Here is a 72,089-nt window from a genome sequence, read left to right as displayed (position 1 = left end):
TGACTAGAAAAACTGGTTTTACTAAACTATACTAGAATCACTCAGCTAATCCTGACCCCATTAGATGGGGTTCTACAGGAATTTGGAGTGCAAATAACTTTTCAAAAGTCCTCATCTCATTGAGGCTGGATTATATTTTATCGTATAACTCCATAGTGCTCCTAAAATTTTCCATAATATATGATTTACTTCTGGAGTCATTTTGGCAGATCAAACCAAAGTATCCATTTTTAATTCCTTTTTGAGGCTTACCTGAAGCAAATATCTAAATAAATTATTGTGTGAGATATGACTTAAAATATGTGTAGTACATTTCAAATGAAGTTTTATCCTATTTATTAAACATTCCCATGATAATTTTCATCATCATCATAGTAATAACGATTGACAGTTTTAAATAAGATCTTGATGCCTGGCACAATATTAGTAACTTTTTATTTAATATCATGTTTAACTCTCACAATAGGTTTGTGAAGTAAATAATATTATCTTCATACTACTACCTACAAAGCTGAGGCTCAGAGTGGGGTCTTAATCAGCTTCAAGGATACACAGCTGGTGAAGTAACTCTTCTAAGACAAAGTAACCTTCCTGAGACCAAAATAGTTTGCACCTCTTGCTTTTATGTTGCTTAGCAAGTTCTATATACCATAAGCAATAAAATCATGCACTTACTGAGTGACTAGTTGTTAGGAAAAAACACACATCAAAAAAAAAATTTTTCAGTTTAATCATTTAACTCATCAAAAAAGAAAGGCAGGAAGGTAAGTACGATATATGGTGCTCACAATTCACATTTTGTCTTTTAAAAAGTATCATAAAATGAATTACATTTTGCCAGGGGCAGAATTTTACAATTTGTATCACATTCTGGAAATCCATCATTAGTAGCGCAGTTGCAGAGTCCAGATGGACTTAGCTTACTTCTAGCTGCCCTGATGTCCACAGAGTGTCCTCGTAATCCTCAAGATAGCAATTCTAGTTCTACTCATCGCACACGTATTCCATCCTGTAGGAAGATGATTAGACCAACTCCATATAAAGGCATTTTGTGAGAAACCACAAAAGAGCTATCACCAGCAGAGAGATCCTTAAAGCAGTCAAGCAGACTCCTCTCAGAAGAGCTTTTGAATAAACAAAGTGGATCTGAATGGCTCTGTTGTTGAAATGATTGTACTTGTCAAAAAAAAAAAAAAAAAAAAAGAGAGAGGAGTGATATGTCAGAGTGCTAAGTTAGAAGACAAAGCATCTGGGAAGTACTTGAGGCAACAGGAGTCTTGGTGTCACAAATTTTGCCTCTGGTCTTGTGTTTTCAGACTTGACTTAATTTGTGACAAAGACAATAAGAAAAGGCACTTTCAAAAAAAGGGCATAAAACTTCTGTTCACAGCTCCTATAACTTATGCACTTGACTACAAGTAGTTGTAAGAGAAGCTGGGGAAATATGGTCTTTATTTGGGGCAGCTGTGTGTTTACCTAAATTTGTGTTTAGGCTTTTTCAAAGGCATGTGTCAGTTAATGGAGTGTTTTACATTCAAAAAATGCAATTTCAGGTATCATTCACTATTTCATGAATTATTTCATATTTCAACTTGCCACAGTAGAGTCAACAAAATGATGTAGAGGAAAGTTCTAAAAATCAATTTCTGTACCTTTACATGTAACTGTAAAGTTTATGATATAAAGATTAAATTTAATAGATATAAATTTGCTCTATGAATATTTAATACATTTGCTCTTTTTGTTGGATGCCTATGCAATGTCATGAATATTTGCTTATATTTAATATCAGATTTTACCTAAGCCAGATCACCAATGTTGCTGCCATAATTTGCATCAGAGAAGGAGGATGTTTTAAATAAACTATGGCACTGTCATCACATGGGATACCAAAGAGAAAGCCATTTGTAGTTAAAATGGTTTCTTTAGTATTATAAGAAAGAAAATTTAAAATGTGTCAATATTTCTTCACATTTAGTGAAAAAGGCCTACTATTATCACAAAGAAGAAAAAAAGACTTATCTTGGAGAGCTATGTTTTGTTTGCTTCTTATGTGATCTAGAAAGAAAGCAGGCTTGACTCTCTCTGGAGGGAAGACTGAACTAAAGTTGAAAGACCCATTTGCACCTTCACTGGATGACTGCCCCTCTTCCACTGATTAAATCTGCCAGTTGAAACAGAGGCAAACTTCATTAACTAAATGCTGAAATTCTGTTCCAGGCCATTAAGCTCAAAGAATCAAGAGAAAATTATATACCTTCACTGAGGAGAAATATAATATCCAGAGAGGGGAATGAATGTAGCTGACTGAAAAATATTAAGAGATTATGGGCAGAAAGGAAAGAGGCGTTGAAGGTCTCAATGAGGCAGGGAGATCTTGAAAGGTTGTTGACATCCACAGAGGACTTTCTGTCTTCAACCAGATGGTTATAATCGGATTATGTCGGCTTTACGTGATATAAGGAAGTCCCTAAACTAAAGAGAGTTATGACCTTTCTTCCTCTTACATGGCACACATCCTTGAGGTCTACACAGTCTCCCAGTAAGAAACATCAAGGATCCCCATCTCAGTTATGTTGGTATGGTTTGGCTAGTAAGATAGGATTTCCTGGGAACAGACTGTCCTTATGAGTGCTAGGATAATGGAACTGAAGACATTATGTCCCTCTTCTTTTCCAGGGGTCATCAGTAGAAGACCACCAACAACACAGTCAGTGAGAATTGGAGAAGGTAAGGTAAACTTCTTCCATGAAACTGCAGTGGGAATCACCCTAAAGGGTAGGACAAATAACCTTGTCAAGCTAGATTTCTTACAACTAATTTACAATTTCAAAGTCAACTTTGCCTGCTCATAATGGCTGGTTCCTGTAAGTCCCAGCTTTCTATGATTGTATAGCCTGGGCACAGCCACTTTTTTCCATGACAATTTTTTTTTAATTCATCTAGTCACTCAAAAATGTATTGGATGCCTATCGTGTGCCAAGCACTGAGCTGGGCAGCAGGAAGCAGCAAGCAGGAGTCGTACCTGTACTTCAGACCTCCCAGTCTCACTAGGGAGGCAGACAGTGTTAAAAAATGAAAGTCACACAAAGGTAAAGTTGCAGGTGTGGCAGGTGCTCCAAAGGTGCTGGTGGTGCTGAACACATGTATGTTGGAGGATCTCCGCTATGCACTGTCCAAATTACTGACCTTCAGAATCCATGAAAATAGTAAAATGGTTCTTGATTTATATCACAAAGTTTGAGATGGTCTGTTACACAGGAATAGGTAAGTGTAACAGAGGTACATTATGCTATTTATTTACTTTTGTATATGTTTGAAATTGTCTATAATAAAAAGTTTTTAGAAGGTTTGTATGGACATTAAGAAAGAATGCTAAAAACACGCCATCAGGTTGTCTATAAGGCAAGATGCAATGAGGGATTTTAGGATGGTTTTAGCTGTCTGGGGACCGACTCCCCCTTATAGGATAGTAAATGTTCAGACTGCCTGATTATATACATCACAGCCTGCGAGGAAGTCAGAGACCATCTAGATGAGTTTTCTTGTATTAAATTGCAGAGAAGAGAGTGTGGTGAGATAGCTGGTAGGGAAGACTCCAATATTCAGAGTGAAAGGGTCAAATTAGAGTAAATTACAGCTTCCAGGTAGATTTCTATATTTTGTGCACAGAGAAGTAGCAAAACCCTTATTTCTTCTTCCTGGATATTGGGATTGTGAAATAAAATGCACATTTTATGCCAAAACAAGAAAAATTTAAGCATAAGAATTTTTTCTGCCCTTTGGCCCCGTCTCTCCCCTCTTCAGGGCATCGTGTGCCTGCATTATGCATCGACCAAACCTCCCCATTGGCAGCAACACCTGCTCAACCATAAAGAGCAACAGTCTCCTGTCATCAACAAGACAGCTCCTTAAAAGATGACATTCCTTCTTGATCTTGTAAGGGGACAAGATGAGCTTAGATCTGGGTTTGGTAAACTGTCAATGATATGTCATTTAATGTACCGCCCTCTGTCTCAGAAAACTTATATAACTGCCTTGACTTCTAACAGGAGGAACAGTTCTCGGAGCTTTCTGAGATGCTCTTCCCAGGTTACAATCCCAAAATTTGCTTCAAATTTTAGTTCTTAGATTGACTTTTCTTTCTTAGATTGACTATTAATTTTTAATTGACAGGATTATGGACAATCTTTTCTTTTTTTAATACAGTTATTGTGATATGGTTCCTGTACAGCAAACTACACATATTTCAGATGTACAATTTGATGAATTTTGATAGATGTATACATCAGTAAAACCACTACCACAACCAAGATAGCTAACATTTCCATCACTCCCCAAGAGGTGCAATTTTCGAATTTGCAATTTATCCCTTCCCATCTCCTTTACCTGCTGGTAACTATAAGTTTGTTCTCTGCATCTGTGAGTCTGTTCCTGTTTTGTAGATAGGTTCATTGTGTCTTTTTTTTTTTTTTTTTTTAGGTTCTACATATAAGTGATGTCATATAGCATTTTTTTTTCATGATAAATGTTGATAAGCCCAAGGCAGCTTGTTAGATGGTATCACAGCATCATTTCTAAGCAATTTCTAAACTGCCCTTTTCACTGCTGTTTTATATTCCACATTCCTGGGACTGATGGTAAACCTCCTTTTGAGAGTTGTGTCTTGCACAAAGATCCTTTAAGACTATTTGTAGTGACATTTTATTACTCTTTACCCATATTCTAGAGTTGTATTAGAGGCTCCAAGAAATCTGCACTTCAAACGTGTGTGTGTGTGTGTGTGTGTGTGTGTGTGTGTGTGTGTAATATGGGTATACGGTAGACCTAGATATATGTAGGTGACATTTAACCTCTGTTTAGGCATAACATTTTCATCTCACTTTGAAATATATTATGTGAACCTTGCTCCATTATGTATGTTGAACCATTTAATTTTCCATTATACACTGTGGACTAAAATAATTAAAAATATACTACTATTAAAATACATAATTTAGAGTCTCCTCCAAGTTCTTTTCATCTCCAACTCTTCTAATTTAACTCTTCTAACTTAAGAAAAGTACTGCAAATGTACACACAAATATAAAGCTACTAATCCACAAATTTAGTCATCTTTCCTTAATCTTAAGCTTTCAGCTGTTTGTTTTCTAGACTACCTGATCCTTTAGGAAACTTTTTTTTCCCCTGTGGCAAAAGATTATTTCATATTTTCTCCTATCTCCTTTTTCCTACCTCCATCATGATTTTTGCCTATTCCCACTGCTTTAAGCAATCTGTGGAGTTTTGTTTTTAACAGATCTTAGAGCCAGTGTCTCCTTTTCAGACAGGGCTTCCCTGATAGTCCAAACCAAAGCTGATGCTGATCACCCAAGACATCTTGCTGCTGCATTTTCTTCATAATCTTTGTGATTCTGTGAAATTATGTTTATTTCTTTATTGCTGAGAGCAGTAGTTACTAAAGAAATAAATAAGTGAAATAATTTCAACAAAATAATGTATTTCTGCAGGTCCATGAGAGCAGAGACCGCTTATGTCTTGCCTAGCACTGTATCTCCATAGTCTGGCAAGAGTGGTGCCAGTACCACGGTAGATACTCAGTAGTTAGTTATTTACTGAATATATAAGCAAGCAACTCATTTAGGGGTTGTAGACCATCCTGGTCTTAGATTTCAATTTGAAAACCTCACTTGAAGTGTTTTATTCTGTGCAATGTGCATCACTCTCTCCCTCTTGCCCTGGTAACTGAAAGATCTCAGGGAGAACAGAACTTTACCCTATCTATTTGCAAGGTTAGCTCAGATGAGATAATTGTGTGTATTTGGAACTAAGTTATAAGTATTACTGAGTGTGCTGTAGCTTTTAATTCTCCATCTCTCTCTTTCCAGATATGTTCTGATAATATATGCCTAGATGTGGCTATCCTCTTTGTAGTTATTAAGGACTTAGAACTTTTTTAGACTTCATTTTGGATACCTTGTAGTTTGAATGCATTAATGGTATTCTGTTAACTATCACTTTTTGCAGCACACAAATGAAACTTATGTTCTAACAAATGCCTCTCTCCCCCAAAAATATATTATTTCCACTGTAATGATAATCACAATACTTATCACTGACTAGGTCTTACTACAGACCAAGAACCACATTATTGTTAGTGTTTTTCTACTCCACATTCAGTGGCTTTGTAGTTTTACTCCTGAGGAATCTGAGGCTCACAGGATTAAGTAATTTGTCCAAGATCACAAGCTTATTAAGTGACAGATCCAAGGTTTTGGCGTAAGTCTCTTTGGAGATAAAGCCTGAGATAATTTCTAATTTTTGAAATAAGTTGTCACATTTTAATGTGGGTAGATTTCCTAAAAGTAGAAGGTAGAGATTCTCAGAAATTGCAAATAACTACCATATATAAAATAGATAAAAAACAACATCCTATTATATAGCACAAGGAACTAGATTCAGTATCTTGTAATAGCCTATAATGAAAAAATATGAAAATGAATATATATGTATAACTGAATCACTATGCTGTACACCAGAAATTAACACAACATTGTAAACCAACTATACTTCAATAAAAAAATAAAAAAGAAATGCAAATAACCTGTCATGTAAATGAGAATGTGTTTCAGGGTGGTGATTGCTTTGGTGTCCAGTGAGCTCTGATCTTCTCTGTCTAGAGAGAAACAGATAAGAACCTGACTACCATCGGCTACTGACTGGATGAGCTTTGTTCTTAAAGGCACTACTAATATTCAGCTCCCAATTCAGTCCTTTACTTTTCTGTAACAGTAATTCTAATCCTGTGCAATATCTTGAAAATATATGAGCATATTATAAAACAATCCTTCTTCAATAAGAACTGAACAAGGAACTAGAAAGTGACAAGATGAAGTGAAATATTGAACATAGTGGATATACGTTATCTGTTCCCCTGTGTGTGTTTATGTATGTGTGTGCATCAGTGTTATCAAGAAAATCTAAACAAAGCAAAACACTTTAAGAAAATATTCAATTATTTGAAAAAAATCAAGACATGGAATACCTTAGCTTAGGAAATTTTTTCTGACATTCTCCAATTTTTACTTAAATTTAATAAATCTGAATGCAGGGCTATTTAATATGCTTCAATACATTTAAATTAATTTGTATTATTATTTAACTTTTCTGTTTTTCTTAAAGATCTCAGAAAAACCACACAAAGAACAAGGCGTAATCTACAGGAGAACATTTTTAGTAAACCATAAGATGTTGGTTTACGTCATGTGTGTGCACATGTGCAAGTGTGCGGGCGTGTTGCTAGAGTACATTTTATGAGGGCATTTACAGACATAATCATGAGCAAATGCACGTTTTTTTAAAGCCAGGGCAAATGAAGCATGCTTTCAATTAGAAACTTCAGAAAATACGCTGTGATAACCTACTGAGACTAGAATTGCTTTTCTTCACAGCATCACACCCACCTCTCTTCAGAAGCTTACAGTGTAGAGGATGTGTTGTAAGTGCAATACGCTCTTTTTGAGTCATTTTACTTCATTAAATGCATTTTGTACTTCAAATACCAAAGTAGATTATTCATTTGATATGTCAAAAAAATGCACATGCTGCTTTTAGAGTTCAGGGTGTAGAATAAGTGAGCCTCAAAAGTCTTAGAACTCGTGTTATACCAAGGAGTATGTGAAATTTTAGATTATTAAGGCTTTTCTGAAACACATTTAAATTCCTCATTCCCTAATGTGCTATTAATTGTTTTTAACAGTTATAGTTTAATTTTTACACTTTTAAGCAAAAACTCAGAAAAAGCCATTCCTTACCTTATGTTAAAAGTATATATATGTACATATATATAATATAATACATATATATATATATAGCTTCTCTATATATATTCCCAGGAGAGAATTAGGTATGGTTATACCTGCATTTTGGGAATTGTAAGGAAACAAAATCAGTACCAAACCTTTAAACCTACAACATCTTTCTTCGGTGCTATTGTAAATGGTATCCTTAAAAAATTCAATATCCAAATTTTCATTGCTAGTTCATAGAAAAATTGATATAAAATTGATTTTTACACATTGATTTTTCCTACAGCCTTACCAAACTTAATTATTAGTTCTTGTGCTTTTCTGTTGGCTAAGGAGCTAACAAAGGTCCACTCCCATTTCCCCCTTCACTTCCTTGTCATACATTTAATATACACGTTATAAACATGTAATGTATTGCTACTACTTCTTTTTTAGAGAGTTAACGTTTAGTTTCATTAAAGGCAAGACAAAAGTGACCTTGCATTTCCCTTTATTTCATTTTCAGCACTCTGTTTTTTTGTGTAGAAAGAACAGATTTATGTTTTTATCTAGTATCATATTCCTTCTGCCTGAAGACTTTCCTCTAACATTTATTGAAATATCTATTGCCTATGAATTATCTTAATGTTTGATTATCTAAAAGGGTCTTTATTTTCCCTTCATGTTTGAAATATATTTGCATTGGGTAAAGAATACTGGCTTCACAGTTTTGTTTATTCTTTCAGCATGTAAAAAATGTTATTCCATGCTGCTCTGGCTTGCATAATTTATGTTAAGAAGTCTGTTTTCATTCTTCCTTTTGTTTCCTTACAATATGTGTGTGTTTGTGTGTGTGTTTGTGGTGTGTGTGTGTTTGGGTATTTATCCTGTTTGAGATTTTTCAAGTTTCTGGAATCTGTAAGAGTCTGTCATTAATTTTGGAAAAAAATATGGCTGATATTTCATCAAGTATTTCTCTGCCCTGTTCTCTCTATCTTCTCCTTTTAGAACTCCAAATTAGATGTTAAACCCTTTTATATTGTCTCACAGTTCTTGGATGCTCTGTTTTGCCAGTTTTATTTTTTTCTCCTTTTTCTCTATTGTTTTGACTAAGCCTAACTCTCAGGCAGTCATTGTGATACTGTGTCTTGGAGGCAAAGTCTTCTCAGCCAAAATATTTAAATATTTTCTCTCGTTTTTACATTGTTGGCATATCTAATAACATGGGTAAAAAAAAAAAACAAAAACATTCCATATCTCTGAATTTGTAATGCAACTTAACTTGATTCATATCTTATTTATGGGTTCACTATTCATAAGTCAATTCAAATGCTTATCTTTTATGTATTATTTATTTTCTGATTACATTTGAGTTTCTGGTATTATTTGATCTCTTTGCTAGTGAAAATATAACTTTAAGAAAAATTTTCAAGAATCGCATGTGAATACGTAATTCCAGTGCACCAGCCATTGGCTTTCTGTAGCCTTATCACTTGCTCACTCTCTTATTCATATTCTTTTTCTCCCTATTAATACACACAGAGTTTATTTTCTTGTTTCCTCTAAATAATTGGAGTAATTTGACATTATAGCCCCTTATAATAATAATTCAATCATTGACTAATCCTTAACTTACATTCAAATGTTGTTGACTGCCTCAGTAATATTCTCAATAGCTTTTAAAGTGCCTGGTTCATGATTTAATTCAGAATCATACATTACAAGTAGTCATCATGAAACTAGAGTTTCCTTTATTCTGAAATAGTACCTCAGCCCTTGTTTGGCATACATGACTTATATTTTTTAATAGGTCAAGCCAGTCATTTTTTTTAAATGTTGCAATATATATTTTATTACATATTTTTGAATGAATAATACTTCATCCAGGTTTAAAACATTTTTATAAGCCCTTAAAAAATGTCTAAACTTGTGCCTTCAATGTTGAATGTATTATAAACAAAATCCCTGAGAAAAGTCAGCTTTGCTCTATTCATCACTTGAACAAATCATTACTGAATTCCTCCTCTGGGCCAGGCCCTGTGCTGGCAGTGAGAATACAGTGGTGAAAAGAGAATGGCCTCTGCCCCTGTACAGCAGAGTCGAATGAGAAGAGATTAAAAAAAAAATTGTTTTCCAAACACATCATATCAACTGTAATGGCATGCTATGAAGGAGGGTATAGTGAAAGAATGCAATCAGGTATCTGATTTAGGTTGTTCGGAGTCAGAGAAGTCCTCCCCGTGGATGTGACTTTTGACTTGCAACTTAAAGGGTGAGTAGTAGCGAGCTAGATGAAAAGCATTTCAGAACTTGGAACACATGTGTAAAAGCCCTGGCAGAGAAAGCAAGAGAACGTCAGAACAGGAGCACCGTCAGGGAGGACGAGAGTGGTTTAAGGTGAAGACAGAAGATTTCATGTCACCAGAGATACGAGTTCCCACAGGGTTATCAAGAATTTGGAATTTTATCATAAGTGTAATTTTAACCACAGAAAGCATTTATGTAGGGGAGTCAGATGATTAGATCTACATTTACTTCCATAAAGATACCTTTACTCTTCCTACTTTTAAAGTATAATTATCTTAAGTATTTCCTCTACATTCACTGAGCATCACACCAGATGGCATTATGATGTTTGCTTCAATCAGCAAATAGAAGACACACATGAGATGAGGGATAGTCATTTTTGTTGTTCGTTCATTTTCTAATCCATTGTGGTGTTCTTTTCCCCTTTTCTGAAGTTGCAAGCCTGTTTAGAGCAATCCTTTAGCCAGTCTTCAAGAATAGTTTCACTAGCAACAAACTTTTCTTTCATCTACATTTGTCTGTATTTCTCATTCATTCCTGATGCATTTCACAGGATACAGAATTTGTGACTGACCCTACTCTCTTTCAGTACTTGAAATGTACCATTTCCTTCTGTCTCAGTTTCCAGCAACACCTTGCTGACATCAGGGGTGGGGAAGGGAGAAGCTGATTGTGTCAATTTGCTATGCCCCCAAGACGTGTTCTGCCTTGTGACTGCCAGGTGGATATGCAGGCTCAGTTCCAATGCTGGTGATGAGTGTGGGTACTGTGGGTGGAGCAGAGTGGTGACTAACCCTTCTTTGCCATGTCTCATTGAGTCTCCGTGCTGCCCAGTAGTGGCAAATCCCCACTAACACTGCCCTGGGGTGAAATCAGAGTGCTACCTGCCACATGCCTCTGCTGTCTCAGTGCTAGGTCCAGCTGGAAATGCGGAAAAATGTGTTACAGCTCGGTGTTACAACTCAGTTGTGACAGCAACCTGCATCCAGGCGAGAGACCAAGCAGCATTAGGAGAGTTGGAGAACTCAGGTTTATTACGCCAGCGGGCCCAGAGGAGTTAACACGTCAAGCTCTGGACCCCGTCTGTAGATTTACACAGGTCTTTTATAGGCTGCCAGTTTTACACTTTGCAACATCATATGCAAATTAAGTATAACAGAAATTGACCAACCAGGAACAAGCTTTGTAGAAATAGACCAATCAGGAGTGAGGGGAATGGATCAATCAGAAGTTAGGGAAGTGGACCAATCAGAAGTGAGAGTAATAACCAATCAGGAATGAAGGAAATAACCAATCAGAAATGAGCTCAGGGAACCAATAGAATTTTAGGTATAAGTTAACTGCATTAGAGGCAAAAAGTGAGAGAGAGCCTCTGGGCCAGGGAACCGGACTGTGCTGGGAGGAGAGCAGCGGCCCTGCCTGAGGGTCCTGCCGGTCTTTTTATGGGGCTTCCCGCCTCAACACCACCCTGGTGGGGAGGCTGAACTTGAAGATCAGCTCCTCACTGGGCCCTCTTGGAGTCACAGGCATGGGGGTGCAGGTTTTCTGTTGGTGATTGGCTGGGGCAGGGCAAGTATTGCCAAAAAAGTTTTCTGTTGTTAAGTCACCCTTTTTTTTTTGACTAGGGGGAATAGGAGCTTCTACTTGGGGCTTTTTGTCTGTGCCAGTGGGCTGTTCAGGACAGGTACTTCCCCAGCACCCTGTTAGGGATATGTGGGAAGCAGCAAAGACACTCAGGGAAGTCACTGCCAATTGTTACCTAGGACAAGGAAGCGTTTGAAGAGAGCCTTGGGAGCAGGGTGGGGGATGAGGAGTCTGGTTTGCACCATAACAAGCTTAAGTTTTCTGCAGGACCATGGTAATCTCACAGAGTAGAGGAGATGATTGATAACATACAAATTCAGAAGAAAATGAGAAAGCAGCATGGAAAGAAACACATTTGTCTGTTTTGCTCTGGAGTTGTATGGGGTAAACACTATTATGTTTTTTTCAAAGTCATTTCCTTTCATTATATATAAATGTTAGTCTAAGTATGAGTCCATTAGAACACATTTGACACCTTGGAAGAAATGAGAGAGATAGATAAAAATAAAATGAGCTACTAGGCAGCACATTTAAGTGGTTTGTTTTTCACAAAGTGTCCCAAAAAGGAGACAAGGTATCTGACATCTAGTCTTTTAAGTGTCTTTCTCTCCAAAACATATCTGAACATCCAAATGTGGAAGAGAGGAAATTGGGTACCACAAAATGACTCTTTTAAGAGTGTTCTCTAGCTCCCAAAGAGATTTGTTTGTTTCTGAGAGATTTATTTTGTTATTATCACATCTGAAATGCACTGGGAAGAAAGAAAAAGACTTTTGTTAGCTCAGAACAATAGTAAATCAGCTATCCTAAGTGCCTTTCTGTCTTAAAGATTTATTCTGTTTTGTTATAATTGAGATGAGTCAATGAGACAACAGTATGGAAACACTTTTGATTCTGCATCAGGACAAAGGTCAGTAACTTAAGACTCAAGTATCCTCATAGTAAAAACACTTTCTAAATATCTTTGATGAGAAATGCTGCTCTAGTGAGGATTAGATCTATCAACAGACAACACAAAGCAGAATACAGCACATTGCTAAGAGCCTGCTGTCCACCAGACTGTTACAAGAAGCAAGCATTTTAGGAAATATATTTTGTACTCTATTCTTTGAGTACATTGAGCAAGCTCACTACAGGGAAGAAATTGCTGTTTTACTGAGATCAGCTGCTTCATGAATTTTGCGATAGCTCAGTTTCTAGAGCAAAACAACTGCCAACTTGTACACTGTATTAGAGTTTTTGTCAGGGACCCATCCACCTCACACTATTAAAGTATCTGGCTTTTAGGTTAATTTGCCATTTGCCACTTCACATAGAGAATTGTTTTTCATATAAAGTATTTTTACATAGAGAATTGTTACAGTAGATCTGGAAAAACACAGCAGAATTCTAATCCTAGCTCTATGACCTCTGATCTCTGTGTGCTTGGGAAAAAATTGTAACCTTTCTTAGTCCCAGTGCTTTCACTCATTTAACAAGGATGATCATGCCTATCCAACAGGATGAGTTTAATGTATGTTGGGCTTATGCATTACAACGTGGCGTGTGCTCTATGAATGGAAGATATTGTTACATCCTTAGTGACAAGGATGTACCAGCACCACAAGTATTTCGGGAATGAGAGATGTATTATAGAGATTAGATAACTGAAACTCAGAAGATGCTTGGGGAGGTTAAAGTCTGGCAGGATAAGCTGGAGAATCAGAGATAAATCACCTACTTTCTACCTGCAGCTGTGGCATGGGTGAACAAGTCAGAGTTTACAGGAATATCTGAGAAGCCAATCTGACTGGTGTAGCAAGAGCTCATGGAGAGACTGATGAAAATGGCCATTTCAGTCCTGCCTCTGTGGGCCTGGACTGAGTGCTTGGTGGTGGGCTAGGAGCTGCTGTTGACAAGCAGGGTAAACAGTTATGGAGCCATGCTGGATGTGGAACAGAGGAGAAAGAAACATGTTGAGACCCACATCTGTCCATCCCAGGCTCTGACCATGACACCCTTCCAAGAATAATAGCCTCTGCTTTTCTCCCAACTTTTACATAAGTTCCCTTCTTGGCCAAATCTAGCAGGGATCCATTCATGAAAAGTGACTCAGGGGAATATAGTTCTCAGCTTTACATGTTATCAAAATATCCAGATAAAATTCAAATGCATGAGCTGAGCGTTACTGAATAAAGAAGAGGAGTAAACAACTAAATTAGAAAAAGAAAAAGTAATAAATTCTTCCTCTTACTGTGATCTATCAAATTTCTACAACTAACTTAAAGACGTTTGGTACTTTCTACCTGATATGAAGCTTATTTAGGCCCATGTTGTGATGGTTAATTTTATGTGTCAACTTGACTGGGCCACAAGACACCAAGTATTTGGTTAAACATTATTCAGGGTATGTCGTGAGAGTGTTTCTACATGATATTAACATTTGAGTCTGTAGACTGAGTAAAGAGATTGTCCTCCCCAGTGTGCATGGACCTCATCCATTACACTGAAGACCTGTATAGAAGAAAAAAAGCAGAATAAGAGAGTTAGAATTTGCCCTCTTTGTCTGATTGACTTAAAGATGGGCTATCAGTCTTTTTTCACGTTTGGACTCAGACTGGAACTTATACCATTGTTCTACTGGGTCTCCAGTTTGCCAATTTCAGAATCTAGGACTTCTCAGCCTCTGTAATTATGTGAGTCAATTCCTTATAATAAGTCTTTCTCTGTCTCTCTGTCCTTCTCCATCACATGAAGATGCAGCAAGAAGGTGGCTAAGTAAGAGAAGGTAACTGGTAACTAGAAGGTGGCTGCAAAGTAGTAACAGAACTCTCACTAGGAGACAGAATTGGCTGGCCTCCTGATCTTAGACTTCCCAGCCTCCAGAACTGTGAGAAATAAGTTCTTGCTGTTTAAGCCTAATATCTATGGTATTTTGATATGACTGTCTGAACAGGCCAGGACACTGACATGTGTCATTCCTGATATATTAAATTATTAATTTCTTGAAGGTAGAATGGTAGAATATTTATCTGTGCATTTAGCACAGTGGTTTCTACATTATAAGAAATCAGTAGCTATTTTCAAATCTGGTGATATTCAAAATAAATTAGGATGCTATATTTTTTCTTTATCTGTAACCTTCACTCTATGGTAGTGTTTTTCAGCGTTATTTTTAAAATTCAACTTTATTACTTTTCAGAATTTACATTCAAAATCAAGTCTAATTAAAAGCTTTATCTTAAAAGATAGAATCAAATCAATAAATAAGAATTACTTGTGATCAGTGTATAGATGTTATAGAAACATATTATTCTAAACTACCAGATTATACTTTAAAAATGTACTCTCTGAAGTTGTTCAACTATCTGAAAAAATAGAAAACCAATTACCCTATTAACATTTTTTGAATTTTTCAAAGGTGATAGTTTTTTTGTAAAATATTAATTATCATGAAAATTGAGTCTTTCAAAAACAATAAATTAGCAATTCACACGTTGTTTTAGCATAGAGTTTACCTTAAAATTGAATGAAAATGAATCAACAAATGTAGGGAGTTTCTGCATAATACAATCAATATTCTATTCTAAACCCAGGGGTAAAAAACTATATGAAGTGTAACTACTGAGAAATTACAGTGGCCTAGTCTATACATTAATCAATCAGAACCGACCTAAAAAGTTAACTGTTCTCCTATGTTGTTAACTGTGTTCTGCACTTTCCTGAAATAAGTCTGTAAATTTCTAATGCCATTTCTTCTTAAGGTGGAATATTTGTTCCTTAAAAATACTCAGTCTACTGCTTAAAAGGAGATGGTTTTATAATTTTGTGTGTGTGTGTGTATAAATAAAAAGAGACAGAGACAGAAAGAGAAAGAGAGCAAATGCTGAATCTTACTCCATGTTAAAACCATGGGAATACAGTCTTTAGGGATAAAAAGTTTAATCACATCAAAGAATTAAACTCTTTAGAGCTCTAGAGGCCTGTTGGTTTAAATTGTCTTTTCATCTTTTTAACAGACACCAGCACGCCCCTAAAAAAAGATTACTTGACAAAGAAAATATACGTCCAGAGTGGGGCTAAAACCTAAGTACCAGGGATCAACCACACATTGTATCCTTTTTCCTAGGCCATGCTCTGGGAATTATCACATCATTCTTTTTAAAAAGAAGATTCAAAGACCAAAACCAAAAACCAATATTGAAATTATTGGGGTTTTTTTTTACAGAATCCCCAATAATTTCCTAAATTTGCCATATGTCTCTAAACCAAAGGTTCCTCTTGCAAAATTTATATATGTATATATGTATGTATGTACCTATCTATCCATCCATCATCTCTCTATTCTTTGTATATGTATATATGAAGGCATATTTCACTTGGTGGAGTCATTTGTTTGATATGAGACTAATGATTTTTTTGAGTATAAAACTTATTGCCTCATAAAAAACATAATTCTTATTTGCTAGTCTCTTAGTGTCACAAACACTTAGAGGAGTAGTTTGCAGTCTTTTCTTCTTACTGCTATTCATCCTTCAGAATCACTTCATTCAATGCTCAGTAAATACTTCTGAAATGGCTGTTACAATCCACACACTCTGTTAAGTAAAGGGAATACAAATATTGACCTTCAGAAGAAGACAAATGTTGACCAGAAGGACATAGGCTTCTTGTCTTAAGTGGTTTATACTCTTGTAGAAAGACAAGTATCAATCAAATAATCAAAAATGCATGTATACTTTCAACTTTTAGTTCTATATAAATAAATGGAAAAGATCTATAGGAAACTATAAAATAATACTTGAAAACATCTTGATTTGATTGAAGGAAAGATCAAAGGTTTGGTTTTGATTATGGACATGAATCTGAGCAAAATTTGAAACACTGAGTAGTAGAGAACAAACAGAAACTTCAGGACACATGTCTGGAGCTTGAAGAAGAGTTCAAGGATAGAATTATAAATTTGAGGATTATCTGCATATAGATTGGAATTAAAGTTGTGAAAGTGGATGATATTGCCAAGAGTGACAACACAGTAAACAAAAAGTCAGGGGACAGAAGGGATAAGTAACTCCATGCTTTTTTAGTCTGACAGAGGAAAATGAACCTGTTAAGGACTTCAAGTATTAGTGGCCATCAAGGTAGGAAATAAAATGGGGAATATGGTATCTGGAGTTTTGACGCAGGAAAAACAGATGTGGGAAACGAGGAGGGTCATGTCCCAGGCTTCGGTTGAGCCCCTGGGACGTGCCCCACCAAGTGTGGGTCCTTGGCTTCCTGCAGGAAAGAATTAAAGAGTGAACCACAGTTGAGTAAAGGTAGATTTATTCAGCGAGATACACTGAAAGGCAAGAGAAAGGCAATGAGGTGTGGGGGTTCGGTGTTCAGATTAAAAGTAGGTACACACTCCATAGACAGAGTGTGGGCCATCTCCGAACAGGGAGAGAGGGCGGCAGCTGTGAGGCACCGTGTTGCCAGAGGCACCGTGTTTTATGGGCTCAGACTTCATATGCTAATAAGTGGAAGGTGCCAGTCTAACTAGTCTGGGTAAGGGGCTGGGATTCCCAGGAAATTGGCCATTTCCCACTCTTTGATATTTTGTGGTTAGCCTTGAGACTGCCATGGTGCCTGTGGGCATGTTATTTACAATGTTAATATATTACAGTGCCGTGTAATGAAGCTCAAGGTCTACTAGAAGTCAAATCTCCCACCATCTTGAGCCTCAAGGCCTAATGGAGGTTGAATCTTCCACTATTTTGATGTTAACTGCTATAGCATTCCTTGAATGGCTGTGCCCTGCCCCCTTCCTGTCTCATTTTCACAACTAAGGCTCTGTGATAGACTAATCCTAAATATGTTCAAAGCCTCCACCTTGGGTTTTTCTACCTCAGTTCAGGTAACCTGTAAAATCAATCAGAACCAGAAGCAACAATAAATGAAAGGAATTATGGTTGTAACTTAGCTAGAAGAGACAATGAATTCAGCTGAATGGTCTTAGAGTTCTAAGAGTAGGCACAAAACATACATTTATGGAATCACACATTTTGTATCAGGTAAAATACTTTGAATAATCATGGTACTGTGTGTATTCATAGACTTTCAGAAGTATCTTCTTAACCTCCATAAAAATATGAGTTCACACTTCAAATGTAAGATTTGAGGAAAACAATATATATGCTTATTTTAAAGTGTGCTTTGATCACCTCCACAGTACCACATTTTGAAACTCATTGCCTTTAACCACTCAGCAAACAGCTCATGCAGGAAACAGAAATTAAACCTCATGAGATTTCTTTATACATATTTTCACTGAAATATGCACATTCTCTTACATTCACAATTACTTGAGTCTGTTATGTACATAAAAGAAAACAATTTGTTTTTAAAGCAGTGGATTTTTTTTTTTTTCAATGGGGGATATGCTGCTGGTAAAATGAAAAAGCAGACAAACATTGTGCGCTTGTTAGAAGGCATCCTTTAAAAGGCTGTTTTAGATTAAGTAAATCATAAATAGATACTAATTTTTTAATATAAGATTTCCAAGAGAGTTAGTTATCAAATGATCTCTCTTTAACAAAGGCAATAGATATACAATAAGCTAGATGTGATTTTTTTTTTTCAGTTTAGTGTTTGTATTGCAAATGTAAATATGCCTTACTTGTCATGACCAAGTGTCTATTAGCTGGCAGACTACAAAGATAAAGATGATGGTAAGTTTGAAGAATCTCAAGAATATATGAAAATGAAGCAGCAACTAAATGTGTGTGTTACAAAAAAGCATGCCGATCTCAAATATATATATACATTATTTTAAAAATAGAACTAATTAGAAAATACAAAGGCCTGAGTTAGATAAAAGCAGAGAAGGAATGGTGGGGGTTGTCCATTAATCCATGTGTTTGGGAAAGTTAAAAAAGGAAATAAATTCACTTCAAATTATAAAAGAAATTTTAAACATATGAAACAAAAATGACATGTAAAGAGTTTAATCTCATACTGCGAGAGTAGCTAAAATCACTTGTAGGGGTGAATTGACTTTAATTAACGTTGTTTACTGCACTTTCATTATTTAACAAAGTAGTCACACGTATTTACAATAATTTCAATTTTACTACATGTTTAATGACCAAGAAATATGTCCAGAGTCCCTCCAAGTACATTTGGAAATCTGGTTCATGATGTGCAGGATAATTCGCACAATCAATGTGGGATAAAGAAACATTCGCTTAAAATGTAAGCTTCCAGATCCCCATCAGTAAGAAAATTTGCCTGCTAGAGAGATGCATTTTGACTACACTAATCAAGTTTATTTTCTTCACTGTATTAACACTTACAATTGCACTAGAATGATAGTCAAACAAATTTGATTCCTAAAGAAGATTAATAAAACTTCAAGTGGCAATGCACTTGAAGCTGCATTTTATGCAGTTCTACAGTTTAATGCAACAGCATTACAGTAAGGGTATTTCTCATTGCCAAAAGTTGCCTCACAAAGAATAATCCAAAAGACCATGCTCAGGCTCCCTTTACTGGGCAATAAGGGACATGTATTCTCCCTCTAATCAGGAACCAAGGATATATGCATGTAATACCTTGGGACCATGAGGCCCAATATGGATTCTCATTCGCGACTTCTACCCTGCTAGTCAGACAGGCACATTCTTGCTACATGAGTGTCCCCAGGGACAGAGCTCTGAAGAATTCACTGGAACGAGGTTCAAGTCATGAATATCAAGGTTATCAATAAAGCATGCTGACAACCTAATACAAACTTCCCTGAAATTTGCCTTGAGTCTATTGTTCCAAAAAATAATACATCATTATTAATCAATACATTGCATGCCCTGTCTAGGAGTCCATAACAGTCGGTACATTTCTGACTGTAACAAACCAGCCCAGGCTAATTTTAGATTCTCTTAGCACAGATGTTATTTCCGTTTCCTTAATTTTTATCTCCTTTGATAATCAGATATTTAATATTTAGCTTGTATAGCTTGATATTATAAAATATTTGTGTATATTTTAAATAAAGATAAAAGCATAGTGCTTTACGCTATTGTCACCAGATGATAAAGTCTTCAGATTTATTTAAATAAGTTTATATATAATTACTCTTTTGTCTTATTGATAAGTGTCATAAATCAAAATAAAAATTAGGTACAAATAATCCTTTCATAATGATCCCGGTAGAGCACTACGCAGCATTCACAAGTCCGTCATCCTTCTCTTTGTCCGTTAAGATGCTCTTAGTTGTAATTTATCTGTTTAGGCTCTTTTAGGTCATATTTCCCCCTTATAATTAGAGAATTAACTTTTACATTTACATTTTTACTTCTTTGAAAGAAGGTTTAAATTATATATCACATTTAATAGAGTACTCTCTCAATTCTTCACTCCTTAGACTTACTTTTTTCTGAAACAAGACTAAAGCAACAGAGTTTTGTTTTATTGAAGATGTTTTAAATATTGCCCAGTTTACTAAAGTTGGTAATATTGCTTTTATGTTATAATTAAGTCAATGTTGTTTTCTGTTTAGTATATGAAATGATATTGTGGCCCTTGTGTTGTCTGTCAACTGAAATAAAATCACACAATGTGAGAGTTGTGAGTTAAGTTTTATTTGAGCAAAATGAGGACTATAGCCTGGAGGACGGCATCTCAGAGAGCCCTGAGGAACTGCTCTAAAGAGGCAGGGGTGAACTCAGTATTATTACATATGATTTCAGCAAAGAGGGGGTATGTGCAGTCAAGGACCCACTTAGGGAGAAGCTTGTTGCTAGTTGTGAGGAGCAGACGTCACTGTTAATGATTTTAGTGCTTTTCTAAATATGAGGAAACACAAGAATTTGGGCTCATAAAATCTCCTAAAAATATCTATCTGGAGGCCTGCCCGGCCAGTGTTTTTCCAGAGCATAGAGTACCTCATTCCTGATCTCCTCCCTTAACTCCCTTCAGGGAGTGCTGGAGGTCAGTGGCTGCGGCGGCTCGTGATTCAGTCCAAGCAGAGGTAAATGGCAAGTGCCAACGTGAGTCGGTCCTCACAGAGGAAGGTGGCAAGTGGCACTTATTGGCTGACATTCCTTTAGTACTTTAATTTCTTAATGTGTATTGAATATCTACTATCTGGAAGAAATTTTACAGTAGAAGAAATGACAAATTTGTAGAGGTATAAAATGACATGGTCAATATCACAGGAAGAAGTTACAGAAAGTTAAGTATTTTAAGTTTAAACTGTGCCATGCTTGTGTTTAATTACAGATAGAGTCATAAAAGTGTTTTAACCAGTGAGTGTGGAGTGCTGATTTTCTGGAAGATATGAAATAACCAACACAAAATGTATTGACTCCAGTTTGAATATGTGATGGCAAATGATAGATTCATGAAGTGTGAACCTGAGGGTTATGAGTGAGAAAGTGTAGGTTTTAAGGAAAAAAATAACTCTGAAGGTTTTTTTTAAATGAGCTTTTTCATTTTCTTTTTTACTTTTACTTTTTTTTTTTTTTTTAAATGCTCTTTTGAAAATAGAACCTTTCTATCCTTGGTAGATTGGATTATTGGCCACAGTCCTCCCCTTCTCCTTGTATCCACTTTCTTTGCCATGTAACTTTGCATTTCCTCCTTTTAAAGACAGAGTGTATTTCCTTGTCACTTGACTGTAGGCATGGCTTTGTGATGTGTTCTTGCCTAGAAAACGTATGTGAAAATGACAGTGTGCCCATTTAGAGCTTAAGCTCTGACAGCTTTGTCATTGACATGAGTAGCACATGTCCTTGCAAGCCTGACGGTATTGGTGACTTGCAGCTGACCCAGTCCTAATCTGTTCCTTAGACCCTTTTAACTGGCTCTGTCAACAGATCCTCTCCAACCTATCCACAGACATGTGAGAAATATATGTTATCAGGTATTCAACAATGAGAGTTTATTTTTTTGTTATGCAGCAGTAGTTGACAAATATTATCTTTTTAGTCTTTGATTTCTCCCTCATGAAGCCCTATCACTTTTAAATATTGGGAGTCCAAAATGGATTAAAGAATAAAGACACTAGAGATAGGCAGGTCTGCAAATGCCAGGTGGATTTTTATAAATTATCACATGTCAAGTCAAAATACTACATGAGAAAATATACAAAAAACATTTGCTTTGTGTCCATTCATTCTTTTCCATATAAGAACAAGAGAGATCTTATCAGAACAAAAAAAAATGCTTTTTTATTATAATCAAAATAAAATCCCATACTTTTCCAGACCATTCTACATGACCTGACCCAGGCCTTCCTGCAAGCCTTATCTTAATCTATACTCTGTCACATTCATTATTTGTCCAGCCACACCAATCTTATAAAATCCATCAAAAATTTTAATTCCATACTGCTTACCATTACCCATTTTGCACTTCCCTAACCCTTCCTGAACAATTTTATTTTTCTGGATATTACCAAGTTCTTCAAGATTTCACATGGTTCACTACAATTCTCGGTCAGTTCTCAGCTCAAGTGCCGTCCATCAGAGAGTTCCCCTTGATGATCACATCTAATAGGAACCCTCTCTTCTCAGTCACTATCTCCCACGACTGAGTTTTGTTGTCTTTCTCGCACTTACCATTCTCTGATAATTATCTTATTTATTTGATTACTTTATTGCTGTTCTCTCATCAGTACGTAAGTCTTGAAAGCAGAGCTTTTAGCTATGGTGTTTGTACTCACAGTGGTTCCCCTAGAATGTAGAACTTTACCACAAATAGAATAAATGCTCAAAGAATGTGTTATACCAAGGAGTAAAGAAATAAAGTTGTTGATGATGTATATATTATAATCCCATTTAGTCATGTTGCTTAACAAGGTTCAAATAGGTTGACCAACTGTCTCACTGTCACCCAAATAGCGAATGGCAGAACTTTAAACTCAAATACTTTTGACCCCAAGGATTATTATATTTGCATCAACAATGCACATGTTATTTCCATGAACACTGAATTGGCTCCTTAGGTTAAGCACGGTCAGATGCCTGTGCTTCTCATTTCTCTGTAGTAGGTTTTAAAAAGAGCCTTTTTTAAATTGAGCATTTATTTCTAAGGTGAATAACCTACATGGATAAAGTCTACAGGTACTTCAGTAGACACAAAACTTCAATTAAATTTCTTGTAACTAAAAGTCTGTTCACTTTGCAATTAATAAAATACAACGAAGAGATAAAGAAATATTTCAGGTGTTTCAAAACATCTAGCTATATCATGTGGTGTCGTATCATTCACTTAGATACAGTTAAGGAATTCAGTGCAAGAACGAGAGAAAGATTTAAATTTGTCTCATGATTTTTTCTTTCATTTGGAATCTGTCACCAGGTGTCCTATTAAGTTGACTTAAGTACAGCAATTAGAATCAGTCTTTTTTTAATTAAAAGGTCAAAGTAGACAGATCACTTGGAATTATAAGTATGGCTTATTAGACTAGACAATGTGTCATCTTTCACTTTTAGTAAAAAAAATCTTAAATTAGAAAAAGTTTTAATAATACTGAAGGAAAACATCAACGCATATTGGATATCTTGTCTCTTATATAAGTGAACAGATCTTCATTAGTTGAGTAAATGAATTGCTTATCTTTTCCTTTCTCTTTGAATTCTTCATTCATAGATCAGGAACTCATTTATTTTAGCTCTCATTCTATCCTTACTAAGCCATTCTAGGCCACATTAAAGGCACTGAACTTCAAACTATTTCCATTTATGCCTTTATCTGGCTTTTAATATCAAGTCCATGTCCCTCAGTTTCATTTTCAAAAACCCTACTTCCCCTTCTTAACCTACCATTACTGTATTATCAGTCTTAGATTAATATCACTCCAAAACATTTTTTATCAAATAGATAGAGTGATTTTCTCAAAAATAGCTTTATTGTTTTAGCTTTCAGGTTTTAAGATACACAGATCCAACCCCGTTGTCTCCAACAGTGTCCCTCTGCTCCTGTGTATTCCAGGTAAAGACTCACTCCCTCTAAGAAGGCAAACCTCTGTCTCCTTCTTTTCGATGAAACCAACCAAAAGTAAGAGGTTCAGGAAACAGAAACTACATTTAATGAAATCAGAAAACACTTTTAAGTGAAACTATAAATGAGATTTGTAAATAAATGAAGATCTGATAAAATCAGAAAATACTGACCAGAGTGAAACAAGATGCCAGAAGCTCTAGACCTAGATCATAAGTAACATCAGCAAACACAGAATTTTACAAACAAGGGGTACATCCTGAGGGATGTATTGTTGAGAACTTGGGTTAGCTGTGGAAGTTTCTCAGAATCCCAAAGAATGGAAAGAAAGAAAGGGCCAAACAAGTAATTTTGAGGAAGCTGTGTCTTTTCAAGAAGAAATTTAGCAGTTACCCATCCTCAAATATCTATCAAATTAAGCAAAGAAAAAGGAGACTCTTATTCCCCAACAGATACTCTCATTTATGAAACTCTGCAGCAAAAAGGGTTATACATGAAGTGACTTGGTGAAGCTTTGAAAGCCCTGAGAATTCCTCTGTGACCTCAGCCATGTTCTCCTTGTACCTGGGGCACATCCAAGAAAAAAAAACATACATGAAAGTATGAGTGTTAATAGAAAAGGACTCATGAAACTAAAAGTTCCAAGTGAAAATGAAAAGAAAAAAACAATGTATATAAAACACAGAAAAATTTGCTTTGGAGAACATGAAAATTGTAAAAAGAGGACAACATTTTCATGGATCTATTAGGTAGTTAGATAAGTGGGGGCACCGGGCAGACAGGTGGAGGAGAGGGAGGATGGTCTGGAAGATGGAAGTCCATCATAAAGGGACTTGACTTCTCAATAAGTGCCAGCAATAAACTGGTTAAAACCTAACAGCCACGACAGTGCGGTAGCAGAAAGGACTTAACCAGACACAACCCAACGTTCATTGTATTATAATTAACATTGCAGTTTAGGCTTCCCTTTCGTGGATTTTTCTGTGGACACCATGGGTAAGGACATGCGCAAAGGGGCCAAACATGACTAAGCATTCCAGGGACAAGAGCTGTCACTCAATCAAGAGACAACCTCTAGGCGAGGGTATAAGAGAAAGGCGAGACAAAAACCACCACTTTTTTCCTCCCTTGGATCAGCCTGCCTCCCTTTCTTGAGGGTGTACTTTTCCTTTCCTTTTAAATAAATTTTTTAAAATCTTTCACTATCCAACACACTGTCACCAGACTGCAAACTTACCTTTCAGGTATGACAAGAACTGAGATCCTTCTCGTCTCTTCTTACCTGATTCCAAGTAGATTTTTCCTACAGCCTTGGTTGTACTGGAGTCTTTCTGCCAGCTTACAGTTTTTTTCCAGGGAGAATTTTTCTACGTATAGATGTATTTTTGATGTGTTTGTGGAAAGAGATGCATTCCGCATCCTCCCACTTTGCCATCTTCACGGACCCCCTCTATTTGTCATTTATTAAAGAGTAACTGTTGTAACAATACTGTGCTAGTAAATGCTTTCAAGGAAAACTATATCAGGAAAGACTCTGACCATGAAGGCAACCTGGCCATTGTTTCCAGAAAAAAACAAAGATTGTGTGTGTTAATAGTTTGTGAATTCATAGCCTTAAATATGCAAATTATGGTTGCAGTACACTCTTTAAATAAGTGTCATTTGTAATATAACGTAAGGAAAATACAAGGATGTTTTCATACACACAAATAAGACTTGGGTTCAGGAATATATATTATCCTTTAGGGTAAATTAAGGTAACTTTCCTGCCTCTGCCTTTTGATAAGAACAAGATTGCTTGAAATTTAAATTTTAGAATGAATGTAGTGTCTCAGATGTCTCAACCATCGGAATCATTTTCTAACACTTTGTATGGCTCTTCTATACTCAGAAAATAGATACCAAATGATGTTCTTCAATCTGAAGTTAATGAAGCCCTAGTAATTCCTATTACAGGTATTGATTTCCAAATTAACTGGGAAAGATCATAATTTATTTATCATGTGAAAATACCCCATTATCTGCTGCTGATCAAACTGAAAAATAAACTGAATTTCAAATGTCATTAATATTTTGTAAATCACAAAGGTGATTTTAGTCTTCACTGTGGAGAGATAAATTTCTCAAGTGCATCTATAATTTGAGCATGAATTAACATTGTTCAGATATCCATTTACTACATTAAAATGCCTTAATCCAGTGCTTTTAATTATGTATTTTACCACCTTTATAATGTGGATGCCTCTTTAGAGCTTAAGCCAAGTCTCATAAAATGCAGTCACTCTACACTCATCATTGGGGTGGATGGACTTAAGATTTTTCCCTCCTCTCTTATGGCTGCTCTGACTTAAAATGTCCTTGCCCAGAGCAAAAATAAGCTTGTCAGATCTGTTTATAAATTTATTAGTTGAAAGCCTCTTTTAGGACAAATAGAAGTTATCTACACTGAACTAATTACCCAAACACAAACACATTTTATCTACATTCAGAACAGATTGTTTCTGGTCCCTGACCAGCTTGCATTGATTCACACTAGTTTTACCAAAAAGAATTGAGTCATTTTGCCCTCTTTTTCTCTTTATTACTAAAAAGTTTTTTTTTTTCTTGCTTGACAGTATAAATGCCATTTGTTTCAGAGTCGTTATTAAGGATTAAGAAAGGCAGCCAGGAATAAAACATACGTAACTTTAAAAAATGAAACTATCTTCTGATATTCAAGCATGCTAATATTCAGGAATAAGCAAATTAACACAAAATGAAATGTCATTCACTTATCTAATTTTTCAAAAGCGAGAGAGGGTGAAATAAGTACGTCCATATCTTGTTGTTGAGAATAAACATTAATATTGTGTTTAAGAGAGCAACCTAGATATAGTGATCAAAAAATATAATGTGCATAATCATTGAGCCATCATTTCCAACTCTAGGATTTTATCGTACAAAAATGCCATGTGTGAACAAAAAGAAAAATGTTTATAAAATGGTTCATTAGAACATTGCTCACATGAGCAAAAAAAAATCTTATAGAATTGTTTATAAAAATCATCATATTCTGTGCTGCATTATTTATAATATAAACAAATAGATATAATAATTGCAATCTATGGAAATGTAAATAAGCATTAGAAAGAATGAACTTTATAGACAATAAAGATCTCTATGAGAACTCAAGGTACAAAATAGTCAGAATAATATGTATAGCATAACTTCTGGGGATAGGAATGGATTGGAGATTTTTTTGTGTGTGGATGGACTTCAATGTTTTATTACATATGTGTCCATACAATTTTAGATTTTTTACAATGAATAAATATCAATGTAAAATTTTAATGAAACATTTAAAGAATAAATAAGGCTTATTTAACAACACATTGGGTTCCCTAACAAAGAATATACATTTATAAAAGAGGGTTGTTTTGAATATATTTTGATATTGGTAGTATTTAATTTTTCAGCACAAAAAACTCAAAACTTCACTAACATTAAGGTATGCTGCACCCTTAGGTAGTAGAGATAAATAGTACATCTCAATACACATATATGTATACTAGCATTCCTATGAGTAATTATATGGAAAAGCAACACAATTGATTACTTGCTTCTTTAGATATAATATAGTAATTTGCTCTGAATAATAAAAATATCAGTATTAAAGTGTCTTTTGAAAATTAATGTGTTTTAGGTCATTTTTTTTACATACAGTAGCATAGCATAATATATACATTTCTTCATGGTTTTAAAATCACTCATTCTTTCAGAGTCTCTGGAACAATTTTGAAAAATGAAAATTTCTATCTCTACATAAAATTATAAGCCTTTGTGTCTATTCAATAAATACATAGCATCTTGGTTGAAAATGAAATTTGAGTTCTAGAGTTTATATGCTCTTTAAACACATTCAGAGCAATCTGATTTTTTTCAATGATTAATGTAATAATAAAATATCCTAAATTAATCAGTATAAAGAATTTTGCCTCTGCTTATATTTATCAGTGCCAGCACTAATTTAACTAAGGCAAATTAAACTACTAGCAAAAGAATTGTACCTGCATTTCCAATATATTGAGTGCAACTTAGTGTTATCTTTAATGTTTTGCTAGAGAGGAGTTATCAGATGAAGGTCTCAGGACTCCAAGCACAGGTTAATTTGTAACCATCTTCTCTTTTCATTTCAAGCTTTGTCACAGGACTAATACTTTTGGTTCCTTATTCTGTTTTCATTACTCTCTGATTTCACAATTGGCAAGGAAATAAATTAATTCTCTGCAGTTTTCCTTTCTTCGGACGGATGCATTATTAAAGAACTTTATACCCTTGCAGCCTATTGCACTCTGCGTTCCAACTGGTTTGGCAAAGGTGCTGACACAAATAGAAGAGACTCAGTACATTTTGGAGAAAATAATTAGAATAAAGAAAATGGTACAAATATTATCAATTCTGACCTACATTCTATTTGTCAGTCATTCTTGGCAAAGTGAAACACATCCCAAATGCTACAGATTTACTCACAAACATGTATGATGTGTTGTTACTGAAAATATTCTGTAATACTTTTCTCAGAGCCATGCTGGGCTTAAGAAAATATCTTGAGGTTTTGATTTCTTATAAATCAAAACTTCATTAATATGATCTTCTTTTTTATATTTAATTTTTATATTTTTACTAGAGTTTAGGTCACATATACAACATCATTCTACAAATTACATGTACCATCTGGAACAATGAAAAGGCCAAAATACTTTCTAAGTTTCTAATTTAATTTTGCTTTATTCAAAATTATAAGAAAGGAAATTGATTCTGAAATATACTTTTGGAAAGGGGATGGCCTCGTCATGAGATCTGCAGTTCAATATAAATCATTTTCATTGTTTATCTAGTGTTCTATAATGGATGTTGTTAGCAATGACAAGAGATTTTGCACTTTGATTAGTAATAAGTGTGTATTTTTGAAATAAACATTATCACTTTGGTTTCCTCAAAGAATTTTTAGTCATTTACTTGTTTTAAAAGACATTAGATATACATACTAAATTTTGTTTCTATATATTTTCCTTTAAATATTTATTTAATTAAAAGCATAATGACAAAACTGTATTGAAATTTGTGTATTTTAGATGAGTTTTCAAAACTAAATTTTTCTTGCATTCTATAATATATGATTTATTACAATTTAATAGTATTTTCAAATTAAAGTTTGGTAAACATAAATTTTCAAAAAAATAGCTCTAAAGTTTTAGATGGTTATGAAAAGAATTGGTCATGCAAAGATCAGTGTTGTAGCTTCACTGACTAAAATGCCTAAAGAGTGCTCCCAAGGAGAACAGGAATCTTTAGAATTTATTGGAGGATCATCAGTTGCAATTTGAAATATTTTCATGCATATGTGTGGCATTTTCTTACCCATAGTCCTTCAAATTATCTTTCCTAGAGTCAATGTTTGTAGAGGCAACTGTGCTATCCTCATCTTCTTAACATCTTCTGAACAAATTCTTGCACTCTACAAAATATTCACTAATAGATATATTTACATTAGAGAAAACTACAAATCCAATAATAATGGTTATCTATCCTACATGGCTTTTCTTCAGAATTATAGCTAGAACAATTGAGAAATAATCAGCAAATGATTTCATTCATTATACCTGCTACAATATCAAACATTTGCTTTTGTATTAATCCTCTGAAAAATATATACCATTATTATTTGGTGTAGATGTTTATATTCTGAATAAATGCCCTACTATGAAGCCATAATTTTTCTATGGTTTATGTCAGATAAAGAAATAACTCATTACTTTTCTTAGATGATATTCTGAACATTAGATGCACTATACCTATAAATAAAATAAAATCGAATATGCTGAGTTCAACAATACCACAGTTTTTTTTCATTCACCATTACCTCCAATCTTCATGTTCAGTAGTAATACATTTTCAAATCAAATATTAATTCTCAGCTGTTATTAATACTATTGATTATGCACATGCATTTTACTTTCTTAGTGTTTAAATTATGATAAATATTGCCAGTCTTCTTGCAGTCTCATTTTTTAGTTGAAAAGTACACTCTTTAAATATAACATAAAATTTTAATGTAAAATAAAGTAAGAACTGTGTGATACATCAATTGGCCATCCATTCACATGTTGTATGCAACCTGTAGCTAAATGGCCTTTTTCGCTATTACCTTTCTTCTCTCTTTTACCCAAATTTTATTCTAACTTGAGGTGTTAGCCTCTCTTCCCTATTCTTATAATTCTATGAAATGCTCACATTTCTCTTTCATGTGTCATTATTTCCATTATACAAGAGAATGAGACTCTGTTCCAAGAGAGAACGTCTCTATATGGTACAAGGAGTGAGGCACGTGATCAGAAAAGATGAACCTGGACATAACGTCCCATGTAAGCCTTCCTCCTACGTAAACCCCACCTTTCTCCCGCTGTTGTGTATGCATACTACAAAAGAGCTGCTCGCTTCAGCTTTTCTGCAGAGCGACTAGGCTTTGCTAAGTAAGAACAAAGCCTTTGGGTCAGTAGTAGAGTGCTGGGGGTGGGGGTATTACTGGTGTCATAGAAAGCTGGGAGTCTTCTCTGAAATCAAAGACACGTGAACAGTAGTAGGACAAGGGTAAACCTACTCTTTGCCCTGCTTCTGACTAGGGGAGGAATATCTAATGCTTTATCACGTTCACACCAAATTAGCCTAGTTGGTCTGGGATGAGGGTGGGAGTTGGAATTACTGAGATCATTATATAAACCTCAGTGGAGACCTGCTATTCAAACATTTAAAGAGGAGTGACCTTCACAACTTAGTATAAGGCCTTTGTCTTGTTTGGTCCCTGTTGAAAATTATCTTTCAGATAATCTGTCAATCACATATAGTGGTATCATCTGTGATGGATACAAGTTTTAAGGCTGTCAAGGTTTACATATCTGGGCATGCAAAAATTTTTTTAATAAACAGAAATTATGAAAACAAAAAAAAAATAACAACTATAAATAGAATTGACAGTGAACAACATAAATGTATTCTAATAAAGCCAAACTAATTGTATTCCATTGTGTAACTTTTCTTTAGCCAGATCCAAAAATGCCATAGCTTCTACAATGTCCCTAAATAAGTGGGGAAATATGCCCTAGAGAAACAGAGGTGTATCAACACATAGCAGTAAAAGTCTTATATTTGCAAATTTTCCAAAATCATATAACCATATGAACACACTGCTAATGTTTAGTAGTTCCCACGTAAGAGAGGAACACTAAATCTTAAGCTTCATTACACTCATGGTGAACTTGAATTAATAATCTTTCATAGAGTTTTCTGCACTGAATTTTGTTAAAGGTACTTATGGATGTATGTGTAACAAGGCTTACATCTATAAGGTTTGTTTCTTTATCTACTTTCTTTTTTTAATCTTTTATATATATATATATTTATTGAAGTATAGTCAGTTTACAATGTTGTGTCAATTTCTGGTGTACAACACAATGCTTCAGTCATACACGAACATACGTATATTCGTTTTCATATTCTTTGTCACCATAAGTTACTACAAGATATTGAATATAGTTCACTGTGCTATAAACACAGTGTAAACTTGTTGTTTATATATTTTATATATATTAGTCAGTATCTGCAAATCTCGAACTCCTGATTTATCCCTTCCCACCTTCTTCTCCCCTGGTAAGAGGTAAATCATAAGTTTGTTTTCTATGTCTGTGAGTCTATTTCTGTTTTGTAAATAAGTTCATTTATCTTTTCTTTTTAGATTCCACACATAAGTGATATCGTGGTATTTTCTCTCTCTTTCTGGCTTACTTCACTCAGAATGATAACCTCCAGGTCCATCCATGTTGCTGTAAATGGCATTATTTCATTACTTTTTATGGCTGAGTAGTATTCCATTGTATAAATGTACCGCAGCTTCTTTATCCAGTCATCTGCCTATGGACATTTAGGTTGTTTCCATGTCTTGGCTATTGTATAGAGTGCTGCTAAGAACACTGGGGTGCATGTATCTTTTTGAGTTAAGGTTCTCTCTGAATATATGTCCAGGAGTGGGATTGCTGGATCATATGGTGAGTCAATTTTTAGTCTTTTGAGGAATCTCCATACTGTTTTCCATAACGCTGCACCAAACTACATTCCCACCAACAGTGTAGGAGGGTACCCTTTTCTCCACAGCCTCTCCAGCATTTATCATCTGTGGACTTTTGAATGATGGCCATTCTGACTGGTGTGAGGTGATACCTCATTGTAGTTTTGATTTGCATTTCTTTGACAATTAGTGATATTGAGCATTTTTTTCATGCGCCTATTGGCTATTTGTATGTCTTCATTGGAGAATTGCTTATTTAGGTCTTCTGCCCGTTTTGTGGTTAGGTTGTTTTTTCCTGTTAAGTTGTATGAACTGTTTATACATTCTGGATATTAAGCCCTATCAGTCGCATCTTTTGCAAATGTTTTCTCCCATTCCATAGATTGTCATTTTGTTTTGCTTATGATTTCCTTTGCTCTGCAAAAGCTTATAAGTTTAATTAGGTCCCATTTGTTTATTCTTGCTTTTATTTCTATTGCTTGGGTAGATTGCCCTAGGAGAACACTGCTGAGATTTATGTCAGATAATGTTTTGCCTATGTTTTCTTCTAAGAGGTTTACAGTGTCTTATCTTATGTTTCTTTATAAGGAGCTCGTATACTTAAATACAAAACTATACAAGGGAAAAGAAAATGAAATTTGTAAAATAATAAATGCAAATGACCAATAGATAACAACTTAACTTTCATGTCATTAAAATATGAAAGACTTTGAAAAAAATTACAGTAACAAAAATGGCATTGATAAAGATGTGCTGTATCAGCAAGATAATTGAAAAAATGGTTCTGCCTTTCTAAAGGGAAATCTGTATATGAAGAGCTTTTGATTGTTCATAAACTTTAAAACACAAATAGTATCCTTAGTCATTTATCTTAGTCTAAGATAAACACAAATAATTCTATACTAACTTATCCGTTCCAGCATGTCTGCTTTCACAAATAACTTCAAAATACTAAATGTGACACCGTAGTGGAATCATTTAACTTTTATGCATATACTCATACAATGAAGCAATTACTGAAATTCATGTTTACAAAATATCATATTATCTGAAGTAAATGTGTATGTACAGTATCGTCTAATTCCATCATACATCTTGTTAGGTGATAGATTTATATTTAAATAGAAAAGAGCTTCTAAAAATTTCCCTAAAATGTTAATAGTAGTCAAATTTCTATACATTTATATACTTATATCAATTTATCAATGGAGATTATATTGTTATAGCATCATTACAATTTTTATAATTTACAAGATTTTCCAAAATGGTCTGTAAGAGTTAAGGATATCTTATTATCTTGTCTTTCTATCAGTTATCTGTTTATTTAAGTGTACAGGTTAATACTATGTATTTCAATAATTTTTCAAAATTCAAGTTGTTTGAAATGTGATTTTTTAAACATCCTTCTGCTGCTTCATTCTATTTAGTTAACTTTGTGTGTAATAACAATAGTTAGTAGCAATTTAAGCAATTTAGAGGTCACTAAGCATTGTACCTAATCCAGATACTTTAAACATTTCAAATTTGCCCAATGATCTCAAATACTAATACAGACAAGGAAGTTCAGGTTGAAAAAGATTAAGTAATCCAGCCAAGATGAAGCAGTTGGTATGAGAAGCATCAAGGTTTTAAGCCCAGGTATTTTGGTATTATGTGCTCCCTCCATGATATCACACTGCCTCACAAATTATTGACAAAACAGGGAGGGGCTTATTAATATTTATGTGTGAATCCTTATAGCTAAGCAGTTGATGAGATAAACTGACACAAAATGGCAAACTTTCTTATAGCTAATTTGATTATCATTTGACCAGATATATTAATTTATTTAAATAAACAGACATGAAATTGACAACAATGGACCAGGGAATTGTTGTGGGAATTACAGACACACAAAAGATATATGCAGGTCTGTATCTTTTTGGAGGTGTAGGTAATCTGGTGTGGAACAGCAAGCTGGTAGAATGTAGTATGTAGTCTAGTGCTTATAAACAGCCCATTTGCTCTGGTGCAACAGTTCAGATATTAATTTAATGATAAACTCAATCTTTGTCCATGTTTAAAACCATACTAAGAAATGATTTTACATGTTTTATTTTATGAAATAATTTCAAATTTTACCTCCTGAATTTATTTCAATTTATATTGTTATGTCTGTAAATTTTCCCATAGGCCTTCAAAAATTGGCATGTTTACAATGCATAAAAATAGGGTGATTTTTTTTTTTTTTTTTTTGCTGTGAGACACCTCGTTTGATTTAGTGAAGCTCAGCTCAGATCAAATTACATGCTGAAACAGAATTCATGTACACAAATTATGTACAGTGCCACAATTAACTTAGAATTGGATGCTCATTATCCTGCTGTTTTGTTCCATTTTTGTTCACATGTCAAAAAAATCAAATATAAATGCAATTACTTTCCTGGAGGAAATAAATGTTAGCAATTCAACATTCAAAAAGGCAACAATTACAATGCCAGATGACCAAAGCAATAACTTTCTGAAGATAACAGGCAAGCAATTAACCTGGAGCCAGATCATTGAATCATTCAAAAAAATCTTAGATCAAGGAGGGAGAGTTGCGACGTGACTTTATAAGGTAAATAAAACATACTAACATCACTCCTTCTCTGGATGGCTATATGATTTTGTTAACTTCTTTTCGGCCTCCTCAATTTGATGGCAACTACATAACAGCAAAGAATCTCTGCCAAATTAGAAGTTTAAAAACAAAATCCACCTCTCCTAAGTCTCTGTTGTATTTGTACTGCCATGTTGATCATACTAGGTCTTTATCTGTTTACACTGAAAAGTTTACATTGAAAGAAGATGAATTCCTTCTTAGAATAATATACCATTATTGTGTCTTTCAGTTTTCAATGGAAGTGAGGGACTAAACTGGATGCTAAAATATTGCTATAGATGTCAAAACTTTCCTAAATAGCCGAATCCATTTTGTGAAATTAAACTTTTATTTGTGGTAATTACAGAAATTACAAAACAAACATATATGCATACACAAAGAAGTACCTTATAGCGTTCCATTAAACAGTTAACCAAAACAGTCCCTAGAAGCCAAACATCAAAATATTTTATAAGCATTGAGTAGTCATTTTGTAAAAAGTTAGATCTATGAAAGTTTAGAATATAGGAGGATTTTAGAAATTCAAGAAATCTAACCCTATTATTTCACAGCTTAAAAAATTTTAAAAAAAATCACACACACACACACACACACACACACACACACCAAGCCAAGCCTTCTGCAGTTTTGTTCTGAAGTTGGCCAACACAAATGCAGGGATAGACACTATAGTTCCTTTCTATATTCCTCAATAAGATATCTTTTCTTCTTCTATTTAAATATGAGCATATCTTAAATTTCATGTCTTAGGAATCTAATATTTTCTCAAAATACACAAACAAAATTCTGAACACAGAAGAATGAGTGTAATGTAACTTCTCATTTTGGAAAACATGATGAAACAATCTACACTCTCCTGAAAATAATACTGATTAGAATATTTTAACTTAATGAATGTTACTTTTATTTCTAATATTAATATACTTTTTCAGAATGAATATTACTTTTCTCTACCTTCCTGTACCCATTTACATCTTATAATAGAAACTATAGAAAGTCACTAATGATGCCAGGAGGTCACTACCAGCTTGGAATCATTTTAGGCTTCCAGTAGCTGCAAAAGGATGGTCCTGAGTAAATGAATTGAATGTCTCTGAAATTCAGCTCGGGCCAGAATAGGGAAAAAAGGGCACAGGAGTCTGGAACAAATTAGAGGGCATGGACTCCACCTGGGAGAAAGTCAGCTTGAAACAAATACTACAAGGTGTTTTTATTGTATGATTCTTCTCCATCTGCCTGAAAGGTTGAGTTGAGTTTTATCTGCAGTGATTTTCACTTTACACATTGAAGGACAGTAGTCTTGTAGAGAGCTGAATGGTGCCCACCAGTGTTTGAATAGCTCAGAAGCTTGCTGAGTAAGTTCTCCATCTTCCTTTAGAATTGTATATGTTGTTACTTGTGTTTCCTCAAGATAAGTCATAAAAAAATATAAGATTATATGAAAGTTAGACTCAGGAATTAAACTCACAAAAGGACTCATCAAAAGACAGTGTGCTACACATTCTTAATTAGATTAGCAAAAATGGTTAATTATATTATTCGTAATGAAAGGCTTGTTAGCTTTATAGTAGTCTGAGCAGTGACATATTTACCCTTTATAATTATATTTTTGGATATTTGTGAAATAATCATTTACATTTTGAATAACCAGCTCTAACTAATAACTAAACTGCTTTTATCCATAGATGCATATTCTTGCACTGTAAAATACTATTTGAGTGTTATACATTAATTCATCCATGTAAAATAAAAGTTTTCCACTATGAACGGTTGAATGCTTTCTGTGTTTATGAACCTTTACAAATTATAATATGGTTTCCAAATTATACAGAGAATTAAAATGTAAGGTTTTTAGATACATTCAAGGACACATGGTTCCTTAAATCGCATTGTCAAATAAATTAATAGTTAATTGATACTGTCTCCATACTAAGCATTTTCCTTTGTGTAATGTGATTGATCTGCAGATAGTGTCAAACTAGGTATATCTATACTAATGTCTTCCATTCTAGTCTAACACTTATTTCTGAACCTCTGCTTTCACGTGCTGATTTGAAAATTAAAATAGTGCTTCTAAAATGATGAGGATATATGAAATATACACACAACATGCACTATTATTAAACTGTGATATGAAAACAAACACACTTTCACTTAAATTTTAAATTGCCTTTAAACATGTATAACTTGAGATGTTTGTTGAAACTGCTAATCAATTTCTGCTTTCTACTCTTCAATAAACTGAAACTTGAATAAAATCCAGATGCACATAACAACATGAAATATTTTTCATTGTGTTAAAATAAATAAAGGTCATCAATACCACTACTACAGTGATCTAGCTCTAATCATATTATATGTCATGATTGATACATTCCAGCACAGAAGAGACTTTAGGGGTGACAGAGTCAAGATGATCAGTGAAGAAGGCAGTATTAACACTATGCTGGGCTGCCACAGCAAAGAATGTGACTTTTCCAGTAGAGTATTCAAGATACATTTCAAAAATATATGTGAAGGAAAAACCGGGCTGGTCTAACAAGATAGCTCACAAGTCTAGGAATGTGAAGGAGTGGCTGGGCTGTGCTAACAACATAACTCACAAATCTAAGTGTTGGAATACTGATCTGAGTTCTGCTAGACTAACTTGTAAATCTAGGTTAATTAGTGTTGGTTTGCTGTTCATGTTTTTTGCTAGCCAGCTGGGTTTTCAAAGATACATATCTGGCTTTGGAATGTTGGTTTGCTGCCTCTCCGCCTCCACTTTTGTGATGATAATGCTGCTAAAGCTGTTCCATGCCTATTGGCCGAATACCGCTTGTACTTTAGCCTATAAAACCTCATGCGCACGTCTTGGAGGTGCTCAGAGCTTCGGAGCAGAAGCCCCTCTGAGCCCGCCGGCGTAATACATCTGAGTACTCCAACCCTCCGAGTGGTGCTTGTTTCTTGACTGGCCTGGCGTTTCCGTAACAATCTAGAGTATTTCAAGATAAACCCCTCTCACAAAATTGAGGTTATTTCTTAATAATGGTACCATGAAGACCTGAATGCTGTTACATTCAGTAGTTTCACCTTTCTTACATCTTATGTGAACTACTGTCTTTGTTATACTATGGATTTATGCTCTTATCTGGGAATTCACAGACACTATACCATAAGATTTCCATGAATAAATATTTGTCAACCTGAACTTTTAGAGATTATTATTAAAAAGAGGTGATGCTTTTTCATGCATAATGGATATGTTCAAGAAGTTGAGACATGACTATAAACATTAACATTTAAGTGATTAGTCAGATATTTATTTTTTGAGGCTGAAAGCACCTTTTATTCAATATGATGAAATAAAATAAATTTCACATTTAGTTTTGTTATTCTTATGTGTTTTTATACTTCTGTAGGTTTCATGAGTAATCTGATAGAAAAGTACATATTTATTGGATAATACTATCAGTATAAAATATGGTAAAATCTTGGTCATGGGGAAATTTCATTGCTACCCTGGCATAATCCCATCAACCATATCCAAATTCAGGGGATGACAGTACTGACAATAAAGATCACCCCTGAGGGTATTTGAAAGAAAATCTATCATCCATAAACCTAAAGTGATAACAGCCATTAGCTACAAGGGCTGTAGATGTGCTCCATGTCAATTTTCCAAAAAAGAAAATGCATTTGCTGGAAAGATAGACTGTAACTGTCAGATAAAGAAGACAGTCTTATCATTGATAAGATTAATCACAAAAAGGTACAAAAAAGACTAGTGTTCTAGGATGGTTTACAGGAATGCTGGAAATTTTGGTCTAAAACAAATTTAACTCAGCATTATTCACTTTACTTCAACACAGAGTAAACATGCCTAAAAATATGAAACCAAAAATATCTCAAAACTGACAGCAATTTTCTTTATTCAAAACAAAAATCATATATGTACATGGGCATGGTTGAAAACAAAAACAAAAACATGAATGACTGAAAACCTTTCTCTGCAAACAAATGTTATCTTGTTACGGAAACAACAGGCCAGCCAAGAAACAAGCACCACTCGGAGGGCTGGAGGACTCAGATTTATTACAGCGGAGGACTCAGAGGGGCTTCTGCTCCAAAGCTCTGAGCATCTCCAAAACGTGTGCATAAGGTTTTATAGGGTTAATTACAAGCTTGGGGTATTCGGCCAATAGGCATGAAACAGCTTTAGCAGCAGCATTATCACAAAAGCAGAGGCAGGGAGGCAGCAAACTGACATTCCAAGGCCAGATATGTCTCTCTGAAAATCCAGCTGGCTAGCAAAAAAAAACATGAGCAGGGAATCAGCGAATCGACACTTATTAATTTAGATTTACAAGTTAGCCCAGCCCGGCTTTTCCTTCACAATCTCAGTTTTACAGATCTTACTGATATTTAGTCTAGTTGAGACAGGAGGGAAGGGGGCAAGGCAGAGACATTCAAGGAATGACAGGAATTTAACACCAAAATGGTGGAAGATTCAACTCCCAGTTGGCCTTGAGGATTAAGTTGGCAGGGGGTTTGACTTCTAGTAGACCTTGAGCTTAATTCATTATATGCTCATTATAACAGTATGATAAATAGCATGCCTATAGGTGCCATGACAGTCCCAAGGCTAACAGCAAAAGGCCAAAGAATGGGTGGTGACCCACTTCCTGAGAATCCCAGCCCCTTCCCCAGGGCAGTTGGAATGATTGCAGCTATAGGCTTGTGAAGCTACAGAGCCCATAAATACTGGCGACACCACTCATGGAGGCCCTTTTTCGCTCCCTCCTCTTTGGGGACAGCCCACATTCTATGGAGTGTGTACCTGCTGTGAACGAAAAATACTGCAAACCGTATCAGTAAACAAAGAATGCTGAAACCATCAAGTCATCAGTGGCTGCCTCCCACCCCCACCTCAGTGAAGACAAGCCTGCAGCCCAGCCTCTGCAGCCACTCACAGTGGTGTGCCCTGAGGGGACTCAGAATAAGAAAGGACAGGATACTGGCCCTAGATAGCTAGATGCTTGTCAAAGGAATGAATTCAGTGAGCCCAAATGTTTGCTTCCTCCCGTCATAGGAAAGCACTAAATTCTTGAACTTGAGATGCCTGTTTTTCTTTACATAATAAGTAATCTTTTATTGTTCCGACTACCTGGTCTTTGTTGTAAAGCTCCTACATATATCCTAACTCTTCCCCTGCCTCTTCGGTGCAGTCCCTCAGAGCCATCTGAGAGGCTGTCACCCCAGCTTGAGTCCCCCTGCCAAGTAAAACATAACTCTCAACTTCTAGGCTGCGCATTTATTTCAATCGACACTACTTTACTTTAACCTGAGCACCCAATTCCCACACCTCTTTCCTTGCCTTTCTCTTGCCTTACGCTCTATGCAGTATGTATCTCTCTAAATAAATCTACCTTTACTCAACTGTGGCTCGCACTTGAATTCTTTCCTATGTGAAGCCAAAGACCCACACCTGGTGGGGCACGTCCCAAGGGCTCCGCCAAGATCTGCGACATGGCCCCTCCTCACACCCCACATCCGCTTTTCTGCATCATAGTCACACTTTCTATGATTCTTAAGAACTACTCTAGTTTTAAGTTGGTCTTATTTCCTAGACTTTCCACCTCTTTGAAGTCGTGGTTCATGTCAGCATATCTTTAAAAAATGTCTTCTGCCTGCCACCCCTGTGTCATCTCATGTCAGTTCAGCACCCAGCAGCTGTGGGGCATCTTGCTGTCATCTACCCCACACATCTCCTGAAGCAGAGTTGTGTTGTGACATGAATCACTTATCACAGACTGCTTTTCAGGCCTGCCTTTTAGACAATCACGCTGTGTCATTTAAAGCTAATGTGAGTACAGTTTATGATTGAAGCTTAAGAAACAGCTTTGAGAACCCAAATATGTCTGTGGAGTGTCGATTATTGTTCTGTTTCTTCCTTGCTGAGACACAACAGATTACAAAACTGATCTCTCCTGATTGCCTGATCTATAGGACAGAAAGTATTTAGAGTTACCAAGAGTCATTTCCATTATAAGCTCTAGATAACCTAAAACACACATCTTGTCCCAGCTTTTAAATCAGAGGACCTCTCCAGATTTCCTGTTTGCTGTGCAACTTACTGCCAGGTTGCTCCATGATTTTTTACGTCTCCCAAAAGGTATGATATATTTTAACCAGTAGTAATATTATAGAAATTTTATGTAAACCAAAGTATCGTGCTTCTAGGGAGAACTGTAAACACAGAAGAGGATATCTAATTCCTTTAAGGCAATAAGTTTTATGTTTAAACATGCTATTGGGGTAATTAAGTATTGAGTTGAGATTTAAATTTGTGAGAACAAACTCATTGTTTAATGGTATTTATTAACTCCTTACAATAGGCACTGGAATTAAATACTGAATGTCGGTCATTCCTTACTTTGCTGGGAAAATACAAAGAAACATTGATGGTCACACAGTTTTCCCTTTTGCTGTTCCTACTATTACATCTTTGTAAAATAAAGCATTAATTACCAAACATCGGAATGCACTGAGATATAGTACTATTTTGTGCACTCTAGTCTTTGGAACCTGATATTTACAGATGAGAGCAACATTACTTACAAGGCTCAAGTGGGATCCGTAGTCACTAGATTAACCGACTTAGGGAACCGTAAGTCAGATATCGGTTACATAGTCAGGCAGGTATAACATCTTTCCACTCCACAGTTATACTTGGGAAATGAGTATTCATACTGAGCACCATATATACTCTCTCCTTTATTCTAAAGTTTGAAAAAGTTTCACTTTTACCTTATTCTACTGTGGAAAAATTGATATAAAATAAATATAGATGTATAACGTTGTTCTCCCCCATGGTTTCCATAATCAAATATGGACAATTCTAGAAACTGAAAATCAGTTTGGCTGGACTTGACAAAGAGAGAAGGTGATGTAATGACAGATAGGATTAAAGAGTTAGAGAGAAGTCAAACATGCAGGGGGTTGGAGGTCACAGTAGAGTATCATCTTTAGCCAGAGTGAAATGGTCAGCTTTTCATTTTTATCATCTTGCTGTGGGGGAATGCCATAATCAGATTTAGATAACAAAAAGGTATTCAGATAGTGATGCAGAGAATAAATCAGAAAAATGCGTATGTGAGAAGTTAAGACAATGGTGTCAAAGTCCAGAAAAGAGATTATGATCACTTGGAGTTGAGGGGAAAATAAAGGGAAAACATAAGAATTTGAAAAGCTACCTAGGATGTAAATATCATAGGATTTGATGAAGGATTGCATAATGCTGTGAAAAAAGCTAATGGTATCACAGACACCTTTGATATTTCTGGCCTGATAAATAACAATGATTGTGTACTCACTTACTAGGGAAAACTGGAAAAAAAAAATTAAGGTGGGTGGAATATGGTAATAAGATTGTGTTAGAACAACCAAAGAATGATGTACTTTTGAGATATCCAGAGGGATTTGGGCAGGGTGGACTTTGTCCTGGACATGAATTGTGAGTAATTTCTAGGAAAGTGATAATCATAGTTTTAGGCAGTTGTCATCCCTTAAAGAACATATGGTATGAAAAGAGAAGAGGATCTAGGATAAAACTTTAATTAGCAAAATGTTTAAAAGCTGTATGGGAAATAATAAGGCACAAAGGAGACCCAGAAAGGATCAGCAGAAAGGCAGGCATTGCATTCAAAGAGTTTCACAAAAGAAAAAAAAAAAGGGAAAAAAATTAACAGTGATAGTACCATTGAGAAATCTGAGAAATCAAGGGAAAAATATCCTATATGGAAGGTAAGTCATGCAGAAATAGTGTGCATAATTTCTTTGAAGTAAATTGAGGTAAAACCAGAATGAGGCAGAAGTGAAGGAGAATGGAGAAAATGAGAAATCTGGTTGTAAATGGAGAGAATCAAAGGAACAACTGGAGGGGTTAAAAGGCCCTGAGCGGGATTATTTTGTTGTAGTCTAAACATTCTTTACTGCTAAGGTAGATGCTTGAACTTAGAAGAACTTGGATATAAAAATAAAACAGAGAGACAGAGAGAGAGAGAGAATATTTCAGCCAGTTTCCTATGATATAATGATGAACATGTAACACAAAATCAAGCACAGATTAAGAACAAATAAAGCGATGTATAGTCTTGGCCTATACTATAATTAGGATAAGGAGAATATAGTGAATTTCAAACCATGTGTGCATATGGACATGCATTCCCAGGTCCACCTGGACAGGTCCAGAGTCTAGTAGAGAGTTTGGTAGAAGTTGTACAAAAAGGAGGCGAGGTGATCAGTGGCCCAGGATGTGAGAACACAAATGAAATAACCTTGAGACAAAAGAAAGAGGGAGAAAGAGACAGAGAGGGAGAGGGAGGTTTAGCAAAGTATAAACAGTGAATGAAGTTAAATCTAGGTGAAGATTTGATTATTGTGCTGATCTTTAAACTTTGCTATAGTTTGAAATTTTGCAAAATAAAAACTATGAAAAGTAAATTTGCAACAATGCTTCATAAGCATTGTTTTAAATTGTGTAATGATCATACAGTGTTCTGCTATTAAATCAATGTTTCCTTCTCTTCCTTAAGAAGCATATAATAACCAAAATAACCTGTGAAGTATATTCCAAGAGTTCTACATTGCTAATTCTATTTTATTACAAATCATAGTATTATTAATGTGATTTTAATTTCAAAAGGCTTGTGAAAATTTATACAGTGTATATATTCAAGTCCTCTAAGTAACTAGTATGTATGTATTCCTTTAAGTTTTACACACACACAAACATAGAATGGTGAATTGAAAAAAGTATTACATATTTTCTCACCATTTCCCATATTTCCCATTTCCAATCTCCAAGAGTAAACAACCATGAGGAAAGCTGCATATCCTAACACAATACACTAAAACCACTGGACCAAGAAAGGAGCTGCAGATTCTGTGGAGTAAAGCACTGGGGCAGCAAGGGTTAACTCCTGCACACTTACTCCTTCCAACTATACTAGTCAGAAGCCACCATCCTGGGTGTTCTGTCTGAATACCACATATTAGGAGAGAAACAAAATTACTGAGGTCCTTAACTTTATTTTCTGAGTTCAGAGGAGTTCTATAAATGATTTTTAAAGAGAAACAGGAAAACATAACTGTTAAATGTGAAAAGTCTATATTTACATAATAAATTGCTCAAATGATTTTAAAAGAATAGGTATGTCTCCAGTGAAATAGAATACAGACCCAACTATATGGAAGAACTCCTAAAAATTAACAATTAGTAAAAAAAAGGCACAAATATATATTTTACAGAAAATGAAAAAATGAATGGATCAACAACATATCAAACATTCTTAGATTAATTTGTTTTAAGGAAATGGGTATTGAATGCTAATGAGATATTTTTATACTCAGAAAATTTGAAAACAAAGGATTAAAATCTCAAATATTAGTGAGGATACAGAACAAGAGAAATATCCATCACTGCTAGGTCTATAAATTGGTACCATTTATTTAGTACCTATTGGATAATAATTTGGCATTATTCATTGAGGTTGAATATATGAATACCCTTAACAGTCACTTCGCTTCTGGGTGTATAAAAAAATTGTCTTAAGTCCATCAGGAAAAGTATATTTTGACAAACAAAAAAACAAAAAAAATGAACAAAAGCAAACTAGAAATTAGTTATTACAAGAAATAATGACTGAAATAATTGTGATTTATTTTACACTATTACACTATAGTAAAAATTAATGAAGTATTAACTACATGCATGAATCATGCATTTGGATTACTCATCAGAATAAAATTTTGGTTGTTTAAAGAAGTCAAAGAATGCATATAGTTTTATTCATTTACGTAACTTTTAAATGCAAGCAAAACTGTAGGAAAGCAAGCAAGTGACAACATTCAGGATAATGGTTAACTCTGGATAGGAGAGAGATGAGGGTACAAAAAGTGTACTGAGGGGTATTCAAGAGTATTGAAAATCCTAGTTTTTAAGCTAGATATGACACACTGATGTAAATTTTTATTATTCTTTATTATTATACTTATGTTATTTCTCTTATGTATACTATATTTAATAAAAATAAAGCATAAAATAAATGGAAATAAACTGTATCCATTAATTCAACAAGTATTTTTTAAACATTCTATAATGTGTGAGAAACACTGCTGAATAACTTCATAAAGTTACTCTCATTCACTGCTTTACCAAATTTATTATAATACCAATTAAAATATCAAATTTAGATGGAACAGCTAATAATTTTAAAAAATATAGTACCAGTACTGCGACTACAGTACTATTATGCCAGTTTCTCTCTTGTCTCTCCATCTCACTCTCTGCTTCCTACTTTCCTCCCTCCCTCCCTCCCTCTCTCTTTCTGCTTCTCTCTCCATATATATGTATGTATTAATTCTTCAGAAATCTTTAAATGTAGATTTTTATTCTTTGGTCCTTACAAAGATGAACAAATTGAGTCCTACCACATCCCTAATAAGCAATAAAGCAAGAAGTTACACCCAGGTAATTCTAAGGTCAATGTACAAATTACACTTCTGTATTCTCCAACAATGCACCTTTAATTGCTATAATGAAATTAATTTTGGTTTGGGTATGTTGCTCTGTGAAACAATTATAGTCTGTAAAACAACCCAAAGATGATTGCCCTATACCTCCACTTCCATACATAAGGACAAAAAACAAAATCTGGTCTCTTTGCTCTACATATCAGAGCCCTTTATAGCTTGACCAGTTGTTCATTCCACCTAGGACACTGAACTGTTTTTCAGTAATTGTCAACTTCATAGACTTATCTGTCATTATGACTTCTTAGGAAAAGGTGTTTATTTGTTAAATAGACCAGGTTAATAAGTCCCAGCAGATAAATTCAAATAATCCCTTACTTGTTCCCAATTCACTGTGCAAATCAGACTGAAATGTTGAGAAACATTTAAGAGCAAGTCAGTGCCTTTAGTGTTCAATCATCTCATGATGTGGTGAGATTTTAAACAGGTAAACAAACACAGTTCTTTAAGGGAAGTAGAAAGATGAAACATACTCATCTCCAAGCAACCTCCTTACACTCCACTGTGCTTATAAAACTGTTTTATTAAAGTTTCAATCATGTTTTAACCATTAAGAAAGAATGTGTTTCTACTTACCAAAGCTATTGTGATATCAATTCATCAAGAACTTAATGCTCCAAATCAGTCCAGAATAGGATGTCTGGGGTTTGGTTACTCTCTTTGTTTTTCCCTCCTATGTATATTTTTGAGTGATAGGACAATTTGCAGCTGGAAGAGATTATTTCATGGGATCTTGATTTCACCATAATAAACATAGTCATAGGCTTAAATCCCACAGGAGTCAACTACATGGTTCAAGCTTCAGTGTTAAGATTTTGTATGCATGGCTCTGTGGGAGACTTTGAATAAATTCTTTAAGATGGCTATGACACAGGTGTCTCCACTTGTGAAAAATAATGGTACGTTTTCAAGGAATAGCAGGGCTGTTTTTCTTTCTTAGGAGAAATACCAATTGAAATGCTGAACAAATAATACTAGTCAAATTCTTAGTACTGGAGAGTTGAAAAGGGTGAAAAGTAAGACTCTGCCAAAAGCCAGTATAGAGTAATATGTATGTATTTACATAATATTTAATTCAATAACATTTTTATATAATATATTTAATTTAATAATATAATTATATATTATATTTATATATTATATAAATACAGTAACATAACATATATTCATACAATTATATATTATATAGTATTATACACACACACACACATAAGGAGAGGCTACCTCTCACTATATTTAGCAATAACACAGGAAAAGAAGTCAAGGCTATTTCATGTGATATGCAGGTTTCATGGTGCATTGCTGCACTGAGTGCTCTTCACCCGGGAATCTCTGTGAATGCTAATTAAGGGTTAGGAGGTACAGTACCCGTACAATCATATCCTATGGCCCCAAGGGAACTTCAGAAGAAAAACTTGGGTGATATGAATAATCTGATAGAGTATTTTTTTCCTTAAAATCCCAAAAGGTTTATAAATGTTGCATAAAATGTATTTATATTAATGCCAGCAAAACTCATGTAGAAATCTTTATTATCTCATAAGCAAATTATCTTCTGTAAATGATCAAGGTTCAAGTTAGGGATGATAAATCACATGTGGTATTTAAGTATGCTTTATTCTCCAAGAATATATCCAAAATGGTGTACTTCATTAACATGATCATTCTATACTCTTACTACTAGCTAGAGAAACAGTTCACATTTAAGATGTCATAATATGCATGACCTTTTTACAGAATGTAAATATGTGTAGTAAAATGCAATGATTACTAATGCAAATTGGTATATTTCATGTACTTAGTGACTAGAAGAAATGCTGAATTCTTAAAATGGCCATAAATATAATATGGAAGCTTTGAAATGTTCTATTTCAATTTATCTTAACCTAAACTTGCATGACCTCCATTTCCTCAGGAATAATTTTACTTCTTAGTGGAAGATAAAGGAAAGGTTTGCAAAATACCCAAAAAAACAAAAGGATGAACCAACATTAGGAAAAGTGTAATGATTACACAGGCATGTGAAGTGAAGGGGAGAGAGGAAGGTCTTTGTGAATTTAATACATTACATGAAAATCTTGCAGAATAAGAAATTTGAGGTTGGTAGTTTGTTGAAGCAATTTAAACTAGACAGCCTTGAATTTCTGATACCATAGGTTATTCTGACATATTTTTTTAATTTCTCACTCAAGATTGTATCTCGTTTGCCAACTTCTCCTTGGCAGCAACTCTCTCTCTTTTTGGACTCCTTTACACAATCAAACACTATGGAAGAGGCAAAGAGCTTTTGTTCATGTGTGTTATATCCATTGATAATCACTGGTTTAGAAATTAAAACTGAGAACTTACAAACTATTATTAATTTATTTGAAATAATAATAACAAACGTATTATGCTTAAAAAATAACATTTTAAAATAAGAAGTGGCAATATTTTCCAAAATAATTGTGAGGAAAGAAACATTGTTTTCATGCTTTTGCAAATTTCTTTAACGTTTCGCTAAATAGAAGGCATCTGGAATCTGTTTCTACATTCTATCTGTTGTGAATTCATACATCATTTAGCCTCTGGAAAACTCAACTCTACACTCTTGAGAGAATGAAAGTGAAAAGGCAGATAACATTTTAGGATTATTTTGAAAAGAGTCTTGACCTTTGCAGATCCTCCCCAAAATCTCAGAGAACCCCAGAGGTCCCCAAACCATATTTTAAGAAATTTCACCCCAGGAAACAAGTTTACTGAAATATCCAACACTTGCTGCTCCACATTCATTTCTTCCTTCAAGCACTGTTCTCTAGGACAGATGAGGTTCCACGAGAGAATTGTTTTGCTTTCCATCCAACTTGATATAAATTGTAATGATCTAAGCCTTAAAAGAAATGAAACTCAGCCCCAAACATAAAATGGAAGTAAATAGTAAATGTTCCAACCTATTTAGTGCCTAGATTTTACTAAAAAGAGCACTAAATTTTACTAAAAAGAGATTACCTCTCAGCTAAAGACATTTAAGACTATGGAAACAAGAACAGTTTTCTTTTCTTCTTTTTTTTTTTTTTTTTTTTTTAGCGATAAATAAGCCAAGTAAAGAAATGATGCTGTACTTTGGGAGGTAGATGACAGTGGGTAGGAGAAGCCATAGGCCTTCAAAGCAAGAAAAATTAATTAGTAATATAGAATCATCTGAGAGGATGCTACCAGTAGGTAAGGTAATTTTCATTTTCTCTCTATATTAAACAAGACAACAAAGTTTGTCACACAACACCGAATCATCAGTCACTCCTCTTGGGGATTCATTTAAAATCTGCTGGGAGCTGCACATGACAGCTGGGGTTCACTGAAGATTTAAACAGTACAGATGAAAAGAGACATCACCAGTATTCAATCAGTCCTTCGGTGGATGTTTACTGAGTGCCTACTTTGATTCAGATACTCTGCTAAGGAATAGTATAGAAACATCAAGGAGTTTCTCATTTCATCAAGTGTTGATTCAGTTTTTATTGCTAACAGTGGGTTTAAAACTGTAAAGTTGAAAACAGACACTCAGAAATAATTCACTAAATAAGTTGAGAACTAAAAAAATCTGATAGTACTGAAAGATGCTTTCTTAACACCTATGTTTCTTAGTGTAGAACAAAAATAATCAAATTTCCTATGATGATTGCAACTGCCATGGATTAAAATTGTTAGATGAACAGGCAATTAATTAGCCTTTAACAGTTTACAATGGAATCGCATATTGACTTGCAAAATTTTAATTTTTAATTTCGTCAAAAATATAAAGAGTCACCTCTCCCTGAAAGATAAAAATATCAAACATCCATGGCTTTTCAAAAAGGACTAAAAAATGGCATTTTAAGAACAATTTATTTTTTACCAATAGTTCCTATAAAAATAATTCATTTTATTAATTTAGATTCAAAACAATATAATGCATAAAAAGGATAAAATCTAAAACACATAAATTTGAGAAAAATATATAAAAATCTCTTTCAGAGTCTTAGCAGATATACTGAATAAAACATGAAATGTAGTATATAATTATTCAACAAAAATATTCAAAAGATACAAATATGGAACCAAACACAATGAAGAGTAAGGGAAGAAACATTTGATTACAGTACCAATAATTTATGTTACCAATTAACCTACAGGTTGAACTTCCTTTACACAACTGACACCACTAGTTCAGTTTGATTAATGATTTGTTTGAGTAACGATTATTTATCTCATAGTTTGATAAAGCTTTATATATATATTCAAATTTATTTTGTCATGCCCTTACATGCAAACTACAGCGAGTATATTATATTAGAGAGCAACCTAGATTGTAATCGAAAGTAAATCTAGAACTCATGAAATGCAATTGAATAAGTGAATTTTTAGACATCAGTTTTGAAGATTTTGAAATATGAATGTGTTTGTGAAGAGTAATAGGAGTAGGCTCAATTCATTCAAGCCTGTTTGTTATTCGCTAACAAGTTTTTTCATAATAAAATTCTTTTCTCTTAGACTCTCATGCTTTCTACTTTTCTACTTATCTGAATTTTATGCATCCTTGGAAAATCAGATCATAATATCTTCCGTAGCAAATCTTTCTTTACCCTTCTTGCTGATATATGCCATTCCCTGTAGCTCAATAGCAGTATTACAGTCTCCTAGCAGTTTTCACACTTCAGCGTCATTGCTCAATTCCATGTCTTTTTATGCTACAAGTATTTTAAAGGTAATTTTATTTATTTATTGATGTATGCATGTATGTACGTATGTTTAATTTCTAGTGCTTATCACAGTGTCTGGCAGCCTACATGAAGTCAGCAAATCCAGATTAACTAACAATGAATGGGTAAATAAATGTTCTTTAGTTATTAGGTCTTAGATTACTTAATAGAACTTATAAATTAATGGTACAATAGAATTTATTAAGCACTTGAACCACAACTAGAATGTGAGTTCTTTGAAGACAAGGACATTGTCTCATTTGTACATACATTTTTATGGCTCAGTTAGGGCTGTAAGTAACAGAAATGAAATTGTGCCAACTAATTTCCAAATTTAAAAAGTATAAAGCTCACAAATTTGAAGGCAAACTTCAAGCTCTAAGTTAATGCAAGACCCTTGTCTTTCTTTACATAGTGTCATCTTACAAAAGTCAAATTCCTCTTATAGAGAATAAGCTTGTGTCTATGTGAGTGTGCAGGGAGTAGGGGGTGAGTGTTGATGGTGAATAGGGAGGCAGAATAGTGAGCACAGGGGACTGGCAATTCCACAAAAGTAAGATGATTATCAGAAGGGAAGAAGACAGATTTGTAAAGAAATGTGATTACTATCAGAATCCATCCCTTGGCTTCTTGTTAAGAGACACATACCCTGTTTTTTCATTGCCTGAATTCTAACAAAGACAAAATTGAACATAATACAACTTTCCAGACACAACCATAAAAACTAACATACTCCCCAGTGGGGTACAAAAGAAAGTTATGGTCCTACTGTGTCCACAGGGAGTGCCATGGGACTAGTCTTCCAGTACAGGAGTCATCCATGTTTCCCTTAGTGATATTATGGCCTTTATCCATACTTTGATACTTTGAAATGAACAGTAAATGTAACGATTACTACTAATGATACATACTATTATACGATAGGGTCAGGGAACAGAAAAAAAGATTGTTGCTTGTATTTTTGTTAAATAGGACATTGACAGTAGTACATAGAAGTGGAGACAATTTCCCATCTTGTTGAGAAAGTAGCATGTAGCTGGGATTTATGACTTTGCTTCTCCATCACTATCCCATATTCATTTTGTTCTGGTCAACTACTTAAATCACTGGTATGTTTGTCTAGTAGGTTTTCCCTTTCCTTGATGTGTAGGTATTGAGACCTCAGAAGCCTCCCTCTACAAGAACTGCGGTTGCCATCAATTAAACTTTATTATTGGTCTTTGTTAATACCCATCTGAGGTTCCCTGGAATTCCATCAGTACCTTTCTGGTCCCCAGTGTGTAGCTGCAATCGATTCCCCTTGACATTCAGTGAGTTACTACAGAAAACAATATAACCCCTTTTTTGGTCATGCCTTTAGTGAGAGGCCCAGAATGTCTATGTGGCATTCTCAGATTTTACCTTAATGGAATAATTAATGGTTCATAGGGTACACTCATCCTTCAGCTACTTAAATACTTAAATCAGGGTTTGGCAAACTTATTCTGTAAATATCCAGTTAGCAAATATGTTAGGCTTTGAAGGCCACGTGGTCTCTGTCATAACTACTTAACTCTACCGTAGTTGAGCAAAAGCATCCAATATGTAAATGAATGGGTGTGGCTATATTCCAATAAAACTTTATTTACAAAACAGGCAGAAGGCTGGATTTAGCCCTGGACATACTGTTTGCTGATTCATGATTTAAATCATCAAACATAAAACAAACAGAGGAAATAAACTATTGAGTCGTCATTAGATATAATAATTACTGACACCAACTACAATATAACCTTAGTTTCCCAGGCTCTCACATTCTAATTGGCAGGGAAAATACAACCATGCATTGATTATTGGTTCAGCTCCCAAACTACATTCTGCAGTACTGCATCTTAAACTCACAAGGAATCATATTCAATAGGAAATTCTTGTTCTATAAGGCCAGCTACTTTAGATGGAGTCATGAGTGATATACAGTCTTCATCTTTGACTTATTTCAGTTATTTTCATTTAACCAGATTTTTAACTCAAAAGCATTCTTATATAAAATATGAGAAAATTTCTAAGACGTGGTAAGTTTGAAGTTATTTTTGAGGAAGAGCAGTTTGAGAATGCAAATCTAAATAAAAAATATGATTCTGTACCAGTATGAAGAAATCATTGCTCCCTCAATTTCTAATGTCTATCTGTAATTTCGTTTTGTTGCTCATTTTTTTTCCTTTTAGAACTTCCCCTCCCCAACCACAGTGGTTTCATCAGGACATCTGATCAGTTAACTCCACAGTCACTATCACACTGACAAATTCTTTCAGGCTTGCCTATCAAGGAATCACATTTGCCAGGACAGAGTTTTACACGGGGGTAGAGACATGACACAAGCAGGGAACTCCAGTCATAGAAATCAGTGCCACAGCAGGAAGAATCTCAGATCATCTCAGGGATCTTCAACTTTTGGTACTATGTAAGCTATCACTGACCATTTTCAGTGCTATCTGAAAAGTAGAGGACTGAGACTCAATGAGATCAACAAAGAACTATGAGATGAAAACATATAAATATGTGATGACATTGCATGACTACCTGGAATCACATATGCTTGAAATTAGGTTTATCCATGGAATTTTCAATAGCAGATGATAAATTCTGTCTTTCATAAGGAAATATGTATATGTAATTGTGAGTTTCAAATGTAAGAATTCTGCTAAAAAAGAGTCCACTATAAATATTATGCTAACAGATAACTCACTAGTCTCTTTCTGGTGAGGTATCATGTTGGAAGTTAAGACACAGATGCTTTCACAGGCAAATCGAGCACTTAGAAGCACCATTATTAGCTTGGATTGATAAAGAAAGAGTCATATTATTGAATTCATTCATGATCTCTATCCTTGTCACCCAGAGGTATTTGTTCATGAGCCCCCAAAATAATCACCGGACACTCCTGGAAGTTGGATGCTTGACATCTACCCAATTGGTCATTGTGGCATTATGGTTATTAAGAAGGCTTTCTGCCATAAAAGACTTCTGTGACATGCACATAAGAAACAATATTCTCTAGATTTGGGATAATTAGAGAAGTTCTTCCACAAAAGCTTCCCCAAATCTCCTATTCAAGGATCCTCCAATTTTACTTCTTAATAATCCTTGCCCGTCTAGCTAGAGTATTGGAACTGATCAAGAATCAGAGGTGCTAACCTCAATCTATTTCTCTTCTTGGGTGAATTTGAGAATTAGATTCATTGTCTATAAGACTGACTTCATGGTTAGAGGGTGGGATTTTCTTTCTCTGTGGTCTTTCACTGTCGATACTGAGTGTTAATATCTCAACGATCCACCTCTCTCTGATATCTGTATATTTATTTATAGCCTTTTAAATATCAGACTTCAGACTTTCCAGCTTGTGTGTGTGTGCATGTCTGCATCAACTGTTTACAGGGAAGAGCTATAAAGTAATACGTACTGGTGGAAAGAAGAATAGCTGTGAGGCCCACCAAGGGCTATTTCTCATTCCTAGCGGTAAAGTGCTGAAAGCACAGAAACGTTTTCTCCAGTTGGTAAGCAACATTTTATCCTTGGGTGTTTGGACACTCAGATTCCTCCCTGGTGTGACAAACTGTATTTTGGTGGATTACATCAACTACATCAGTTACACATGGATTTTAACAAGCCATTTAGGACCCTTAATACTTTATGCTATCCAGGTTTTTTGTATCAGCATAACTGAAGTTGGACTACCTGTGAGAGAAAATGGTAAAGTCATAGTATTGTTCTAATTTAGTGAAAGCTATTTATATATATATACACACACACACACACACACATATATATACACATACACACAAGCATGTATTTTCACACTGATAGTTGCACATAAATGGCAAGCTGGCATTAATTTGTTCTAGTAAGCAAATCACATCTAGAAGAGCAGCATCAATTAAATTCAAGATCTAATTAGATTTACAATAAGACTATGTCATTTTATAGGACTTTAAAGTATTTTTTGTACAACATCAGTTGAGAATGTGATTTCAAATCTTTCATGGTGGCTCTGCTCTCTACCTCTTCCCCAGGGTTTCAGCCTTGCTTTTGATGCAGTATTTGGCAAAGAAGGAGGAGTGAAATGGCTTTCAGTTGGGTCTTCCTACAAGGATAGTTCTTATTTCACAGGTTAGAAAGGCATTGAGGGAATTGTCCCAAGTGCTGAAAATAGTTAATCTTAGACTCAGGAACTTGGGAAATAACTGCATGATGAGTTCTAGTACCCTGTGGACCTACTGTGAAGTCAGTTCAGATACAAACACATTAATCACTTAGAGTCCTGGCTCCCAGGCTGAGTACCAGACTGTGATTCTTCTGGATCCTTAGAGATTAAACTTCACATAAACAAGGATCTAGTCGTCTCAGAAAAGTTGGAGATTTCCCTTTGCAATGTAAATCATCATGGCTATCACTAAGGGGACTAGGAGAGTGTATGTTATGAACCTGAGGGATTATAACAGGGAATCTGCCTTTCTTTCATTCAAGATGCTATCCTTCTATAAGCTAATCAGTTCTGGAAATTGGATGAGGTGAGGAAAGCTGAATATGAAACTGTGCATGTTAACACTAGCATGGAGAATAATAGCAGATTTTGTTCATTGAAAAGTAGGGTTTTTTTTTTAACAAAAAAGTTTTTATTATTTAAATCAAGCAAAGCTTTAGTGTGTTACCTTTCAATTTGTCAGAAACTTAAGATCCATTAACTTCAGGGAGAGATCTCTTTGGGAAAGACTGGAGACTAAAAGCTGTGGTCCCATGGATAAGCAGATGGGCATCACCTGAGAGCTTTTAGAAATTCAGAATTTCAGATCCCATCCCAGACCTACTCAATCTGAATCTGCATTTTCACATTATACACAGGTAATTAATTTGCCTAATAGGCAAGTGAGAAGCACTGGATTAGATCATTACATTAAAATTTTATGTCACCTTGATGTTTATTTTGATAAACATTCCTACTTTGCATCGATGATTCAGTTTTGCGACTTTGAGCTTCCCTTATCCTTGCTGATCTCAGGAAGACCATTTCATTTGCAGATTTGCCAACTACCACTCCAAGCCTAGATAAATCGTACAGAAGTGATTACTGTTGTTTTTATAAGATCCTAGTATTTCATGGCATGAGTGAAGGTAAATCTTTAGGACTTGGTGGAAGGACATATGACAGAGTGAGCAAAAGAAAGGCATTAGTAAAATGCCCTCTTTCTCCTCTGTATTGTACTGTGGGCTTTCTGCCCTCTCATTATAATTAGCCAGGGGCAGAATTTGGTTCAGATTTATAACTATTCAGTTCAATCTAAAATTATGTTCCATCCTCTTTGGCCACGTGCCTTAAAATCCATTCCCACATTTTTCCTCCAAATTTCCATATAAATTAGAAAGCCCTTGCCTTTGAGTATAATCTCTCCCTTCCTTACACGAGTTTCACATGTACCAGCTGGAGAGGGTGAGTTTGCATTCTGATTCACAATCAAAACCAGTAATGTGTAAGTCATTAAAATAGTTTCTAACTGTTTCCTGTAAAGGAAAAGTCTGTCTTAGGAAACTGAGGCACATAGGAAAATGTTTCAAAAAAATTGAAAATTTCAGTCAGATATTTTTTTCACTGTCTTCAATTTTTCCAGATGTGCTTATTCTAATTGTTGGACACATTTTTTTCTAATCAACATATTTACTCACACATAAAAGACATGGCAAAGTCATGTATTCAACTAATGCTATAATTCAGTATCACAAAGATTAAATATCTGAACTTAGTTTTCAGCACTCAGTTACAAAGAGCAAAGCACTGTCTTCTTGAGAGCAAGAAAGATCTTGCGTATCATTCTGTATTTTGATGAAGTTCGGAATTAGAGCTTTTTTCCAAGCCTTTAAATTAGCACTGCTCCCTGAGGTAGCCATCTTAATCTCTGATGTTTGCATTTTAAATTTCATTTAAATTTGTTCATGACAGCAGCTCCTTACTTCCAGAAAGAATTTATTTGGTGGGCTCATGAATGTCCACAGATGAGAACTACACCCTCTATTTCATTAACACACTCATTATGTTGATAGTATTCTACTTAGATTTATTCAACTATTTCATTCAACAAATGTTTTGGGGGCACTATGTGTGAGATACTATTGTAAGCACACAGAACTTATCAGTAGACAAACAGATCACTTTGTTAGAGAAACTCAGATACTATACATAAGGAACAGAAACTACAATTAAATAAGTACATAACGGAAACTCCCCTGGAGTAGCCCAGGGTCTCAAAACAAAGTCCCAGGGAGGGCAGGAGCGTGAAGAGCTGGAAGAAATCTCAGCAATGAGAAGAGAGAAGTTGTTTGCTGACGGGGCTGCTGTTTGATAGCTCAGTTATACCTACTTTCTTTGCTGTGTGCTTCTGCTCAGAAAAAGTAATGTTTACTTAATATATAAAAAAATGACAGGCTTGTCAGAAATAGAGTATAAGCTAATATTAAGAATTTGTGGTTAGTTTTTTTTCTCCTTAAATTCATTCTATACATTCACATGACTCAAAGACAGAAAATGTTTACAGCAAGGTACCTTAAGAAAAAAACCCAACACAATCATTTTTTTAAATGCTTGATTTCAGTCACTCAGTTCCCTCATTGTTCCATTATAAGGCTCAGAGAAAACAATGAAAGATTCATTATCTTCGGATCTATTCACCATAAAATAGGTATGTGCACTATACATACATGACTATTTTTGGTCACGTCTATGTTGAGGAGTTGTAAGTTATTCTGAGCTAAAAAAAAGGTCTAGCTTTTTTATTAGGGAAAAACACCATAAAATCTAGTAAAGAAAATTGCAAATCATTGGTTAACAAATATATCAGTATTTTCAATCTGTTTTTCCATAAAAACAAATTTGAGATTTTTAAGTTTCCAGTCATAAATTAAGAAAGTTTTTTTTTCTCTTTTCATCATAAACTATTTCAAAAAAAGAAAAATCAAAATACAATATGACAAATGCAAATACACTCTTCACTAAAATGATTTGAACATATTTGTTTAGTTCTTTCTCCCACTACATTTAAGTAATTAAATAGGACAAACAGCACTAAAACCCTGCTACCCACCACTTCTACTTCTCTCTCACCCTCCTAGAGATAATCAGTATTTGAATTTGGGGTATAGCATCCTATGGATATTTTTAATGTTATTGTATGTTTTCATCCACACAAAAATATACTATCACTTAGCATGGTTTTACACATTAAATAATTTATATCAAATGTAGCATCATGTTCTGCAATTACTCTTATAAAACTGTATTTCCAGGATTAATCCATACATGAATGTGCACACTTACAATGTTCACTTTGATGGTTGTACAGTGTCCCATTTTATAGATAATTTATGGGTTCATTGTATTACTGAAGAATAGTTTTTTTAACCATGTTTTATTTTTATAGTTAGTGCTTTATCGAATGAGCTTAATTACAACTCTTTCATATGTACAAAGATTCCTCTAGAGCAGAACCAACAGTGGAATTGCCGTGGCAAGGTTTGGGCGTCAGACTTCCTGAGTAGTATCATCATTTCTTTTCCCAAAATGTAATGCAATTTTTAACTGTGTTATGCTCATGAAATAATTATAATTCACATATTTATATATATGAATTCTATATATTATGCATATAATTTATAATTATTTTACTGATAAATGTTTGTTAAGTTTATTTATGTCAATCAGTTTTATACCATTCGCCTAGATTAAGTCTAGAAGAGCTGATATCCAGGTGCTGTTTAAGTGTTTTCAAACTTGCTAAAGTGTTCACTTTTTAGAAGTGCTAATGGTTGTTCTGTAGATTGTTTTGGATTTCCAAAGTGTCCTATCCCATTGTTGATAGATCACAGCAGTCTTGTTTCTTTATTTCCCATTCTTATAACTTTTATTTTTTTCTTCCTTTAATGTACCAGTTAGAAACAGCTGCATAATTTAAAGAGAAATTTTAGATATCTTTGACTCATTCCCAATCCTAGAGGTCAACTTTCCAAACCTTTACAACTATTTGTTGACTATGTTTTTTTTCTCTTCTCTTTTTTTCTTTAGTTTTTTTTTTTTGTTTAATTTGTTATAGATGCAATTCCACCCCTAATTTTCTAAAATGTATTTTCATAAAATGAATGCTTAATATATTAAAGTCCTTTAAGACCTGTGATGCCTTTATTTATGTGATCATATAAATTTCTCTTTTAACTTAACATGCTATCTTCCATTAGTATATTTTCTAATGTGAAACCAACTTACCATTTCACTATTAGAACTTTATTGGCCAATGATGCATATGCTGTATATGTGTGTGTATTTAATACCCATTGAATGACTTTAATATTTTTAGGCTTTTAATTTTATCTTAATTGAAATTATAACTTCCTTTTATGGGGGAGACCATGATTGGGTTACAAATTGTAACAGACCCTAGCCGCTTGTCACCTTTAAGACTAACAAATGTGCTTAGTAACTGCTTTGCTAGCAGGCGCCTGTGCATCAGCACTCTTGTCTCCTTGCCATAAAAAGCAGAGACAATGCCTTGTTTGCATAGTTTAGGTTTTAGATAGCACTCTGCTCTTTGCAAAGCAACGACCCAGGCCCTCAGCTATAAACGCTGGGTGTGCCTGCTGTTTAGATAAGTCTATTATCCCCAAGACAAGGAACTGGCTGGTCTGGTGGTCTGCTTTGTAATTAACATATCTAAAGAATGTATCTGGTTCCCCTCTCCCCATGACTTCCCTAAAGATAAACTAAGCCTTTGTACTCATTGTGGATTCTACAAACTCTGTCCCATCCTCTTTCTCTAAATTCCTGCATTCATCACACAACTGTTGGTGATTTTTCCATTGTCTGTACACAATAAATGTGGGAGCATTTGAGAGGCTCATGGAGTTGGTCCCCGACTCCCTCTCGCTCTTTTGACTTTCCACAGAGTCTCGAGTAATTCATTCCGTCTCAGTGCGACTTCTGCAGGTCAGAACCAACACTTTTATTGTGCTTATTAGAGAATATTTTTTATTTTGAAATTTTTAGATTTTTTTGAGATATGTATAAGTGCTTCCTTAAAAATTTTCTTAAAATATGGCTGTAAAAGAAACTGGCTCTTTTTTGTGTGTTTGTGTATATGTTGGTGGGTATATTTTAAGCTACTAATTCATTTTCCCAACATTATGCTTCTAATTGAATTGTATATATTTATATATTTTTAAAATTTTTCTTGAGTTAGATTCTTAAGGTGTACCTTTTATGATACCAGTTTTGTGTTAACTCAAATGGTTGAATTGTCAAAGCGGAATCAATAGAAATCATAAATCTTATGCAGCACCAATCTTTATGAAAGATTCAAGTGATAAGGCAAGCCCCAGAAACATATGAAACATTCTTTTCATAAATAATCAAGAAACTGCCAAATACAGTTTCCCCAAATTTATATTTCTCCTGTACTAGGACTCTTTTTCTTTTGTTTGAGATTAACAGGAGAGATCTGAGCAATGTATGAAACACCGACACAAATGAGGTCATTTAATTTGACTCCGTTTGAGATTCCACTAATTGTATGTATTAAGCGACCACCCTTCACCATTCAGTTAGCTCTGCCGCATAACCCATAAAGTCCAGGCTGGTTCTTGTTTTTGTTTTTAATAAGCAGTCAAGACAGACCAGATATATCATGCTACATACATACATATAATTTAGAGACAGAGATTCCTAGAATTTTCTGCTATTAAATACTAGTATGTTGTTTAGAAAACGATCTTGTTGGGGTTGTTGAAATGTTAACAAGGATGGTTTTTGTTCGGGTCATTCACTCCCTAAGGCACCTCCCAGCAGTGAGGAGGTGAGTTACAGGCCCTTCCCCACCCAGCTGACCTTAATCAATTTCTCCTTACCACGTATTTCTCAGGTATCTTTTCACACAAGTTATGAAAAGGTATCATTTCATCTTGTCTTACAAGATATTCTATGATCATTTATGCTAAATTATAACCCACTAAGCCCCTGAGGATAACCTGGATTTGAACCATCCAAAAGAGAGTAGCAATTACCTCTCCATAACATACTAACTGCACCAACATCCCTCTTTCACAGAACTTTTGATCTTCTCTTAACCACTGAATTACTCTTTTCTTCCAATATCAATAGTTATTTGAACTTTTATGCATGTACTGATGAGGAAATGTAATTATGTGTTTAAATTTCCCAAGACCTATTTCATGTTTTTTTCCTGCCCTGTTATCTTCTCTAGCTATCAAATTAGTTGGGGGCTTCAAATTGGGCCCCTGAAGCCTTTTCCAATCCTGGGAATCACTAGCAATATGTTTTATTTTCACTTAATTCTATTAATAAATCTACAGTCCCTTCTTATACCGTATAGCTCCATCAAGTGAAGTCATTTTTAACATACCATGTGTTCGTTAAATTCAGTATTATTTTCATTATTTTCCAATAGAAATATCTTTACCCTATTTACCAACCATCTTCAGTGACAGGGGACGTAAGTAGAAGGTATTATTCATTAAATTCTGTACCCCATTTTGTTTATGAACATGACTGCACCCCAGGTATCATACACAGGTTTTTAGTGACATCAGTTTCCAAGTTTCATTACGTAATAATATCTCTTTCACCACCATAAGGAGAGACTATGTTGATAATTTATTTGATATTTACCACAAGAAGGACATGTTACCATTTTATCCATGGTGTCCATGTCATTAAGAATGAGAATGAGGCCACACTACTTAGTACCATTGTTCCCACAAACACGTCCAGATAACTTGACTCCTAGCACTGGTTTACAGGGATATTTGTACTATTTGCCAAGTTTAGATATTTGTAAGTCCTCACCAGACTCCAGAGAGTATATTCATATAAGGCTTTTCATCTAAAGGTTAAGGATGCAGTGAAGTGACAGAGAGAGAGAGGGTGCAGGCAGTTATCAGAGGTTTGAGGGACATCCCACAGCAAAAGCTCCTCACAGGTCCAGATTTTGCAAACTTGGACCACACTGAGTCTCTGGCTTATGGTAGGAATCTTGACATGAAAAGAACAGCCAGACAAAGCTCAGTCGCCCTTTAAGTAGCCAAGACAGGGTTTTCAAACCCACTAGCACAGGTGCAAATCATGAGTCAAGAAGCTAACCTTGGGGATCAACAGAGGCTTCAGATTCTAAGCAGCATATGGTATGTAAATCCTTCTGCACTCATCTCGGCAAAGAATTAAAACAAAAACAAAAACAAAACAGATATCCAGGTATCCCCAGAGATAGAGAGCATTCCCACTTCAGCTGTAAATTAACTCTGTAACCATATTACATTCTAGAATGATCAAAATATCCAAGAGCTCCTCCTGGGTGAGCTTGCAGCCCTCCTGAGGCACTGCTGACAGCTGGAGGTTTGATGACACATTCAGCCCTCTTGTATTCCATTCATCTCCCAAGCTGAATGCCAACCGCGGCCAATATGTTAGAAAAGAGCTACTGAATGTCAGAGGCTTGGGGATCATCATGAGGATACGAGAGGAGCATCAGAGCTTCTACTGCCTCAGCTTTGTCACTCCAGCTTCTAGTACAATGCCAGGCACATAGTAGACACTGCATAGATATTTGTTTGCTTAATATAAAAATTACTTCCACACCTTGGAGTGTCCCTAATGATTAATCAAGTCTCTTTAATTTGATATCTTGTCTCCAAGGATGTAATTTTTGTTTCATATAATAATCAGAGACTAGGTCTAAAATTTTGACCCAGTGGGACCTGGGTTAATCAAATATATGTACTATTGACATTGGATAACCCTGGCTTGAGGTTAGCTTGAGTATTCATGTGCACACAAAACCACAGCTTGAGTAGACCATGTGCACAAAAAGCTACCATGGACTCCATACAGTGGTTAATTGGGGATACTCTAGACTCGGGAACAACTCAGTTTGGGTGTCCTCAGAACCATCAAAGGAGAGTCAGTAGTGTTATATGGCCACCATACACCCCTCGGACCCTCTGCTCAGGGCTATGCAAGTTATGTAATAGCTTTCTTTATAGATGTTCCTTCCACATTCACATTTTACGTATCTGAATAAGTAAATCAAGCTCTGACATACAGGGCAAGCCCAGCAGTAGGGTTCTTCCCATCACACCCAGGCACCTGTCTTAGCAGCATGTCATCATGATTCACAGTCACAGTGAACAAATGCTTAGCTGAAAAGCAACCTATACCTATGCAATTCAGTGACAGTATTTCTTCTTGGATAAAGAACCAAAATAGTGAAACATGTCACATGTAAACCAGATGGTAGCTTGAACCAAATACTGGTCAATCAGATCATCAAAAGGTGCCACATCCCATCTTTCCTCCGGATTATCCAGCTGGAGTCCTTATGCCAAACTACAAATCAACATAAGTCCACCTTCCCTGTCTATAGAAGAAAAGGAGGATGATCCTCCCAGCATTACCAGATCTGAAAAAGATAATTAAGAGTATTATTTTTAAGCTATGAGATGTATTCTTGGGCCCATGTCTACCTACCTGTGGGTGATAATCCGCCTATGAACCCTTTCACTTTTGCCATGATTTATTCCATTTCTCCTCTCATCATGTATTTAAACCATAGCCTCTCACCCCCACTGCCTGACTATTCTGTACTGTTTGTTCATTGGTACATGCAGGACTGTGAGTTCCTAGGAAGATGGAGTAGGATTTGGCAGAGTTACAGAACTGTCTCTCGCATTTGGTAATGGGGCAGCATGCAGTTAACCCTAATATAGTTAGATGTATGACTTACAACCCATAATGAAGTTCCTTTAGGAATAAATATCCACTTTCAAATATTTTGTTATGAATCATGTTTTGTATATAATAGCTAACTCTACTAAGACATGTAATTACAACCACTCTTTCAGGAAGACTGGATCAGGAAAGACAAGGGAACAAATTTGTGAGATGGAAAGTACATAAAACACAGAGACATTCCTCACTACCTCGTTCAGCTTTTCCACCCTAGAAATTTTTTCACTAGAGCTTGCAAAATACATACGTCCTCCCTTATTTACTATGAAAATATAATTTTAATCAAGTTACCAGTCCCTCCAAATTTTTTTCCCACCTGTTTAAGCAGCAGACATTTTAATTGTTCATACTAGATTTAAATGAGAATTTTATTATTATTGGAATGATAAAGAATGTGCTAAGTCCACATAATATGCTTTCATGTCAACTTTTTTTGTTTGTTTATCTGTGGCAATAAAACAGTAAAGTGGTAAATAAAGTAAAAATAAGCAGTGAAGTGCTTCATCAGACAGAATACATCCAGGTAGGCAATCTACTGTTTCAAAATTTTAATTGCATTCTCTCTGGTTGCTTCTGTAATAAGTAAGGCTTAGAAAAAAATTCACTGTGAATTTCAGTCAACAGCCATTCTCAGCAGCAGGCCTCCCAAGTCTACCTTTAAAATTTCACTGCAATCTACCTTCCTCGAAATTCTATAACAAGAATGGCACATATGGGAATTGTTTTTTAACTGTCTTATTATGCTGGGCGCATTTGCCTGACCAGTCTACCTTTCCACAAGGCTGTTGATTCAGGGTCAAGATTAGATAAATATCCAGACCCTGCTCTGAGGATACAAAATAATACCCCCTCCATCCCTCAGTAAATAGCCCAGAGCTCTGCCCACAGTGTTAATTTGACTTGCTTTCTTCTACCAGGATTTGATGAATTGCAGGGTATATCAAAGCTCATTTCAAAAAAGCAAGGCAAACCTCCATCTGGGAGCTCCCAAAGGAGAATCAAGCAGTTTGTTTTGTCTTGGCTAGCAGATGCTCACAGGATTCAGAAACAGAGCAATGAGGGCTCTGACACGACCTGTCAGGCAAGCCGGTTATGTCTGTGGCAAAATCCCCCTGATCGTGTTTCATGATCTTGAGTATGACATTTCTATTTTATCAATGAGCTCTGCTGATCAGCTCCTTTTGTACCTGAATGTTTTCTTACATTACCCAAACACTCTAGGTATTACCTGTCTCAGGATTATTTTATACACTTCCATGGTGGGGTCATTTGCTACAAATGTTCAATAAAAAGCTAGCAATTATCTTTCAAAGGTCTATAATAAATGGCTGCATCAGGCAGCTTTTGAATCTAAAATCCCAGTGGTCTCTGCTGAGTAGCATTATTCAATTTCTGCCAAAAGCTTGTGTTGTGCTTTCCCAGTTGCAGGCACTTTTAAAATCATCTGAAAAGTCAGGTCATAAGATCCCAATAGGCATTCTTTGCCACAAACCTTTATGAGAAATTTAATGCTTATTTCTGCTCAAAGCCCCATTCAAATTCACATCTCTTTCTGGTGACTTTGTGAATAGAGGCCAGCAGTATTCGTAAGTGAGCAGGGTGGTTTTGCCAAAACTCAGTCTCTGGGCTTCCTGTTTAGTGGCCCTTCAGTAAGAAACAATCGTTTATGTCTCACAGTATAGGGGATATTCCCAGTTACTCCTGCCCCCGTAGTTGGCAAACATTTCACGGACTGGGTGGGACCTTGAATTTAGCTGGGTAAGCCGCTGTCTAGTGGTGTTATGGGAGACTAAGTTCTTACGTCCTGTGGTTCGTCCTCTAAGGAACCATTATATCAGCATGGTGGTACACAAACTTACTTTTGCAGGTTATCAAGTCCCAATCCCACTGCACTAGATTAAGACAGTATGCAGGCAAATTCAATATCCCTGTGGAAAAAAATCTTAAATATTGAATACTATTCCTTAAAAAAATAATTCTATCTGACTGGACTCTAAGGTAGAAATTGAAAGTGAAGTATTAGCCCAATGCATTATGTCCTACCAATCAACTTTGCCCTGTCCAATTCCTACAGACTCCTTACCATATCAGATTTGGTAAAGGTGATCTGGGAAACCACCTCGTTTAATCCCTTAGAGTTCGTCATCAGTCTCTGAATAATCTGACCAGAGCACAAGCCTGGCAGAGATATTAAAAAAGGAGTTAATGAAAAGCAATGCTTTCCTTTCAAGTGTTTCCTTAATCAGAGCAGTGATCTCTTATTGCCATCCTAAAATTTTACTTTGCTTAATGTTTACTACAGGTTAAGACTTGGAAAATTCCAAAGGCTTTCTTTAGCACAACCACTTAAAAACTGGGCAAAAAGCAGATTTCGTTGACACTCTATGTGAGAATGGAAGAGACAGAGCCTTCCATTTGTACAAAACAGCATTTCCAATTATGCATCTAGGCAATCATGCTACAACTAAGATGATTCTTTGCAGTCAATTTCAAATCTTATATTACCTATGATTTTTATCTGTCACCATGTGTCTTAGTCCCTTTAAATGCTGTAACAAAATACCAGAGAATGGGTATCTTATAAATGACAGAAATGTATTTCTCATGGATCTAGAGGCTGAGAATGCCAAGATCAAGTTTGAGGCAGATCTGGTGTCTGGTGAGAGCCTACTTCTGGTTCATAGATGGCAACGTTTGGCTGTGTCCTCACATGGTGAAAGAGGCAAAGGAATAAGAGCATTAATTCCATCCATGAGGCCTCTGCCTTCATCGCCTAATTACCTCTTAAAAGCTCCACCTTCTAATACCCTTATCCTGGGGGTTAGGTTTCAACATATGAATTATCGAGGGTCACAGACATTCAGACCATAGCACCATGACAGCTTCAAGTTTCAACTTTGGACCATCTAGAGTGGCCAAAATGTAATCACAAAAAGCTCCGCACACTAACCTGAGGCTCTGTGGCCCATATGATTGCAAAAGGCCTTGGATCTCCCCCATCCCAAGTGAGAGAAAATAGATCCCATTTTGTCCTTTTAAAATATTTTTAAGATCCTATGGTGATTCACACTTTTCATTACAAAGTATAATCTTCATAATTAGATATGATTTTATTCAAGCAGGAATATAAAGAGCTATTTTGACAGGGAACTTTAAGAGGTGTGTTTCTGGGTCTGTCTTTGTTATTTGTGACCTTGACAGTTTTGAACAGTAAAAGTCAGATATTTTGTAGAATGTACTTCAATTTGGATTTGTCTGATTTTTATCATTATTAGACTGGAGATATGTGTTTTAGGGGTGAACACCACAAAGGTATTCTCACTGCATCTTTTCATGGGGTATAAAATATCTATATGCCTTATCACTGTTGATATTAAACGTTTATCATTTGGTTAAGTCAGTGTTGGACCGGCTTCTCCACTATAAAGTTACTTTTTTTCCTTTTTCATGTTTTATGGAACTATCATTGCAGAACAATGGCCCACTGGCAAAATCAGGCCTTTTACTTGTTTTTGAAAATAAAGTGTTATTAGAACATTATCACACCTAATCATATATGTATTATGTAATATGGCTGCTTTCACATATTTTTTATAACAGCAGAGTCATTCCTTCCAAGATCTATGGACTGCAAAGCTTAAATTATTTACTCTCTGCTCCTTAAAGAAAAAAATTGTCAGAGCTTACCTATTCTTTGAAAGCTAATCACAAAGTCCAGCATATACTCAAGGGGAAGGGAAGCATCCTGGAGGAAGGAGCATCTTGGAAGAGGATGTAAATATGTTATTCGGAATTTTTCATCATAGATATTTCTCTTCTCCATCATTTGTTTTTCCAGTCATTAATTTCTATCATTATAGTCTTATGCATATTTATTTTACTCTTCAGGCTACAATCCAACACTACTCTTACTCATTCTGCTACTCAAATTGTGCCAGCTTTCATCTTTGGAAGCCCAGGTCAGTTGTAGTGTCAACTTTGATACGCCTTTGTTGTTGTGGCTACTGTTGCTGTTGTTAAGCTCCCTTACATTTTGAAACTACAAGGCACTCCAGGACTGTTTGTAAAATCCTTCCCCTAGCACTAAAATCAACCATTTCTCCAAGAATCTCTGGTAATTTTAATAGAAAATGGCATTTGGAAACCAAGATCTGGGCACTGGGTATGCGTGTTGCTACTGGATTGTCATTGCTTCCAAGACAGATCAGCAACATGCATGAGGAAATATACTGTATGTAAACTAAGTCATGTGTACTGATTGATACAGCCATATTTATTCTGCATCAATTGATCTGAATATATATTAAAATAAACGTAAGTTCACACTATTTCTGCCAATTAGAGGAACAGGGTTAATATAAAACAGCTTCCTTGCTTATTTGTAATTTCCTTCTTTGACAGTGAGAAACCTAGATCTAAGATTCATTCATTTATACATACAAAGTTGCTTCATCATTAATAATCTGTACTTCAAAGAGAAATAAATTCACCATAAATAGATGTAAATAGAATACAGGGTTCTTCAAGGGGTTGGGGGGGGTTGTTTGTTTTTGTTTCTTTGTTGCTTTTTTAAATCCCCAGTAAATACACTTACCATTTCTAGAAAGTTATTTGAAGATTATTTACATTTTCTACATAGTCAATCACTATGCGAATTCATAGCAAGAAAAAAATGAATCCACTAAACAACAAACAGATAAGCAAACAAAAATCGTTGCAATCTCAGAAGGAAATATGAACGCTAAGGCAAAGACCTAAATCAAACCTTATAATTAGCTACTTGGTTTCATAAAATAAGCAGCTCTCTAGGTGACTGTGCCATGTACAGTGAGCTGAGAGACAACATACTCCCCTTGCACTTGATTGGTTATAACAAGAAACTGTACCCATGTCAAAAGATAAGGATTTGCTCAAAAATGGCTATTAAAAGGATTGCCACATAGCTGGTAAATAGTGTACATAGGGCTTGTACCAAGAACTCTAAGAGGCTACAAGATAGGTTAAAAATAAAAAGGCAGGGATAGATAGACCATGTTAACACTAATCAATCCCTTATTGGCAGGGATATGGGTCTTGGTATATCTGACACCTAAAAGTGTCACAACTTGTACTATGATATCTGGGTATGGTTACATTCACAAAACAAATAGGATCTAGAATTTACTAAATAATAACCCTTATTAAGTGCATAGGACATCAGGAATATATGGTAGAAAGGAAAACTTTTTTTTCTGTTGGGTTGAAAAAGAGTGACATCATGTGTCATTTACTACCTCAATACCTCTGACACAGCACAACAAAGTATAACAAAGCCTGTGCAGTTTTATGACAAAATTAAATAAAAACAAGATTTATGTAAACGATGATTCCTAAGATAAGAAAATAGTTTTTGGAAACTAATTCTAAATTGGAAAATATTATTGGAAAACTAAGAAAAGACTCCAATTGATATAAAATCCATGGAATTTGTGAATTTGCTCTTAAAATTATATAAACTTGACTGTCATCATTAACACATATTAAAACTTCCAAATAACTCTGGGTGATAAAGGAAAATCAGCGATCAAAATGAAAAAAGAATATCATGGAATATATGAAAAGATAATGACATGTAACAGAATTTGTAGATGGAATGTGTACCCCCCTTTGGAAAGTTCAAATCACGGTCACTAGGGCTATTTGTTGGCTTACTCTTTTGTATGAGATATTGTACACTGTGTGGTAAGGAAACTGTAAAAAAGATACCCGAGTAACATGGAACAAGTTGGTATTGACTAGGTCCCAGAAGAGGGTGGGATAAGTTAAAATAGCTGCCTGTGATCCACTTCCTCCTACATTTCCTAGAAGTTCCTGGAAGCAGGGTGGAGGAGGAAGCCAGGAAAGCAGGAATAGTCTCCCTGTAAACATACTAGTAACTACATCACCTGGTAAGCAGGTTGATTCCGTCTTTAGGAAGATGATTCTTGTCTACAGAATACCTTTATCAGGATGTCCCTCATTTAGGATTGTTTATAATAAAAAACTTAGGATCTATTGATACTTCCCAGAGAATAACAACAATCCTCAATTGGTATACAAATATGTATCCATATCAGTAAAACCCATAACTTCAAATGCAAAAATATTTATTAACAAAGTAATCACTCTAGAAATTCCATTAAATCAATATTTTTTCTAATGTCCATTAAAGAATAAATTTGTATGCTTTTATCACCTTAAAAAATTTAAGTCATGATACAAAGATAACTAAGAAAAAATGAAGATGAGTTGTTAAGAATTCATCCAAATTCTATTCCTCTTTTATAAGAACAACATATGAATAAGTTAAAAAGTAAAGCAATTAAAACTAGTAGATTCTATTTAAACATCTTATTTCACATATGAAAAAGTACTGTATTAGTTACCAAGCTGCATTAGCAAACAAGTTCCAAGATTTTAATGGCTTAACAGTAGAAGTTTATTTCTCATTCAAGATAACAAGGTTGAAACTAAGTTACAAGGCAGTTTTCCTCCCAGTGCTGAGTGAGAAGTCCAGTCTCTGAGTCTGGGGTTTTGTCATCGATCAGGGAATCACTGTTTTCTGGGTCCAGCTGGTACAAGGGGGATGTTAAAGACATATCGAGTTTTTAAAAGTCTTGACCAAATTAACACAGATTATTTTCATTTTAAGTGCATTGCTAGAACTAGCCAAATGGCCACATATGGATGGTTAGATTAACTAGGTAGTAAGTAGCTGCTTCTCCATAGCATCTCTATAATATGGAAGGGGAGCAGAAATGTTGGTGGACAACTGGCCATTTCAGCAGCAAAGATGGCTTACTATGTTGTTGTAAGTTCAAAGTTGTAACTCCAGCCTTGTCACTAACTTGCTACATAACCCTATGTACATTTTTAGCAGATTTTAGCCTTAGTTCCCTAATTTATGAATAAGAAAATGTTAATCTAAATAATCTCCATGTTTTTGTAGCTATACATTTAAATTGTTAATTAACTATTTACCTCTAGTCACAAATACAGTATGTACAGGAGACATTCTAATTGGGTATGCATGTATCTTTAACCACCACATGATGCCTTTATCACTCTTAATGAAGGGATAAACATAAAAGAAACTGATTTCATAAACTATATCATGTTATCAATTGGATAATATTCTAAAATATAATTCTTTCCACCTTCAGCTCTTGGCCCAGTGACAAATATTTATATAATGCAGTATCTTCACAATTTAAGAATAGTATATTGAAAGTATTTTAGCTAAAATATACCTTAAGCAAATATACTTTCCTTTCAATTTCAAGGAAGTTAGTGAGTTGTTCCTATTTACAGAAGTTTTTATAGTTAGAATTCTAAAGACTTCCAAAATTACGACCTTTTCATGAAATCATCAATGACAATGCTCTCTCTGATTAGACAAAATAGCAGTAAAAACAATCTTGTGTCATTATCCATTTCAGGTTTGAAAGTATGTTAAGATATAATTGAATTTTAAAACCTTCATTTATGTAGCAGCTGGAGGGTTAAAAGCTTCATTAGGTGAGAAAGGTGTCTACTTTAATGTTCAAAAAACATTACACTTTTACTACTTTTATAACTCTATTGTGAAGGAATTAAAGAGTTTCAGTAATTAATTATCTACTTCAGTTCAATTTAGTTTCTGCAAAAAAACCCATGTTTTTATTGTACTTAATAAAATCTAATCTAGTAGATACTATGATAGAATCTTAACATAGTATATACAAAACTCATCCCTCCCTCAGGCTCCAAAACTAATTTGCATGTAGATGACACGATTTTATATCTCCTTTAGCACAATTTAGTTTGCATTTTCAGAAAGCGCAGAATGAGCAGCACTTTTCCCTCATGGTAAACTATAAAACTGTGAGTAGGTGCTGCTCCCATAGTACAACATACAATTTGAAGAACAGTAATTGTGAAGTTCCTGGTGGATTATAATTGATCTATTGCATAAAGGTGAAGATATAAAGTTTTTTAAAAAAAGGTGAAGATAATACAATTATTATTTTCAAATAATAATTGATTTTTGATTAAGGATTTATGGTAGCCTGGTTTATTTTCTCCACTATATGTGGGTGTATAAATGGTCTATATTAGTTATGAATCTCATAATTAAAGAAAAATATTATAATAGTCTTGTATAACCGTATGAAAAGTTTTCCTGCTTCACGGTCTGGTTTACAAACAATCATCATCCCTGCAAAGCACCAGAGTGCAGCTCTTGCAGCTCACCAGCCAGATTCTCAGGATGCATTCTCTTTTTAGATGTTCAGACTGCTTACTCCTAAGCAATGACCAGTTCTGCTTTGATCTCACTGTTAGAAATAGAAAAGGTTTCTTCCCTTTTGACCTGTGATCACATGTGATATTCAGGAAGTCTAAGGAAATGCCTGTTCTTCTCACCTTCTACCACCAAAGCACATCATTCCCCGCCTTGAGGTAGATACATGAAGTGATGTTAATAGACCAAATATGATCCCTTGTGCAGACTCTCCTTGGTCACAAAATTTGTCTTGAAACTTAGGAGGAAAAGCAGTTGCCTTCTCTGCCTCTTCTTGGGCTACATCAGTCAAATCTCATGCACACAAGAGGAATCCTGAGACCTGCTTTTATTATTTTAATCCTAAAGTGCTCAGGAAGCCAAACAGCAATTCACTTATTGACATAGATATTGGAAAGGAAATTTAAGATCAAGAGTAGTAGGAATTATCTGGGAAACAGCATGCAATATACAAATGAATAGACCCATTGAAAATAAAGCTCAGGCAACATATTCATCAGCTAGTCTGTGATGGGAAATGTTCTCTGACGTTAAAAACATGTATTACATAGTTTAACAGAAAAAAATAAATATGACCAATAAACACAAAACTACCTTTGACTCTTCTACTTTGTAAGCCTAATTTTAAACACAGATGTTCCATGTCCAAATAACAATTTAAAGTCCTCATTCATCTGAACTCAGCTCAAAAGAGCCATGGTTGTAGCCGAGTGAGGCCCATGGTGTCTGCTGAGCATGCAGATGTCATGTTGCAAACTTCAGGGGGATCATTTCATGGACTAATGCAAATTGTGTTCACTCTCTTCCATTCAGTTGGACAATTTGACATCCTTAGGTCTAATGTCTCTCTGTCCCAGTCAATTACTCTATTTCTACATCTGTTCTGAGATGCATATCCTGAAACTGGAGAGGGAAATACTGAATAATAGATTCAAAGACAGATACAAATAGCAGCGGTAAGACAGAAACAGCTTAAAAGCTGTGACTGTAAGTACAGCACAAGTTTTAATCAGTTGAACTATATTTTAACAAGTTTCTTCCTATCATTTTTTAAGAAACAGTAGGAGAGAAATGGCTCTTCTCCCCTATCATAGAGAAACTTAGGAAAAGCAAACTATTCTGCAAAGACTTTAATAAAAGATACATAAGAGAGGGAGGGAGAAATTTCAGAAATGTATTCCAACATTTTGAACTAATACCCTTAATCAGGTACACTTAATATTTGACCAAACCCTTGTTTGTATTTTAATTCATTTAGGAAAGTATATAATTTACTGAACTATTTTGAATGGCAAATAC

Source organism: Camelus ferus, chromosome 8 (genome assembly GCF_009834535.1).
Source record: "Camelus ferus isolate YT-003-E chromosome 8, BCGSAC_Cfer_1.0, whole genome shotgun sequence".
In the NCBI taxonomy this organism is placed as follows: Eukaryota; Metazoa; Chordata; class Mammalia; order Artiodactyla; family Camelidae; genus Camelus; species Camelus ferus.
Note: the sequence above shows the minus strand (reverse complement) of the source record.